Here is a 72,089-nt window from a genome sequence, read left to right as displayed (position 1 = left end):
GTATATAGCCTCCACATTGAATCTGTAACCGGTACCCCCTGTATATAGCCTCCACATTGAGTCTGTACCAGTACCCCCTGTATATAGCCTCCACATTGACTCTGTACCGGTAGCCCCTGTATATAGCCTCCACATTGACTCTGTACCGTAATACCCTGTATATAGCCTCCACATTGACTCTGTACCGTAACACCCTGTATATAACCTCCACATTGACTCTGTACCGTAATACCCTGTATATAGCCTCCACATTGACTCTGTACCGTAATACCCTGTATATAGCCTCCACATTGACTCTGTACCGTAATACCCTGTATATAGCCTCCACATTGACTCTGTACCGGTACCCCCTGTATATAGCCTCCACATTGACTCTGTACCGGTACCCCATGTATATAGCCTCCACATTGACTCTGTACCGTAACACCCCCCTGTATATAGCCTCCACATTGACTCTGTACCGGTACCCCCTGTATATAGCCTCCACATTGACTCTGTACCGTAATACCCCCCTGTATATAGCCTCCACATTGACTCTGTACCGGTACACCCTGTATATAGCCTCCACATTGACTCTGTACCGTAATACCCTGTATATAGCCTCCACATTGACTCTGTACCGGTACACCCTGTATATAGCCTCCACATTGACTCTGTACCGTAATACCCTGTATATAGCCTCCACATTGACTCTGTACTGGTACACCCTGTATATAGCCTCCACATTGACTCTGTACCGTAATACCCTGTATATAGCCTCCACATTGACTCTGTACCGTAATACCCTGTATATAGCCTCCACATTGACTCTGTACCGTAATACCCTGTATATAGCCTCCACATTGACTCTGTACTGGTACCCCCTGTATATAGCCTCCACATTGACTCTGTACCGTAATCCCCTGTATATAGCGTCCACATTGACTCTGTACCGTAATCCCCTGTATATAGCCTCCACATTGACTCTGTACCGTAATACCCTGTATATAGCCTCCACATTGACTCTGTACTGGTACCCCCTGTATATAGCCTCCACATTGACTCTGTACCGTAATACCCTGTATATAGCCTCCACATTGACTCTGTACCAGTACCCCCTGTATATAGCCTCCACATTGACTCTGTACCAGTACCCCCTGTATATAGCCTCCACATTGACTCTGTACCGGTACCCCTTGTATATAGCCTCCACATTGACTCTGTACCGTAATACCCTGTATATAGCCTCCACATTGACTCTGTACTGGTACCCCCTGTATATAGCCTCCACATTGACTCTGTACCGTAATACCATGTATATAGCCTCCACATTGACTCTGTACCAGTACCCCCTGTATATAGCCTCCACATTGACTCTGTACCAGTACCCCCTGTATATAGTCTCCACATTGACTCTGTACCGTAATACCCTGTATATAGCCTCCACATTGACTCTGTACCGTAATACCCTGTATATAGCCTCCACATTGACTCTGTACTGGTACCCCCTGTATATAGCCTCCACATTGACTCTGTACCAGTACCCCCTGTATATAGTCTCCACATTGACTCTGTACCGACCGGTACCCCCTGTATATATTCTCCACATTGACTCTGTACCGGTACCCCCTGTATATAGCCTCCACATTGACTCTGTACCGGTACCCCCTGTATATAGTCTCCACATTGACTCTGTACCGGTACCCCCTGTATATAGCCTCCACATTGACTCTGTACCGTAACACCCCCCTGTATATAGCCTCCACATTGACTCTGTACCGGTACCCCCTGTATATAGCCTCCACATTGACTCTGTACCGTAATACCCCCCTGTATATAGCCTCCACATTGACTCTGTACCGTAACACCCCCCTGTATATAGCCTCCACATTGACTCTGTACCGGTACCCCCTGTATATAGACTCCACATTGACTCTGTACCGTAATACCCCCCTGTATATAGCCTCCACATTGACTCTGTACCGGTACACCCTGTATATAGCCTCCACATTGACTCTGTACCGTAATACCCTGTATATAGCCTCCACATTGACTCTGTACCGGTACACCCTGTATATAGCCTCCACATTGACTCTGTACCGTAATACCCTGTATATAGCCTCCACATTGACTCTGTACTGGTACACCCTGTATATAGCCTCCACATTGACTCTGTACCGTAATACCCTGTATATAGCCTCCACATTGACTCTGTACCGGTACCCCCTGTATATAGCCTCCACATTGACTCTGTACCGGTACACCCCCCTGTATATAGCCTCCACATTGACTCTGTACCGGTACACCCCCTTGTATATAGTCTGCACATTGACTCTGTACCGGTACCCCCTGTATATAGCCTCCACATTGACTCTGAACCGGTACCCCCTGTATATAGCCTCCACATTGACTCTGTACTGGTACCCCCTGTATATAGCCTCCACATTGACTCTGTACCGTAATACCCTGTATATAGCCTCCACATTGACTCTGTACCGGTACACCCTGTATATAGCCTCCACATTGACTCTGTACCGTAATACCCTGTATATAGCCTCCACATTGACTCTGTACTGGTACACCCTGTATATAGCCTCCACATTGACTCTGTACCATAATACCCTGTATATAGCCTCCACATTGACTCTGTACCGGTACCCCCTGTATATAGCCTCCACATTGACTCTGTACCGGTACACCCCCCTGTATATAGCCTCCACATTGACTCTGTACCGGTACACCCCCCTGTATATAGTCTGCACATTGACTCTGTACCGGTACCCCCTGTATATAGCCTCCACATTGACTCTGTACCGGTACCCCCTGTATATAGCCTCCACATTGACTCTGTACTGGTACCCCCTGTATATAGCCTCCACATTGACTCTGTACCGTAATACCCTGTATATAGCCTCCACATTGACTCTGTACCGTAATACCCTGTATATAGCCTCCACATTGACTCTGTACCGTAATACCCTGTATATAGCCTCCACATTGACTCTGTACTGGTACCCCCTGTATATAGCCTCCACATTGACTCTGTACCGTAATCCCCTGTATATAGCGTCCACATTGACTCTGTACCGTAATCCCCTGTATATAGCCTCCACATTGACTCTGTACCGTAATCCCCTGTATATAGCGTCCACATTGACTCTGTACCGTAATCCCCTGTATATAGCCTCCACATTGACTCTGTACCGTAATCCCCTGTATATAGCGTCCACATTGACTCTGTACCGTAATCCCCTGTATATAGCCTCCACATTGACTCTGTACCGTAATACCCTGTATATAGCCTCCACATTGACTCTGTACTGGTACCCCCTGTATATAGCCTCCACATTGACTCTGTACCGTAATACCCTGTATATAGCCTCCACATTGACTCTGTACCAGTACCCCCTGTATATAGCCTCCACATTGACTCTGTACCAGTACCCCCTGTATATAGCCTCCACATTGACTCTGTACCGGTACCCCTTGTATATAGCCTCCACATTGACTCTGTACCGTAATACCCTGTATATAGCCTCCACATTGACTCTGTACTGGTACCCCCTGTATATAGCCTCCACATTGACTCTGTACCGTAATACCATGTATATAGCCTCCACATTGACTCTGTACCAGTACTCCCTGTATATAGCCTCCACATTGACTCTGTACCAGTACCCCCTGTATATAGTCTCCACATTGACTCTGTACCGTAATACCCTGTATATAGCCTCCACATTGACTCTGTACCGTAATACCCTGTATATAGCCTCCACATTGACTCTGTACTGGTACCCCCTGTATATAGCCTCCACATTGACTCTGTACCAGTACCCCCTGTATATAGTCTCCACATTGACTCTGTACCGACCGGTACCCCCTGTATATATTCTCCACATTGACTCTGTACCGGTACCCCCTGTATATAGCCTCCACATTGACTCTGTACCGGTACCCCCTGTATATAGTCTCCACATTGACTCTGTACCGGTACCCCCTGTATATAGCCTCCACATTGACTCTGTACCGTAACACCCCCCTGTATATAGCCTCCACATTGACTCTGTACCGGTACCCCCTGTATATAGCCTCCACATTGACTCTGTACCGTAATACCCCCCTGTATATAGCCTCCACATTGACTCTGTACCGTAACACCCCCCTGTATATAGCCTCCACATTGACTCTGTACCGGTACCCCCTGTATATAGACTCCACATTGACTCTGTACCGTAATACCCCCCTGTATATAGCCTCCACATTGACTCTGTACCGGTACACCCTGTATATAGCCTCCACATTGACTCTGTACCGTAATACCCTGTATATAGCCTCCACATTGACTCTGTACCGGTACACCCTGTATATAGCCTCCACATTGACTCTGTACCGTAATACCCTGTATATAGCCTCCACATTGACTCTGTACTGGTACACCCTGTATATAGCCTCCACATTGACTCTGTACCGTAATACCCTGTATATAGCCTCCACATTGACTCTGTACCGGTACCCCCTGTATATAGCCTCCACATTGACTCTGTACCGGTACACCCCCCTGTATATAGCCTCCACATTGACTCTGTACCGGTACACCCCCTTGTATATAGTCTGCACATTGACTCTGTACCGGTACCCCCTGTATATAGCCTCCACATTGACTCTGAACCGGTACCCCCTGTATATAGCCTCCACATTGACTCTGTACTGGTACCCCCTGTATATAGCCTCCACATTGACTCTGTACCGTAATACCCTGTATATAGCCTCCACATTGACTCTGTACCGGTACACCCTGTATATAGCCTCCACATTGACTCTGTACCGTAATACCCTGTATATAGCCTCCACATTGACTCTGTACTGGTACACCCTGTATATAGCCTCCACATTGACTCTGTACCATAATACCCTGTATATAGCCTCCACATTGACTCTGTACCGGTACCCCCTGTATATAGCCTCCACATTGACTCTGTACCGGTACACCCCCCTGTATATAGCCTCCACATTGACTCTGTACCGGTACACCCCCCTGTATATAGTCTGCACATTGACTCTGTACCGGTACCCCCTGTATATAGCCTCCACATTGACTCTGTACCGGTACCCCCTGTATATAGCCTCCACATTGACTCTGTACTGGTACCCCCTGTATATAGCCTCCACATTGACTCTGTACCGTAATACCCTGTATATAGCCTCCACATTGACTCTGTACCGTAATACCCTGTATATAGCCTCCACATTGACTCTGTACCGTAATACCCTGTATATAGCCTCCACATTGACTCTGTACTGGTACCCCCTGTATATAGCCTCCACATTGACTCTGTACCGTAATCCCCTGTATATAGCGTCCACATTGACTCTGTACCGTAATCCCCTGTATATAGCCTCCACATTGACTCTGTACCGTAATACCCTGTATATAGCCTCCACATTGACTCTGTACTGGTACCCCCTGTATATAGCCTCCACATTGACTCTGTACCGTAATACCCTGTATATAGCCTCCACATTGACTCTGTACCAGTACCCCCTGTATATAGCCTCCACATTGACTCTGTACCAGTACCCCCTGTATATAGCCTCCACATTGACTCTGTACCGGTACCCCTTGTATATAGCCTCCACATTGAGTCTGTACCGTAATACCCTGTATATAGCCTCCACATTGACTCTGTACTGGTACCCCCTGTATATAGCCTCCACATTGACTCTGTACCGTAATACCATGTATATAGCCTCCACATTGACTCTGTACCAGTACCCCCTGTATATAGCCTCCACATTGACTCTGTACCAGTACCCCCTGTATATAGTCTCCACATTGACTCTGTACCGTAATACCCTGTATATAGCCTCCACATTGACTCTGTACCGTAATACCCTGTATATAGCCTCCACATTGACTCTGTACTGGTACCCCCTGTATATAGCCTCCACATTGACTCTGTACCGACCGGTACCCCCTGTATATAGTCTCCACATTGACTCTGTACCGGTACCCCCTGTATATAGCCTCCACATTGACTCTGTACCGGTACCCCCTGTATATAGTCTCCACATTGACTCTGTACCGGTACCCCCTGTATATAGCCTCCACATTGACTCTGTACCGTAACACCCTGTATATAGCCTCCACATTGACTCTGTACCGTAATACCCTGTATATAGCCTCCACATTGACTCTGTACCGGTACCCCCTGTATATAGCCTCCACATTGAATCTGTAACCGGTACCCCCTGTATATAGCCTCCACATTGACTCTGTACCAGTACCCCCCCTGTATATAGCCTCCACATTGACTCTGTACCGGTACCCCCTGTATATAGCCTCCACATTGACTCTGTACCGGTACCCCCTGTATATAACCTCCACATTGACTCTGTAACCGGTACCCCCTGTATATAGCCTCCACATTGACTCTGTACCGTTACCCCCCTGTATATAGTCTCCACATTGACTCTGTACCGGTACCCCCTGTATATAGCCTCCACATTGCCTCTGTACCGGTACCCCCTGTATAAAGCCTCCACATTGCCTCTGTCCTGGTACCCCCTGTATATAGCCTCCACATTGAATCTGTAACCGGTACCCCCTGTATATAGCCTCCACATTGACTCTGTACCAGTACCCCCTGTATATAGCCTCCACATTGACTCTGTACCGGTACCCCCTGTATATAGCCTCCACATTGACTCTGTACCGTAATACCCTGTATATAGCCTCCACATTGACTCTGTACCGGTACCCCCTGTATATAGCCTCCACATTGCCTCTGTACCGGTACCCCCTGTATAAAGCCTCCACATTGCATCTGTACCGGTACCCCCTGTATATAGCCTCCACATTGACTCTGTACCGTAATACCCTGTATATAGCCTCCACATTGACTCTGTACTGGTACCCCCTGTATATAGCCTCCACATTGACTCTGTACCGTAATCCCCTGTATATAGCGTCCACATTGACTCTGTACCGTAATCCCCTGTATATAGCCTCCACATTGACTCTGTACCGTAATACCCTGTATATAGCCTCCACATTGACTCTGTACTGGTACCCCCTGTATATAGCCTCCACATTGACTCTGTACCGTAATACCCTGTATATAGCCTCCACATTGACTCTGTACCAGTACCCCCTGTATATAGCCTCCACATTGACTCTGTACCAGTACCCCCTGTATATAGCCTCCACATTGACTCTGTACCGGTACCCCTTGTATATAGCCTCCACATTGACTCTGTACCGTAATACCCTGTATATAGCCTCCACATTGACTCTGTACTGGTACCCCCTGTATATAGCCTCCACATTGACTCTGTACCGTAATACCATGTATATAGCCTCCACATTGACTCTGTACCAGTACCCCCTGTATATAGCCTCCACATTGACTCTGTACCAGTACCCCCTGTATATAGTCTCCACATTGACTCTGTACCGTAATACCCTGTATATAGCCTCCACATTGACTCTGTACCGTAATACCCTGTATATAGCCTCCACATTGACTCTGTACTGGTACCCCCTGTATATAGCCTCCACATTGACTCTGTACCAGTACCCCCTGTATATAGTCTCCACATTGACTCTGTACCGACCGGTACCCCCTGTATATATTCTCCACATTGACTCTGTACCGGTACCCCCTGTATATAGCCTCCACATTGACTCTGTACCGGTACCCCCTGTATATAGTCTCCACATTGACTCTGTACCGGTACCCCCTGTATATAGCCTCCACATTGACTCTGTACCGTAACACCCTGTATATAGCCTCCACATTGACTCTGTACCGTAATACCCTGTATATAGCCTCCACATTGACTCTGTACCGGTACCCCCTGTATATAGCCTCCACATTGAATCTGTAACCGGTACCCCCTGTATATAGCCTCCACATTGACTCTGTACCAGTACCCCCCCTGTATATAGCCTCCACATTGACTCTGTACCGGTACCCCCTGTATATAGCCTCCACATTGACTCTGTACCGGTACCCCCTGTATATAACCTCCACATTGACTCTGTAACCGGTACCCCCTGTATATAGCCTCCACATTGACTCTGTACCGTTACCCCCCTGTATATAGTCTCCACATTGACTCTGTACCGGTACCCCCTGTATATAGCCTCCACATTGCCTCTGTACCGGTACCCCCTGTATAAAGCCTCCACATTGCCTCTGTCCTGGTACCCCCTGTATATAGCCTCCACATTGAATCTGTAACCGGTACCCCCTGTATATAGCCTCCACATTGACTCTGTACCAGTACCCCCTGTATATAGCCTCCACATTGACTCTGTACCGGTACCCCCTGTATATAGCCTCCACATTGACTCTGTACCGTAATACCCTGTATATAGCCTCCACATTGACTCTGTACCGGTACCCCCTGTATATAGCCTCCACATTGCCTCTGTACCGGTACCCCCTGTATAAAGCCTCCACATTGCATCTGTACCGGTACCCCCTGTATATAGCCTCCACATTGAATCTGTAACCGGTACCCCCTGTATATAGCCTCCACATTGAGTCTGTACCAGTACCCCCTGTATATAGCCTCCACATTGACTCTGTACCGGTAGCCCCTGTATATAGCCTCCACATTGACTCTGTACCGTAATACCCTGTATATAGCCTCCACATTGACTCTGTACCGTAACACCCTGTATATAACCTCCACATTGACTCTGTACCGTAATACCCTGTATATAGCCTCCACATTGACTCTGTACCGTAATACCCTGTATATAGCCTCCACATTGACTCTGTACCGTAATACCCTGTATATAGCCTCCACATTGACTCTGTACCGGTACCCCCTGTATATAGCCTCCACATTGACTCTGTACCGGTACCCCATGTATATAGCCTCCACATTGACTCTGTACCGTAACACCCCCCTGTATATAGCCTCCACATTGACTCTGTACCGGTACCCCCTGTATATAGCCTCCACATTGACTCTGTACCGTAATACCCCCCTGTATATAGCCTCCACATTGACTCTGTACCGGTACACCCTGTATATAGCCTCCACATTGACTCTGTACCATAATACCCTGTATATAGCCTCCACATTGACTCTGTACCGGTACACCCTGTATATAGCCTCCACATTGACTCTGTACCGTAATACCCTGTATATAGCCTCCACATTGACTCTGTACTGGTACACCCTGTATATAGCCTCCACATTGACTCTGTACCGTAATACCCTGTATATAGCCTCCACATTGACTCTGTACCGGTACCCCCTGTATATAGCCTCCACATTGACTCTGTACCGGTACACCCCCCTGTATATAGCCTCCACATTGACTCTGTACCGGTACACCCCCCTGTATATAGTCTGCACATTGACTCTGTACCGGTACCCCCTGTATATAGCCTCCACATTGACTCTGTACCGGTACCCCCTGTATATAGCCTCCACATTGACTCTGTACTGGTACCCCCTGTATATAGCCTCCACATTGACTCTGTACCGTAATACCCTGTATATAGCCTCCACATTGACTCTGTACCGTAATACCCTGTATATAGCCTCCACATTGACTCTGTACCGTAATACCCTGTATATAGCCTCCACATTGACTCTGTACTGGTACCCCCTGTATATAGCCTCCACATTGACTCTGTACCGTAATCCCCTGTATATAGCGTCCACATTGACTCTGTACCGTAATCCCCTGTATATAGCCTCCACATTGACTCTGTACCGTAATACCCTGTATATAGCCTCCACATTGACTCTGTACTGGTACCCCCTGTATATAGCCTCCACATTGACTCTGTACCGTAATACCCTGTATATAGCCTCCACATTGACTCTGTACCAGTACCCCCTGTATATAGCCTCCACATTGACTCTGTACCAGTACCCCCTGTATATAGCCTCCACATTGACTCTGTACCGGTACCCCTTGTATATAGCCTCCACATTGACTCTGTACCGTAATACCCTGTATATAGCCTCCACATTGACTCTGTACCGTAACACCCTGTATATAACCTCCACATTGACTCTGTACCGTAATACCCTGTATATAGCCTCCACATTGACTCTGTACCGTAATACCCTGTATATAGCCTCCACATTGACTCTGTACCGTAATACCCTGTATATAGCCTCCACATTGACTCTGTACCGGTACCCCCTGTATATAGCCTCCACATTGACTCTGTACCGGTACCCCCTGTATATAGCCTCCACATTGACTCTGTACCGGTACCCCCTGTATATAGCCTCCACATTGACTCTGTACCGTAATACCCCCCTGTATATAGCCTCCACATTGACTCTGTACCGTAACACCCCCCTGTATATAGCCTCCACATTGACTCTGTACCGGTACCCCCTGTATATAGCCTCCACATTGACTCTGTACCGTAATACCCCCCTGTATATAGCCTCCACATTGACTCTGTACCGGTACACCCTGTATATAGCCTCCACATTGACTCTGTACCGTAATACCCTGTATATAGCCTCCACATTGACTCTGTACCGGTACACCCTGTATATAGCCTCCACATTGACTCTGTACCGTAATACCCTGTATATAGCCTCCACATTGACTCTGTACTGGTACACCCTGTATATAGCCTCCACATTGACTCTGTACCGTAATACCCTGTATATAGCCTCCACATTGACTCTGTACCGGTACCCCCTGTATATAGCCTCCACATTGACTCTGTACCGGTACACCCCCCTGTATATAGCCTCCACATTGACTCTGTACCGGTACACCCCCCTGTATATAGTCTGCACATTGACTCTGTACCGGTACCCCCTGTATATAGCCTCCACATTGACTCTGTACCGGTACCCCCTGTATATAGCCTCCACATTGACTCTGTACTGGTACCCCCTGTATATAGCCTCCACATTGACTCTGTACCGTAATACCCTGTATATAGCCTCCACATTGACTCTGTACCGGTACACCCTGTATATAGCCTCCACATTGACTCTGTACCGTAATACCCTGTATATAGCCTCCACATTGACTCTGTACTGGTACACCCTGTATATAGCCTCCACATTGACTCTGTACCGTAATACCCTGTATATAGCCTCCACATTGACTCTGTACCGGTACCCCCTGTATATAGCCTCCACATTGACTCTGTACCGGTACACCCCCTTGTATATAGCCTCCACATTGACTCTGTACCGGTACACCCCCCTGTAAATAGTCTGCACATTGACTCTGTACCGGTACCCCCTGTATATAGCCTCCACATTGACTCTGTACCGGTACCCCCTGTATATAGCCTCCACATTGACTCTGTACTGGTACCCCCTGTATATAGCCTCCACATTGACTCTGTACCGTAATACCCTGTATATAGCCTCCACATTGACTCTGTACCGTAATACCCTGTATATAGCCTCCACATTGACTCTGTACCGTAATACCCTGTATATAGCCTCCACATTGACTCTGTACTGGTACCCCCTGTATATAGCCTCCACATTGACTCTGTACCGTAATCCCCTGTATATAGCGTCCACATTGACTCTGTACCGTAATCCCCTGTATATAGCCTCCACATTGACTCTGTACCGTAATACCCTGTATATAGCCTCCACATTGACTCTGTACTGGTACCCCCTGTATATAGCCTCCACATTGACTCTGTACCGTAATACCCTGTATATAGCCTCCACATTGACTCTGTACCAGTACCCCCTGTATATAGCCTCCACATTGACTCTGTACCAGTACCCCCTGTATATAGCCTCCACATTGACTCTGTACCGGTACCCCTTGTATATAGCCTCCACATTGACTCTGTACCGGTACCCCCTGTATATAGCCTCCACATTGACTCTGTACCGGTACCCCCTGTATATAGCCTCCACATTGACTCTGTACTGGTACCCCCTGTATATAGCCTCCACATTGACTCTGTACCGTAATACCCTGTATATAGCCTCCACATTGACTCTGTACCGGTACACCCTGTATATAGCCTCCACATTGACTCTGTACCGTAATACCCTGTATATAGCCTCCACATTGACTCTGTACTGGTACCCCCTGTATATAGCCTCCACATTGACTCTGTACCGTAATACCCTGTATATAGCCTCCACATTGACTCTGTACCAGTACCCCCTGTATATAGCCTCCACATTGACTCTGTACCAGTACCCCCTGTATATAGCCTCCACATTGACTCTGTACCGGTACCCCTTGTATATAGCCTCCACATTGACTCTGTACCGTAATACCCTGTATATAGCCTCCACATTGACTCTGTACCGTAACACCCTGTATATAACCTCCACATTGACTCTGTACCGTAATACCCTGTATATAGCCTCCACATTGACTCTGTACCGTAATACCCTGTATATAGCCTCCACATTGACTCTGTACCGTAATACCCTGTATATAGCCTCCACATTGACTCTGTACCGGTACCCCCTGTATATAGCCTCCACATTGACTCTGTACCGGTACCCCCTGTATATAGCCTCCACATTGACTCTGTACCGTAACACCCCCCTGTATATAGCCTCCACATTGACTCTGTACCGGTACCCCCTGTATATAGCCTCCACATTGACTCTGTACCGTAATACCCCCCTGTATATAGCCTCCACATTGACTCTGTACCGGTACACCCTGTATATAGCCTCCACATTGACTCTGTACCGTAATACCCTGTATATAGCCTCCACATTGACTCTGTACCGGTACACCCTGTATATAGCCTCCACATTGACTCTGTACCGTAACACCCTGTATATAGCCTCCACATTGACTCTGTACTGGTACACCCTGTATATAGCCTCCACATTGACTCTGTACCGTAATACCCTGTATATAGCCTCCACATTGACTCTGTACCGGTACCCCCTGTATATAGCCTCCACATTGACTCTGTACCGGTACACCCCCCTGTATATAGCCTCCACATTGACTCTGTACCGGTACACCCCCCTGTATATAGTCTGCACATTGACTCTGTACCGGTACCCCCTGTATATAGCCTCCACATTGACTCTGTACCGGTACCCCCTGTATATAGCCTCCACATTGACTCTGTACTGGTACCCCCTGTATATAGCCTCCACATTGACTCTGTACCGTAATACCCTGTATATAGCCTCCACATTGACTCTGTACCGTAATACCCTGTATATAGCCTCCACATTGACTCTGTACCGTAATACCCTGTATATAGCCTCCACATTGACTCTGTACTGGTACCCCCTGTATATAGCCTCCACATTGACTCTGTACCGTAATCCCCTGTATATAGCGTCCACATTGACTCTGTACCGTAATCCCCTGTATATAGCCTCCACATTGACTCTGTACCGTAATACCCTGTATATAGCCTCCACATTGACTCTGTACTGGTACCCCCTGTATATAGCCTCCACATTGACTCTGTACCGTAATACCCTGTATATAGCCTCCACATTGACTCTGTACCAGTACCCCCTGTATATAGCCTCCACATTGACTCTGTACCAGTACCCCCTGTATATAGTCTCCACATTGACTCTGTACCGTAATACCCTGTATATAGCCTCCACATTGACTCTGTACCGTAATACCCTGTATATAGCCTCCACATTGACTCTGTACCGGTACCCCCTGTATATAGCCTCCACATTGACTCTGTACTGGTACCCCCTGTATATAGCCTCCACATTGACTCTGTACCGTAATACCCTGTATATAGCCTCCACATTGACTCTGTACCGTAATACCCTGTATATAGCCTCCACATTGACTCTGTACCGTAATACCCTGTATATAGCCTCCACATTGACTCTGTACTGGTACCCCCTGTATATAGCCTCCACATTGACTCTGTACCGTAATCCCCTGTATATAGCGTCCACATTGACTCTGTACCGTAATCCCCTGTATATAGCCTCCACATTGACTCTGTACCGTAATACCCTGTATATAGCCTCCACATTGACTCTGTACTGGTACCCCCTGTATATAGCCTCCACATTGACTCTGTACCGTAATACCCTGTATATAGCCTCCACATTGACTCTGTACCGGTACCCCCTGTATATAGCCTCCACATTGACTCTGTACCGTAATACCCTGTATATAGCCTCCACATTGACTCTGTACCGTAATACCCTGTATATAGCCTCCACATTGACTCTGTACCGTAATACCCTGTATATAGCCTCCACATTGACTCTGTACCGTAATACCCTGTATATATCCTCCACATTGACTCTGTACCGTAACACCCTGTATATAACCTCCACATTGACTCTGTACCGTAATACCCTGTATATAGCCTCCACATTGACTCTGTACCGTAATACCCTGTATATAGCCTCCACATTGACTCTGTACCGCTCTTGTTATTTACTGCTGCTCTTTAATTACTTGTTATTATTATCTCTTACTTTTTGGGGGCATTTTCTTGAAACTGCATTGTTGGTTAAGGACTTGTAAGCATTTCACTGTAATGTGTATTCCTGTTGTATTCGGCACGTGACAAATACAATTTGATTTGATCCCTGACCTCAACCCCCGTAAAAACATGAATTGGAACACTGACTGCAGAGCCAGGGCTAATCGCCCAACATCAGTGCCCGACCTCACCAACGCTCGTGGCTGAATGAAAGCAAGCAGTGTTCCAACATCTAGTGGAAAGCCTTCCCAGAAGAGTGGAGGCTGTTATAGCAGCAATGTTCCAACATCTAGTGGAAAGCCTTCCCAGAAGAGTGGAGGCTGTTATAGCATCAACGGGGGGGTGGGGGGGGGACCAAACTCCATATTAAATGCACATGATGTTGGATGAGCAGGTCATGTAGTGTATGCCTGTCCGGTGTGAAGCTGAAACACAACCTGTCTGAAATAAGTCTTGAGACAGGGACAATAAACACACGTCAATGCCTTCAGCACAATCCTCTTTTAATGCCCGAGAAAACATATTTCATTTAAATCACTCAATAAAAGGGTTTATTTCATAAAGACAGAAGAAATCAAAATGGGAGACGAGAGAAAAAAACTAAAATATTTAACTTAGATTAAACTTAGATTTTTTTCCCCCCCCAGAAGGAATTGCACTGATCAGAGGTGTGAATGTCAATCAGAACGTGAGAAGGCTAAAACAGAACAACTTGTGTCAGCGATAACAGCAATGTATTAGTATAGATAGCATAGCATAGCATAGCATGAGCCTAATTATAACCCACGCGATAACAGTGGACACCGATATAAGGCTAATATGTACAGCTCTTTCCTGTCATTCTGAAGCTGTAACTAGTTTGACATCTAAAAGCCATTCATACACGCAAATCATTATGCGGTTTTACAAGATAAGTATAGGAATATAAAAACGGGCATCGAACACGAAACCCTTTTCAGAAACTCTTTCAATATACAGATCCAAATAGTCGTCTCGGTCTCTTCAGTCGCTCAGCTTTTCACCCAAATGACAGTGTAATTTTCAGGGGCCAACTCTTGTAAAGTTGTTGGCTAGCCAACCCTGCAACATGACTTAGCAGAAAGCAGGCAGCCCCCCTATAAGTAGACAGTCAGTCCCATTATTAAAGACAGAGTGTTCATAGATTTAAGGACTTCCTGTGTTCTAAATAGTCCACTACATTAGGCTAAGAGGACTAGGTATCGCCCTTTGACCTCTACATTAGGCTAAGGGGACTAGGTATCGCCCTTTGACCTCTACATTAGGCTAAGGGGACTAGGTATCGCCCTTTGACCTCTACATTAGGCTAAGGGGACTAGGTATCGCCCTTTCAGGATGCAGGCGTGGAGAGCGCTTGGAAGGTTGCTATAGGCAACACCGCCACCACATCGCACGCGATAGAAACACGTACGCCACAGGACAAGAGAGTCATAAAAAGAAGTTTCCAGAAGGTTTAATGCCGCTTTGCGTCACGTCATAAGATGACTTGATCGCTCAACCTCAGCGTCAGTAGCTTTTTGCCGTGTGTCTTCTTCTAACCGAAACAGGAAGAGGAACCTTTAAAAGCAGCAGGACAGTGGTGTCGACGACTGGCGGAGACTCAACGTGTAGAATCATCAGGAAACTATCAGAAAATGACGGTCGATGTTCTGGTCTGAGGCGATAAGACGGCCCACCGAGGTTTTGGGGTCAATTTCCGTTCCCAATTCTCTGCAATGCATTTTTAACTAGGAACATTTTCTAAATTTGGTTAACTTTCTGAATTGGAATGGACCCTAACCCTGATGAACACCCTATACTGTTATCTTAAGACATGTTGACCAATGAAGACAGCAAGTCAACGAAACGTACAAAACAGGTTCATCGTAGTGTTAAACATACAACATAATCACATTTCCATCTACTGCAGTTAGCTAGTATAATGACAATATTACACATGAAATACCTCTCCCAAAAAGCTATTTTAGAGCAGAACAGCAATGGCAGTAGTAACGTCTGCCAAGACAAGGGTTAAACAGATTTTTTTTCTTCAATTTATTTATATGCTTTCATTTTGGATATATAGGGTTTTATTTCGACAGCGATGATCTTGTTTATATTTTTCAACATTTGCTTTTCAATCGTTCTGATTTTTTGGGTCTGTGTGTTCTAAAGTAGCCAGTGTGTATGTGGTTCTGTGTGTTCTAAAGTAGCCAGTGTGTGGCTCTGTGTGTTCTAAAGTAGCCAGTGTGTATGTGGTTCTGTGTGTTCTAAAGTAGCCAGTGTGTATGTGGTTCTGTGTGTTCTAAAGTAGCCAGTGTGTATGTGGTTCTGTGTGTCTTAAAGTAGCCAGTGTGTATGTGGTTCTGTGTGTCCTAAAGTAGCCAGTGTGTATGTGGTTCTGTGTGTTCTAAAGTAGCCAGTGTGTATGTGGTTCTGTGTGTTCTAAAGTAGCCAGTGTGTATGTGGTTCTGTGTGTCCTAAAGTAGCCAGTGTGTATGTGGTTCTGTGTGTTCTAAAGTAGCCAGTGTGTATGTGGTTCTGTGTGTCCTAAAGTAGCCAGTGTGTATGTGGTTCTGTGTGTTCTAAAGTAGCCAGTGTGTATGTGGTTCTGTGTGTTCTAAAGTAGCCAGTGTGTATGTGGTTCTGTGTGTTCTAAAGTAGCCAGTGTGTATGTGGTTCTGTGTGTTCTAAAGTAGCCAGTGTGTGTGGTTCTGTCTGTTCTAAAGTAGCCAGTGTGTATGTGGTTCTGTGTGTTCTAAAGTAGCCAGTGTGTATGTGGTTCTGTGTGTTCTAAAGTAGCCAGTGTGTATGTGGTTCTGTCTGTTCTAAAGTAGCCAGTGTGTATGTGGTTCTGTGTGTTCTAAAGTAGCCAGTGTGTGTGTGGGTCTGTGTGTTCTAAAGTAGCCAGTGTGTATGTGGTTCTGTGTGTTCTAAAGTAGCCAGTGTGTATGTGGTTCTGTGTGTTCTAAAGTAGCCAGTGTGTGTACACAGTGCAGCTACTGGCACGTGTTGCCGTGGTTACTCAGAGTAGTGCTTCAAAGTCTCCTCATATCCAGCAATAAGAGCCCCTTTCATAATCTGGACGAGGTGCCTGGGTGTGTGGATCTATTTATGTAGAACGTGAGATGGTGGGGGGTTACTAAAGTCAGGCAGCTGCTGGCTAGTGACCAGGGGTAGCATGAGGAACATATATATTACATGTCTGTAATATAGATAGATATATATATACACTTGGGCTTTAGTTAGTGCTGCTCTAGAGAACTCTCTCACCTTTCCAGCAGTCACTGACCGAACACCAGCCGATTGGTGTAAAGGAATCTACCGCATTACTTAAAGACGAGGAAGCATTTTTAAAGTACTCAAAAATCTCTCTACTCCGTCCCTCGTCCCTGTCCCTCCGTCCCTGTCCCTCCGTTCCTGTGTCTTGTCCCTGTCCCTCCGTCCCAGTCCCTCGTCCCCATCCCTCCGTCCCTCGTCCCCATCCCTCCGTCCCCGTCCCTATCCCTCCGTCCCCGTCCCTCCGTCTCTCCGTCCCCGTCTCTCCGTCCCCGTCTCTCCGTCCCCATCCCTCCGTCCCCGTCCCTCCGTCCCTCCGTCTTTCCGTCCCCGTCTCTCCGTCCCCGTCTCTCCGTCTCTCGTCCCTCCGTCCCCATCCCTCCGTCCCTGTTCATATCGTACTCTTCTTCTGGGACCGTATGCGTCAAGCAGTTCAGAGTAGGAGCATCAATAAGGCCTTTTATAGAATAATGATGAATAACATTAGATAGAGTAGGAATGCTGATCTAAGATCAGGTAAATCCTGTCCAAGATGTTTAATACAGCCTCAGGTTGCTTGAGTAGTAACCTACAGTGTTGTTACCTCTCCTTTAATCTTCCTGCTCTCCTGCTCTCTCTCCCTGCTCCCTTTCCTCCTTCACGTCTCCTTCTCCCACTCCTCTTCTCCACCACCACCTCCCCTCCCTCCCTCCCTCCCCCCTTCTCCACCACCACCTCCCCTCCCTCCCTCCCTCCCCCTCCCTCCCCTCTATGGTGTTTGCAGCAGAGGCTCCTCAGTCTCCAGTTGGGCCAGCTGTCTCCTTCTCCACCACCACCTCCCTCCCTCCCTCCCTCCCCCCCTCCCCTCCCCTCCCTCCCTCCCTCCCCCCTTCTCCACCACCTCCCCTCCCTCCCCCCTCCCTCCCCTCTATGGTGTTTGCAGCAGAGGCTCCTCAGTCTCCAGTTGGGCCAGCTGTCTCCTGAGGTTGTTGACTTTATTCTGCAGCTCTTTGTTGTACTGTATGATATGAACCATCTCGTCGTACGCCTCATCCAGACACCTGGAGCTGCGCTTCCAACGCAGGAACACACCTTGGGGGGAGGGGGGAGACAGAAAGAGAGAGGGAGAGAGAGAGAAAATTAGTGAGAGAGAGAGAGAGAGACATTGATCTGGTACTCCCTGTATATAGCTCCACATTGATCTGGTACTCCCTGTATATACAGTGCCTTGCGAAAGTATTCGGCCCCCTTGAACTTTGCGACCTTTTGCCACATTTCAGGCTTCAAACATAAAGATATAAAACTGTATTTTTTTGTGAAGAATCAACAACAAGTGGGACACAATCATGAAGTGGAATGACATTTATTGGATATTTCAAACTTTTTTAACAAATCAAAAACTGAAAAATTGGGCATACAAATTTATTCAGCCCCTTTACTTTCAGTGCAGCAAACTCTCTCCAGAAGTTCAGTGAGGATCTCTGAATGATCCAATGTTGACCTAAATGACTAATGATGATAAATACAATCCACCTGTGTGTAATCAAGTCTCCGTATAAATGCACCTGCACTGTGATAGTCTCAGAGGTCCGTTAAAAGCGCAGAGAGCATCATGAAGAACAAGGAACACACCAGGCAGGTCCGAGATACTGTTGTGAAGAAGTTTAAAGCCGGATTTGGATACAAAAAGATTTCCCAAGCTTTAAACATCCAAAGGAGCACTGTGCAAGCGATAATATTGAAATGGAAGGAGTATCAGACCACTGCAAATCTACCAAGACCTGGCCGTCCCTCTAAACGTTCAGCTCATACAAGGAGAAGACTGATCAGAGATGCAGCCAAGAGGCCCATGATCACTATGGATGAACTGCAGAGATCTACAGCTGAGGTGGGAGACTCTGTCCATAGGACAACAATCAGTCGTTTATTGCACAAATCTGGCCTTTATGGAAGAGTGGCAAGAAGAAAGCCATTTATTAAAGATATCCATAAAAAGTGTTGTTTAAAGTTTGCCACAAGCCACCTGGGAGACACACTTAACATGTGGAAGAAGGTGCTCTGGTCAGATGAAACCAAAATTGAACTTTTTGGCAACAATGCAAAACGTTATGTTTGGCGTAAAAGCAACACAGCTCATCACACTGAACACACCATCCCCACTGTCAAACATGGTGGTGGCAGCATCATGGTTTGGGCCTGCTTTTCTTCAGCAGGGACAGGGAAGATGGTTAAAATTGATGGGAAGATGGAAAGCATTTCACTGTAAAGTCTGTACAGCGAATGTGACATTTTATTCTCTCTGAACTGCCAGAGTGAATTTATGAACACATCCTTAGTCATGCATAGGAGTCAATGGGAGTGAAAGTGGTGTAAACCGGGAAAAGTTATGATTCAGCCTTTAGGGTTAGAGGTCAGGGAACTTAAGTGGCATCTGACCCGTCTTGTATGAATCTAAAACGGCATCAGAAGAACTAGGGACTAATGCCTCATGGCCACCAGATGAGTCAAACTCCGGAGGTGGTCATTGATCGAGCAGTCCAGGATCAATACATTGGGGACGCCACACAAGGCTGCGGTGCGTTCTGGGTAATATTATAAACTTGTGTGTTGCTTTACCGTGCTGTGGTAAAAACAGAAGTTCATAACCAGACTCCAAATAGCTCGCTTTTCGCTTTTAGCCATTAGCTTTTAGCTTTTAGCCATTAGCTTTTCGCTTTTAGCCATTAGCTTTTAGCCATTAGCTTTTAGCTTTTAGCCATTAGCTTTTAGCCATTAGCTTTTAGCTTTTAGTTATTTGAAAAAGCGAAGCACTAGGGCGTCAAGTACGGAAAAGGCGGGCTAGACATCCGGGCAAAACAAAACGCATCTGCTGGACATCGGGCATAAGATTAGCGTCTGCTCGCGGCTGGCTTGTCCATCGATGTTCATGTAATAGTAATTAGAACGCAAGCCTCCCGTCCGGCCTTTGACCTTCTGTGGAGGCGTCACTGCTACTCAAGTGACCCTAAAGTCAGTAAGGACGCCCTATAATAAGCAGACAACGCAGGGCACTTTGGAGGGGGCAGAGAGAGTCAGTCCACGTGCCACAGATAGCAAACCAGTCCCAGCCAGGGAGAGAATGCCAGGGTGGAATTCAGTGACGTCTGGTAACCCACACGAAGCATTGGAAGACAGTCATGTGATCATGTGAGCTTCGTAAGCCAGTCATGAGTTCGTAAGGCTGTCCAGGAATTGACATTAAAGTCTGAAAGGCACTTGCCTATTAGGCAAGTTCGGTGTATTTTTGGGTTGCCTCATGGTTCAGTGGTTTTAAAACATCAAGCAGCATACTGCCCCCTCCTGGTCCAGTGGTGATAAAACACCAAGCAGCATACTGCCCCCTCCTGGTCAAGTGGTGTTAAAACACCAAGCAGCATACTGCCCCCTCCTGGTTCAGTGGTGATAAAACACCAAGCAGCATATTGCCCCCTCCTGGTCCAGTGGTGTTAAAACGATAACATATGCACTACACACAGACACACACGATAACATATGCACTACACACAGACACACACGATAACATGTGCACTACACACAGACACACACGATAACATGTGCACTACACACAGACGATAACATATGCACTACACACAGACACAAACGATAACATATGCACATAACATATGCACTACACAATGACGATAACATATGCACTACACACAGACACACACGATAACATGTGCACTACACACAGATACACACAATAACATATGCACTACACATAGACACACACAATAACATGTTCACTAAACACAGACACACACGATAACATATGCACTACACACACACGATAACATGTGCACTACACACAGACAAACAGACTGAGTGTGAGGTAATACAGTAGAGGGGGAGTGCTGCTCAGTGTGAGGTAATACAGTAGGGGGAGTGCTGCGCAGTGTGAGGTAATACAGTAGGGGGAGTGCTGCTCAGTGTGATGTAATACAGTAGGGGGAGTGCTGAGGTAATACAGTAGAGGGGGAGTGCTGCTCAGTGTGAGGTAATACAGTAGGGGGAGTGCTGCTCAGCGTGAGGTAATACAGTAGGGGGAGTGCTGCTCAGTGTGAGGTAATACAGTAAGGGGAGTGCTGCTCAGTGTGAGGTAATACAGTAGGGGGAGTGCTGCTCAGCGTGAGGTAATACAGTAGGGGGAGTGCTGCTCAGCGTGAGGTAATACAGTAAGGGGAGTGCTGAGGTAATACAGTAGGGGGAGTGCTGCTCAGTGTGAGGTAATACAGTAGGGGGAGTGCTGCTCAGTGTGAGGTAATACAGTAGGGGGAGTGCTGCTCAGCGTGAGGTAATACAGTAAGGGGAGTGCTGAGGTAATACAGTAGGGGGAGTGCTGCTCAGCGTGAGGTAATACAGTAAGGGGAGTGCTGAGGTAATACAGTAGGGGGAGTGCTGCTCAGCGTGAGGTAATACAGTAAGGGGAGTGCTGAGGTAATACAGTAGGGGGAGTGCTGCTCAGTGTGAGGTACTACAGTCGGGGGAGTGCTGCTCAGTGTGAGGTAATACAGTAGGGGGAGTGCTGCTCAGCGTGAGGTAATACAGTAAGGGGAGTGCTGAGGTAATACAGTAGGGGGAGTGCTGCTCAGCGTGAGGTAATACAGTAAGGGGAGTGCTGAGGTAATACAGTAGGGGGAGTGCTGCTCAGTGTGAGGTACTACAGTCGGGGGAGTGCTGCTCAGCATGAGGTAATACAGTAGAGGGGGAGTGCTGCACAGCGTGAGGTAATACAGTAGGGGGAGTGCTGCTCAGCGTGAGGTAATACAGTAGGGGGAGTGCTGCTCAGCGTGAGGTAAGTGAGGTAATACAGTAGAGGGAATGCTGCTCAGCATCAGGTAATACAAATGGAATATTCTATGTGTTCTCCACTCTCGTCCTCACAAGAACGTATTCAAGAGAACATTGTAGGAGAACGCTCTCGGAGAATGAGACTGTGGAGCACGGTAGCATGTATATTGAGAAACACCCATGGATTTTGTGTTGTGGATATGTGGTGGTAGAATAGTGTCCTGAGGGAATGGTAGTGTAGCCTAGTGGTTAGAGCGTTGGACTAGTAACCGGAAGGTTTCAAGATCGAATCTCCGAGCTGACAAGGAAAAAATCTGTCATTCTGCCCCTGAACAAGGCAGTTAACCCACTGTTCCCCGGTAGGCCGTCATTGTCATTTGTTCTTAACTGACTTGCCTAGTTAAATAATGTGAAATATAATAACAAACCCCAGGAAGAGTAGCTGCTGCCTTGACAGGAACTAATGGGGATCCATAATAAACCCCAGGAAGAGTAGCTGCTGCCTTGACAGGAACTAATGGGGATCCATAATAAACCCCAGGAAGAGTAGCTGCTGCCTTGGCAGGAACTAATGGGGATCCATAATAAACCCCAGGAAGAGTAGCTGCTGCCTTGACAGGAACTAATGGGGATCCATAATAAACCCCAGGAAGAGTAGCTGCTGCCTTGACAGGAACTAATGGGGATCCATAATAAACCCCAGGAAGAGTAGCTGCTGCCTTGACAGGAACTAATGGGGATCCATAATAAACCACAGGAAGAGTAGCTGCTGCCTTGGCAGGAACTAATGGGGATCCATAATAAACCCCAGGAAGAGTAGCTGCTGCCTTGACAGGAACTAATGGGGATCCATAATAAACCCCAGGAAGAGTAGCTGCTGCCTTGACAGGAACTAATGGGGATCCATAATAAACCCCAGGAAGAGTAGCTGCTGCCTTGACAGGAACTAATGGGGATCCATAATAAACCCCAGGAAGAGTAGCTGCTGCCTTGACAGGAACTAATGGGGATCCATAATAAACCCCAGGAAGAGTAGCTGCTGCCTTGGCAGGAACTAATGGGGATCCATAATAATCCCCAGGAAGAGTAGCTGCTGCCTTGACAGGAACTAATGGGGATCCATAATAAACCCCAGGAAGAGTAGCTTCTTCCTTGGCAGGAACTAATGGGGATCCATAATAAACCCCAGGAAGAGTAGCTGCTTCCTTGGCAGGAACTAATGGGGATCCATAATAAAGCCCAGGAAGAGTAGCTGCTGCCTTGACAGGAACTAATGGGGATCCATAATAAACCCCAGGAAGAGTAGCTGCTTCCTTGGCAGGAACTAATGGGGATCCATAATAAACCCCAGGAAGAGTAGCTGCTTCCTTGGCAGGAACTAAATGGGGATCCATAATAAACCCCAGGAAGAGTAGCTGCTGCCTTGGCAGGAACTAATGGGAATCCATAATAAATACAGATACTAAGAGAATGAAAAAGGAAGAGCAGAAGACAGAGGAAGTGGAAGAGGTCATACTGAGAGGTGAACAGGAAACTAAGAAAAGGGAGGGAAGCTGGAATAGACAAACACTTTTTGTTTTGAAAGTCCTATTTTTTGTGAAATTGTAAAAAAATCAAAAAAATAAATTAAGTGTAAAAATGAACAGCTCTCACACAAAAATGTAGTTTGAAATATTAGATGTTGCTAGTCGTGTGTCCGAGTAAGTCAGTGTCCAGCTCCCCTAAACCCATTCTACTCGTGAACCATCCAAAACAGAACACCGACCTGGGAGTAGGCAGAACATTTGGGGTCAGGGGATAGGAATGAAGCCGGGTTCTTACCTTCCCATAGTAGCAGGCTCTGAGGGGCTACGGAGGGCCATATAACCAGACAGTTGGCCTCGTAGAGCGGGTTAGACAGCCTCTCCACCTCCTGGGGCCGGTTCACCCACGACCACAGAGAGACTGTCTTCTGAGACAGGTTCAACTTAGACCTGGGGGGGAATAGGAGAGATTCAAAATAAAATTATCTCAACAGAGAAAAATGCCCTCCTGTGTGCTACCTATATCCCATCACTAGAATCCCCATACTTTAATGAAGACAGCTTCTCCATCCTGGAGGGGGAAATCAATCATTTCCAGGCCCAGGGACATGTACTAGTCTGTGGCGACCTAAATGCCAGAACTGGACAAGAACCTGACACCCTCAGCACACAGGGGGACAAACATCTGCCTGGAGGTGACAGCATTCCCTCCCCCATATACCCCCCTAGGCACAACTACGACAATGTAACCTGTAACCAACAAAACCGGGTCATAACTCTTGCACCTCTGTCAGACGCTGGGTATGTACATAGTCAATGGTAGGCTCTGAGGGGAATCCTATGGTAGGTACACCTACAGCTCTGTCAGACGCTGGGTATGTACATAGTCAATGGTAGGCTCTGAGGGGAATCCTATGGTAGGTACACCTACAGCTCTGTCAGACGCTGGGTATGTACATAGTTAATGGTAGGCTCTGAGGGGAATCCTATGGTAGGTACACCTATAGCTCATCTCTTGGCAATAGCACAGTAGACTACTTTATCACTGACCTCAACCCAGAGTCTCTCAGAGCGTTCACAGTCACAGTCAGCCTTATCAGATCACAGCAAACTCACAGTCTACTTGAACAGAGATCTACTCAAAAAAGAAGGAGCAGCACGCCAGAAAACAGCTCAATATAATTGAAGAATCCACAGACTAATCATTTGGAGAATTGGAAAATTCTAAACAAACAACAACATGAAGAGTTATCTATCCAAAACGGAGATGTATGGATAAACCACTTCTCCAATCTTTTTGGCTCTTTAACAAAAGAACAGCAAAAACATATACATGATCAAATACAAATGTTAGAGTCAACTATTAAAGACGACCAGAACACACTGGATTCCAGAACACACTGGATTCCAGAACACACTGGATTCCAGAACCCGCTGGATTCTCCAATTACATTGAATAAACTGCAGGACAAAATACAAACCCTCCAACCCAAAAATGAAATGTGGTGTTGATGGTATGCAAAATTATAAAATATATAAAATACAAATTCCAATTGGCAATAGTTCAACTCTAACGTCATCCTTAGGTCTGGTATTTTCCTGAATATTTGGAACCAAGGACTGATCACTCCAATCCACAAAAGACTAAATAAATTTGACCCAAAAAACTACCATGGGATATGCGTTAACAGCAACCTTGGGAAAATCCTCTGCACTATCATTAACTGCAGACTCGTACATTTCCTCAGTGGAAAAAAATTTTTTTACTGAACAAATACCAAATTGGCTTCATACCAAATTACCGTCCGACAGACCACATATTCACCCTGCACACTCTAATTGACAAACAAACACAAACAAAACAAAGGCCAAGTCTTCTAATGTCTTGTTGATTTCAAAAAAGCTTTTGACTTTGGCATGAGGGTCTGTTATACAAATTGGTGGAAAGTGGTGTTGGGGGAAAAACATACACCATGATAAAATCCATGTACACAAACATCCATTTCTTTCCACAGGGCCGGGACGTGAGACAGGGATGCAGCTTAAGCCCCACCCTCTTCAACATATATATCAACGAATTGGCGAGGGCACTAGAAAAGTCTGCAGCACCTGGCCTGAACCTACTAATGTTTGCTGATGATCTGGTGCTTCTGTCCCAAACCAAGGAGGGCCTACAGCAAGCAACACCTAGATCTTCTGCACAGATTCTGTCAGACCTGGGCCCTGACAGTAAATCTCAATAAGATCAAAATAATGGTGTTCCAAAAAAAAAAAAGTCCAGTTACCAGGACAACAAATACAAATTCCATCTAGACACTGTTGCCCTAGAGCACACAAACAACTATACATATCTTGGCCTAAACATCAACACCAGAGGTAACTTCCACAAAGCTGTGAACGATCTGAGAGACAAGGCAAGAAGGGCCTTCTATGCAATCAAAAGACATACCAATTAGGATCTGGCTAAAAATACTTGAATCATTTATAGAACCCATTGCCATTTATGGTTGTGAGGTCTGGGATCAGCTCACCAACCAAAAATTCACAAAATGGTACTAACACCAAATTGAAACTCTGCATGCAGAATTCTGCACAAATATCCTCTGTGTACAACGCAAAACACCAAATAATGCATCCAGATACCTGCTAATTATCAAAATACAGAAAGGAGACGTTAAATTCAACAAAGCCATCACCTACAGAGAGATGAACCTGGAGAAGAGTCCCGAGCAAGCTGGTCCTGGGGCTCCGTTCACAGACACAAACAGACCCCACAGAGCCCCAGGACAGCAGCACAATTAGACCCAACCAAATCATGAGAAAACAAAAAATATAATTACTTGACACATTGGAAAGATTTAACAAAAAAACAGAGCAAACTAGAATGTTATTTGGCCGTAAACAGAGAGTACACAGTGGAAGAATACCTGACCACTGTGACTCACCCAAACTTAAGGAAAGCTTTGACTATGTAGACTCAGTGAGTATAGCCTTGCTATTGAGAAAGGCCACCGTAGGCAGACATGGCTCTCAAGAGAAGACAGGCTATGTGCACATTGCCCACAAAATTAGGTGGAAACTGAGCTGCACGTCCTGCCAAATGTATGACCATTATAGAGAGACATTTTTCTCTCAGATTACAGAGACCCACAAAGAGTTAGAAAACAAATACAATTTTGATAAAACTCCCATATCTACTGGGTGAAATTCAACAGTGTGCATCACAGCAGCAAGATTTGTGACCTGTTGCCACGAGAAAAGGTCAACCAGTGAAGAACAAACACCATTGTAAATACAACCCATATTTATGTTTATTTAACTTCCTTTTTTTGTCCTTTGACTATTTGCACAACATTACAAACACTGTATACAGACATATGACATTTGAAATGTCTTTTCGATTCTTATGGAACTTTTGTGTGAGTTTATTTGACTATTGTTGATCTATTTCACTTGCTTTGGAAATGTTAACATATGTTTCCCTAAAGCCCTGTGCTGTGATTAGCTGAACCACTTCCTCCCGCACCAGCTCCCACCGAGGCTAGAACCCGGGACCTCTGCAAAACACACGTGACCACCTACTTAGCAACGTCTTAGCCAAAAAGCGTTTCAATAGGTGGAGACTTTTCAAGCTGGGAAGTGAGGTCGCGAATCTGACTCTGTTACATCTGACATGATAGATCAGACGCTATATTGAGGAGAGAGATCTGTAGAAAGAATGTGCTGGGTGGACGGGAGGAGAGCACCGTGTTGACATAGGGGAGACAGATGGACATCTGTGGATTAGGTGAAGGAGGGGTTGAGGTCAGGAGGTCAGGTCAGATCCCCTGAAGGGAGTAATAAGGGTTTAGTATCCTGTTACTCTTTTCCTGTAGAACATAAGATGAACGGATTGGAGAGGAGTGTCTTCAGTGGGATATATATACACTGATCAAAGAAATAAAGGGAACACAAACAACACAATGTAACTCCAAGTCAATCACACTTCTGTGAAATCAAACTGTCCACTTAGGAAGCAACACTGATTGACAATAAATTTCACATGCTGTTGTGCAAATGGAATAGACAACAGGTGGAAATTAAAGGCAATTAGCAAGACACCCCCAATAAAGGAGTGGTTCTGCAGGTGGTGACCACAGCCCACTTCTCAGTTCCTATGCTTCCTGGCTGATGTTTTGGTCACTTTTGAATGTGCTTTCACTCTAGTGGTAGCATGAGACGGAGTCTACAACCCACACAAGTGGCTCAGGTAGTGCAGCTCATCCAGGATGACACATCAATGCGAGCTGTGGCAAGAAGATTTGCTGTGTCTGTCAGCGTAGTGTCCAGAGCATGGAGGCGCTACCAGGAGACAGGCCAGTACATCAGGAGACGTGGAGGAGGCCGTAGGAGGGCAACAACCCAGCAGCAGGACCGCTACCTCCGCCTTTGTGCAAGGAGGAGCACTGCCAAAGCCCTGCAAAATGACCTCCAGCAGGCCACAAGTGCATGTGTCTGCTCAAACAGTCAGAAACAGACTCCATGAGGGTGTTATGAGGGCCCGACGTCCACAGGTGGGGGTTGTGCTTACAGCCCAACACCGTGCAGGACGTTTGGCATTTGCCAGAGAACACCAAGATTGGCAAATTCGCCATTGGCGCCCTATGCTCTTCACAGATGAAAGCAGGTTCACACTGAGAACATGTGACAGTCTGGAGACGCCGTGGAGAACGTTCTGCTGCCTGCAACATCCTCCAGCATGACCGGTTTGGCGGTGGGTCAGTCATGGTGTGGGGTGGCATTTCTTTGGGGGGCCGCACAGCCCTCCATGTGCTCGCCAGAGGTAGCCTGACTGCCATTAGGTACCGAGATGAGATCCTCAGACCCCTTGTGAGACCAAATGCTGGTGCAGTTGGCCCTGGGTTCCTCCTAATGCAAGACAATGCTAGACCTCATGTGGCTGGAGTGTGTCAGCAGTTAGCCACCTCATCAGGAGCATGCCAAAGGCATTGTAGGGAAGTCATACAGGCACGTGGAGGCCACACGCACTACTGAGCCTCATTTTGACTTGTTTTAAGGACATTACATCAAAAGTTGGATCAGCCTGTAGTGTGGTTTTCCACTTTAATTTTGAGTGTGACTCCAAATCCAGACCTCCATGGGTTGATACATGTGATTTCCATTGATAATTTTTGTGTGATTTTGTTGTCAGCACATTCAACTATGTAACGAAAAAATATTTAATAAGAATATTTCATTCATTCAGATCTAGGATGTGTTATGTTAGTGTTCCCTTTATTTTTTTGAGCAGTGTATATACAGTGCCTTGCGAAAGTATTCGGCCCCCTTGAACTTTGCGACCTTTTGCCACATTTCAGGCTTCAAACATAAAGATATAAAACTGTATTTTTTTGTGAAGAATCAACAACAAGTGGGACACAATCATGAAGTGGAACGACATTTATTGGATATTTCAAACTTTTTTAACAAATCAAAAACTGAAAAATTGGGCGTGCAAAATTATTCGTTGTATTTGTCTGAATTACAGCTTTACAGAACCTTTAACCTATTAAACTTGGTTAAAGCTTCTCTAGTGTCCATGAGTTATTTACTCTGAACAATAAGAAATGAACAGCAGTAATGAAGTCCATCTGTCCTCCACTTTCAGCCAGGAGAGATTGACATGCATATTATTAATATTAGCTCTCTGTGTACATCCAAGGGCCAGCCTTGCTGCCCTGTTCTGAGGGCCAGCCGTGCTGCCCTGTTCTGAGCCAATTGCAATTTCCCTTTGTTGTGGCACCTGACCAAACGACTGACCAGTAGTCCAGATCAGACAAAACTAGGTCCTGTAGGACCTGCCTTGTTGATAGTGTTGTTAAGAAGGTAGAAACTAGGGCCTGTAGGACCTGCCTTGTTGATAGTGTTGTTAAGAAGGCAGAGCAGAGCTTTATTATAGACAGACTTCTCCCCATCTTAGCTACTACTGCATCAATATGTTTTGACCATGACAGTTTACAATCTAGTGTTACTCCAAGCAGTTTAGTCATCTCAACTTGCTCAATTTCCACATTATTCATTACACGTTTTAGTTGAGATTTAATATGAGACCAGCTAGGAGCTATCTGTCCCAAATGTAATCCATCCCGGCTTTCAAAAGTACACACACATAAGAACCAAGTAAGTAAGAGTGGTAAGTGGGCCTTGTTTGCTGGAGCAGCCCTGAGTGACAGGTCTACATCCCAAATGGCACCCTATTCCCTATATAGTGCACTACTTTTGACCAGAGACCTATGGAACCCTATTCCCTACATAGGTGCACTACTTTAGACCATAACCCTATGGAACCCTATTCCCTACATAGGTGCACTACTTTAGACCAGAGCCCTATGGAACCCTATTCCCTATATAGTGCACTACTTTAGACCAGAGCCCTATGGAACCCTATTCCCTATATAGTGCACTACTTTAGACCAAAACCCTATGGAACCCTATTCCCTATATAGTGCACTACTTTAGACCAGAACCCTATGGAACCCTATTCCCTACATAGTGCACTACTTTAGACCAGAACCCTATGGAACCCTATTCCCTACATAGTGCACTACTTCAGACCAGGACATGTGCACTATATAAAGGGAATAGTGTTCCATTTAGGATGCAGCCCACCTTGGAGGGACTGCCTTTAAAAAGCAACAAACCTTTTAAAATGGCCAATGTGGCATTGATAGGAGTCAGGAAAGTTATTCTAGCGTCAAAATTGACTACAAAGTGTAAATAGAATACATTTTTTTTTGATTTGCCGATGTACATTTGCTGCACCAAAACACCTTAGTACGATGTTTTAGTTGGGCAATTTGACATATTTGGGGAAACAAATACTAAAATTAATTATCTTAGATTCATTCTTGGGATTTTGAGGATGTGAAATACGCAGTGCTTCATGGGGGGACAAACATCATTAAACCGGATACACACCTACAACACTGAAATCTTTATTTTTATGAGCAACGTGGCAAATCGGCATGTTCAGCGACTCTTTAAAGCCGTATTAGTGTCTGACTTAGTGACTCTTTAAGGCCGTATTAGTGTCTGACTTAGTGGGGTAACTTGAGCAGTGACTTGTGTATCCCCAGTCCCTTGCAGTGAACAGAGATTCTCCCCTGTAGAACACACACTCTCTCTCTGGCTGACCAGGTCTGAGGTAACGCTGACCTGCGTGTGACGGGCTGACCAGGTCTGAGATAACACTGACCTGCATCTGACTGGCTGACCAGGTCTGAGGTAACGCTGACCTGCGTGTGATTGGCTGACCAGGTCTGAGGTAACGCTGATCTGCGTGTGACTGGCTGACCAGGTCTGAGGTAACGCTGACCTGCGTGTGATTGGCTGACCAGGTCTGAGGTAACGCTGACCTGCGTGTGACTGGCTGACCAGGTCTGAGGTAACGCTGACCTGCGTGTGATTGGCTGACCAGGTCTGAGGTAACGCTGACCTGCGTGTGACTGGCTGACCAGGTCTGAGGTAACGCTGACCTGCGTGTGATTGGCTGACCAGGTCTGAGATAACGCTGACCTGCGTCTGACTGGCTGACCAGGTCTGAGGTAACGCTGACCTGCGTGTGATTGGCTGACCAGGTCTGAGGTCACACGCAGGTTAAAAGGTTGATAGGTTAAAAAAGTCAAGGGAAAGAACAGCACTGGCCATGTACTGTACGGGCCCTGGTCCAAAGTTCAGCACTATAGAGAGAACATCATGGACGACAGGGTCTTCAGAAAGTATTCAAACCCTTTGACTCATTCCACATGTTGTTGTGTTACAGCCTGAATATAAAATGGATTAAAATGTAGATGGTTTTGTGTGTCACTGGCCTACACACACACACAACACCCTATAATGTCAAAGTGGAATTATGTTTTTAGAAAAAAATCATAAAAAATGATAAGCTGAAATGTTTTGAGTCAATAAGTATTCAACCACTATGTTATGGAATCACATAATAAGTTGCATGGACTCATTCTGTGTGCGATAATAGTGTTTAACATGATTTTTGAATGACTCTCATTTCTGTACCCCTACACATACAGACAATCGTAAGGTCACTCAGCCGAGCCGTGAATTTCAAACACAGATTCAACCACAAAGACCAGGGAGGTTTTCCACTGCCTCACAAAGGGCACCTATTGGTAGATGGGTAAACATAAGAAGCAGACATTAAATATCCCTTTGTGAAGTTATTAATTTCACTTTAGATGGTGTATCAATACACCCAGTCACTACAATGATACAGGCGTCCTTCCTAACTCAGTTGCCAGAGAGGAAGGAAACCACTCAGGGATTTCACCATGAGGCCAATGGTGACTTTAAAACAGTTACAGAGTTGAAAGTCTGTGATAGGGGAAAACTGAGAATGGATCCACAATATTGTAGTTACTCCACAATACTAACCTAATTGACAGAGTGAAAGAAGGAAGCCTGTACAGAATAAAAATATTTTTTTGCAACAAGGCACTAAAGTAAAACTGCAAAAAAATGCAACTTCATGTCCTGAATACAAAGTGTTATGTTTGGGGCAAATCCAATACAACACTGAGTATCACTCTTCATATTTTCAACCATGGTGGTGGCTGCATCATGTTATGGGTATACTTGTCAAAGAAACGGAATAGAGCTGAGCACAGGCAAAATCCTAGAGGAAAACCTGGTTCAGTCTGTTTTCCAACAGACACTAGGAGACAAATTGACCTTTCAGCAGGACAATAACCTTAAACTCATGACAAAATCTACACTGTAGTTGCTTACCAAGACTACACTGAACGTTCCTGAGTGGCCGTGTTACAGTTTTGACTTAAATTGGCGTGAAAATCTATGGCAAGATTTGAAAATGGCTGTCTAGCAATGATCAACAACCAACTTGATAGAGCTTGAATAATTATTTAAATAATAATGTGCAAATACTGAACAATCCAGGCGTGCAAAGCTCTTAGAGACTTACCCAGAAAGACTCACAGCTATAATATCTGCTAAAGGTGATTCTAACATGTATTGACTCAGGGGTGTGAATACTATACTGTAAATTCGATATTTCTGCATTTAATTTTCAATACATTTGCTAACATTTCTAAAAACATGTTTTCACTTTGTCATTATGGGGTATTGTAATGTCATTATGGGGTATTGTAATGTCATTATGGGGTATTGTAATGTCATTATGGGGTATTGTAATGTCATTATGGGGTATTGTAATGTCATTATGGGGTATTGTAATGTCATTATGGGGTATTGTGATGTCATTATGGGGTATTGTAATGTCATTATGGGGTATTGTGATGTCATTATGGGGTATTGTGATGTCATTATGGGGTATTGTAATGTCATTATGGGGTATTGTGATGTCATTATGGGGTATTGTGATGTCTTTATGGGGTATTGTGATGTCATTATGGGGTATTGTAATGTCATTATGGGGTATTGTAATGTCATTATGGGGTATTGTAATGTCATTATGGGGTATTGTGATGTCATTATGGGGTATTGTAATGTCATTATGGGGTATTGTAATGTCATTATGGGGTATTGTGATGTCATTATGGGGTATTGTAATGTCATTATGGGGTACTGTGATGTCATGATGGGGTATTGTGATGTCATTATGGGGTATTGTGATGTCATTATGGGGTATTGTGATGTCATTATGGGGTATTGTAATGTCATTATGGGGTATTGTGATGTCATTATGGGGTATTGTGATGTCTTTATGGGGTATTGTGATGTCATTATGGGGTATTGTGATGTCATTATGGGGTATTGTGATGTCTTTATGGGGTATTGTGATGTCATTATGGGGTATTGTAATGTCATTATGGGGTATTGTGATGTCTTTATGGGGTATTGTGATGTCTTTATGGGGTATTGTGTGTTGGTGGGTGAGAAACAAAATATATTTAATCCATGTTGAATTCAGGCTGTAGCACGACAAAATGTGGAATAAGTCAAGGTGTATGAATACTTTCTGAAGGCAATGTATATCCATAACTAAACATAACGTATGACTCTCAGGATGTAATTCTCTGACAGACCTCTCGGAGGCGCTGTTGCCCATGAAGGTCCCGAACTGCGAGGCGTAGGTGTGTTCGAAGAGCAGAACCAGGAAGTGTTGCGAGAACTGGAAGGAGCAGGGGAACTGGCGGAGGATCTGCCACACACAGTCTAGGAAGAGCAGGAACACCGGGGCTTCACAACGAGGCTTACTGTTACTGTAGGCTGACTGGGAACAACGCTGCTGGAACGGATGGCCCGCCTGGAGGGAGGAGGGAGATATAACCAATAAACACATTACTAAACTTAGAATCAGCTATTAGAGAGAGCACCAGAACCCACTGGATTCTCTAACTCAGCTATTATGTGTTTCCACAAGGCAGTGGGGTGAGACAGGGATGCAGCCACTTCAACATAAATACAGTGAATTCGGAAAGTATTCAGACCCCTTGACTTTTTCCACATTTTCTTACGTTACAGCCTTATTCTAAAATAGATTCGTTTTTTCCCTCAATCGACAAACAATAACCCATAATGACATCACAATACCCCATAATGACATCACAATACCACATAATGACATCACAATACCCCATAATGACATCACAATACCCCATAATGACATCACAGTACCCCATAATGACATTACAATACCCCATAATGACATTACAATACCCCATAATGACATCACAATACCCCATAATGACATTACAATACCCCATAATGACATTACAATACCCCATAATGACATCACAATACCCCATAATGACATTACAATACCCCATAATGACATTACAATACCCCATAATGACATCACAATACCCCATAATGACATCACAATACCCCATAATGACATCACAATACCCCATAATGACATTACAATACCCCATAATGACATCACAATACCCCATAATGACATCACAATACCCCATAATGACATTACAATACCCCATAATGACATTACAATACCCCATAATGACATCACAATACCCCATAATGACATCACAATACCCCATAATGACAAAGCAAAAACAGGTTTTTAGAAATATATAAAAAAGTTAAACTGACATATCACATTTAAATAAGTATTCAGACCCTTTACTCAGTACTTTGTTGAAGCACCTTTGGCAGCGATTACAGCCTGGAGTCTTCTTGGGTTTGACGCTACTAGCTTGGCACACCTGTATTTGGGGAGTTTCTCCCATTCTTCTCTGCAGATCTTCTCAAGCTCTGTCAGGTTGGATGGGGAGAGTCGCTGCACAGTTATTTTCAGGTTTCTCCAGAGATGTTTGATGGGGTTCAAGCCCAGGCTCTGGCCAGGACACTCGAACATTCAGAGACTTGTCCCGAAGCCACTCCTGAGTTGGAAGTCTTTTTTTTTTTCCATATAAATTTGCCAGAAGTTCTAAAAACCTGTTTTCGCTTTGTCTTTATGGGGTTTTGTGTGTAGATTGATGAGGATTATTTTTCTTCACCCATTTAAGAATAAGGCTGAATTGGCGAGGGCACTAGAACAGTCAGCAGCACCTGGCCTCACCCTACTAGAATCTGAAGTCAAATGTCTCCTGTTTGCAGATTAATCTGGTGCTTCTGTCCCCAACCAAAGAGGTCCTACAGCAGCACCTAGATATTTTGCACATATTCTGACAGACCTGGGCCCCGACAGACCTGGGCCCCGACAGACCTGGGGCCCCGACAGACCTGGGGCCCCGACAGACCTGGGGCCCCGACAGACCTGGGGCCCCGACAGACCTGGGGCCCCGACAGACCTGGGGCCCCGACAGACCTGGGGCCCCGACAGACCTGGGGCCCCGACAGACCTGGGGCCCCGACAGTAAATCTCAGTAAGACAAAAAATAATGAGAGTTCCAAAAAAAAATAAAGGTCCAGTTGCCAGGACAACACATACACATTCTATCGAGACACCGTTGCCCCAGAGCACACAAACAACTGTATATATACCTCGGCCTAAACGTCAACACCACAGGTACCTTCCACAAGGCTGTGAGCGATCTAAGAGACAAGGCTAGAAGGGCCTTCTATGAAAGTCGCCGACCCAATTGATTTGTTTGTGTTTGTTTGTCTTCCCCTATTATTCACACTACAACTACATTGCTAAAACACTATACACAGCTGATCATTTTACACTTGAAACATCTATTGTTTTGAAACCTTTATGAGTGTAATGTTTACTGTTCTTTTCAACAACAAAACATTAATTGTTGTTTTTGTTTATTTCACTGGTTTGGCAATGTCAACATATGTTTCCCATGCCAATAAATCATCATTGAATTTTCAGAGAGAGAAGGCCTGCTATTAGGGGGGGGGGGGGTAGTTCAGGCTCAGGGTGTGTGTGTGTGTGTGTGTTACCTGCAGCCACTCTCTCTCCACTAAAGCTTGGAATCCTTGAATGGTCCTGCAGGCTGGGTCCAGGATGATCTGAGCCAGAGACGTCACCTGTAGGGTCGAGTCTGTCCCCTCTGTCCCATGCACAAGTACTGACGCACCCTCCCTGAGACAGACAGACGCGACAAGGATAAAAGTTTATTGAGTTTAACTTAAAGAGAGACAGAGATAGATAGAGAGATAGCTATAGAGGTTACCTACCTGTCAATGCACTGAGCAGCCAGACAGGCAGTAGTGAGGATCTCCTTGACGTGAGTCTGCCAATTAGAAGCCTCTAGTTTACTGAGCCAGCGGTCCATACTGTGGCTCTGGTCATTACAGGCTTCAACCAGCTTTATCAGGCTCTCCTGGAGGATGCTGGACCTGGGGGGGAGGGGAGAGGTTATTACAGGCTTCTATCAGCTTTATCAGGCTCTCTTGGAGAATACTGGACCTTGGGGGGGGGGGGGAGGAGAGGTTATAATAGACTTCTACCAGCTTTATCAGGCTGTCCTGGAGAATACTGGACCTGGGGGTTCAGTATTCAGTAACTGTGTTTCATAATTTGGTCAGATATACTTGGATGTGTAGTGTCAGCGTTTGTCGCTGGCATATCATGCATACATTTGCTAATCCTTGCCAATGAGAAAAATAATTAGGGTAGTTTGCAATATCAGTGGGCTTTGTGATGAATGAGCCATCTGATTCAATAGATGACGGAGCTGAGTTTGCCTTTTTGCCCAAAACTTTACTTAAGGTGCTCCACAGGTTTTTGCTATCATTCTTCTTTGTTTCCTAGTGTAGTTTCTTCTTCTTCCGTTTAGTCACATGATTTCTCAATTTGCAGTATGTTTTGCCAATCGGTTGTGCAGTCAGACCTATTTGTTTACTATATAGACATATTATTTTGCCTCATCCCTCTCAACCGTACAATTTTTCAATTCCTCATCAATCCCTGGTAGGTTGACTGATAACCTGAGCCATCATAAGTTATCTAACTGAGTTTCAGAGACAGTCGGAATATGAATGTCATCTGTTACTAGCAAATTATTGATTTCATGTATTCTTGTTTCTTAACTTCTTTGGGACAGGGGGCAGTATTTTCACGTCCCGGATGAAATGCGTGTCCAAAGTAAACGGCCTGCTACTCAGACCCAGAATTTAAGATATGCATATTGTCAGTAGATGTGGATAGGAAACACTCTGAAGTTTCTAAAATTGTTTGAATCATGTCTGTGAGTATAACAGAACTTATTTGGCAAAACCCAGAGGACAAACGGTTCTGTTTTTTATTTTAGGTCACTTTCCAAATGAATTTTCATTGGAAATCCAGATTTCTCAATCGACTTTCCTGCAGTTCCTATCACTTCCACTGGATGTCAACAGTCTTTAGAAATTGGTTGAGGTTTTTCCTTTGAGAAATGAAGTAGTAACACTGTTCAGAATGAGGCTCCAGTCTAGTCAAAGCACGCTCCACTTTGTTTTCCTCCTGTATTGAACACACACTCATCCCGTCTTCAATTTTATTGATTATTTACGTAAAAAAAACTTGAGACATTTTGTAGTCATGTTGCACGACTTGGAACCGGTGTTTTTTCTGGATCAAACGCGCCAAATAAATGGACATTTTGGATATATATCGACAGAATTAATCGAACAAAAGGACCATTTGTGATGTTTATGGGACATATTGGAGTGCCAACAGAAGAAGCTCGTCAAAGGTAAGGCATGAATTATATTTTTATTTCTGCATTTTGTGTCGCCCTCTGTTTACTGGGGTGCTATCCTCAGATAATAGCATTGCTTGCTTTCGCCAAAAAGCCTTTTTGAAATCTGACATGTTGGCTGGATTCATAAAGCTTAGAATAAGTAGACATGTTCATGTTATTTATGTTAGTGCAGAGTGAGATGCAGACAGTAGACTGTCTACTAGGGCACACCGTCTCAGTTCTGACAGTATACATCTGGTTCATAGGTACATGATTACTGCCGTGGGATCAGCAAAGGCATTCAGGGCAATAAGAGGGACATAAATTAGGTTACTTACATTGTGTCTTCCAACACCCCTGGGTTAATATACATTTGCTGAAGCATTATGACAACTCAGAGACACAATGGTAGAGATTAACTGAGCTGGACTTGTGTCACTGATAAGTTATTGTCTCAACACAGCCTTATAATGCTGTGAAAGGATCTTGGAACCTGCGTTACAATGGTAGGGATTAACTGAGCTGGGTTTGGGTCATTGATAAGTCATTGTCTCAACACAGCCTTATAACGCTGTGAAAGGATCCAGGAACCCAAGTGATTTGGGTGGATCCCATCCTCCTTATAACGCTGTGAAAGGATCCAGGAACCCAGATGATTTGGGTGGATCCCATTCTCCTTATAATGCTGTGAAAGGATCCAGGAACCCAAATGATTTTGGTGGATCCCATCCTCCTTATAAAACAAGCTTTGTTTCCAGAAGGTATCAACATTGTCAGTAAATGTTTCACCCACAGAGCTGTAGTAGTCTGGTAGCCAGTTATGGAGGGATAAACGTCTGTTGAACTGTTCAATGCCACGTTTAGTGAGGGCAGAGGGACAGATATTATGGGGTGTTTGTTGGTGTCAAGCAGAGACCCAATCAGTTCTTTAAAATCCATCTTCAGGTGTTCTGAGCTGCCCTTCATAATGTCATTGAATCCCACATGAACTACGATAGACTCAATTTTCCTGATGCAGGTTTATAATGTTTGGGAGCAGCTTGTTGATGTCCTGATGCAGGTTTATAATGTCTGGGAGCAGCTTGTTGATGTCCTGATGCAGGTTTATAATGTCTGGGAGCAGCTTGTTGATGTCCTGATGCAGGTTTATAATGTCTGGGAGCAGCTTGTTGATGTCCTGATGCAGGTTTATAATGTTTGGGAGCAGCTTGTTGATGTCCTGATGCAGGTTTATAATGTCTGGGAGCAGCTTGTTGATGTCCTGATGCAGGTTTATAATGTTTGGGAGCAGCTTGTTGATGTCCTGATGCAGGTTTATAATGTCTGGGAGCAGCTTGTTGATGTCCTGATGCAGGTTTATAATGTCTGGGAGCAGCTTGTTGATGTCCTGATGCAGGTTTATAATGTTTGGGAGCAGCTTGTTGATGTCCTGATGCAGGTTTATAATGTTTGGGAGCAGCTTGTTGATGTCCTGATGCAGGTTTATAATGTCTGGGAGCAGCTTGTTGATGTCCTGATGCAGGTTTATAATGTTTGGGAGCAGCTTGTTGATGTCCTGATGCAGGTTTATAATGTCTGGGAGCAGCTTGTTGATGTCTTGTACTCATGCTCCTGGATAGCACAACGCTTTTGATCCAGGGACTAAGACATTTCTCACCATTGAACTGTCCAATACAGCAGCTGGAGAAGGGAACGGAGAAGTCCGCCCATTCCTACCACTCACACAATTCGTTGAACCTTTCCAAGGGCCCACGAGAAGCAGGATAGAGTGCGCCCCGTTGCTCCCGGCGATAGGTCCAGACATCCCATAGCAGGCAGTGCCAGGTCAGATCCAAAGAGAGAGAAAGGAGTCGAACTCGGGGACAAAGCTGCTGCTGGCGTCAGTGTAGTTGGGAGTCAGAACCGCCATCGCAGACACAGGTCCGAACGAACCTCGCTGATTGGAACAATCTTCTTCACCTACTTCACTACAAGATGGAGAAGCCGATGGAGACGACTTCCTTGGCAGGCTAGTTCCAGGTAGCACAGGCCATTCAGATATGGACAGATGACAAGGCAGGGAAACATCATCCATCAGCCCCGAGCGGCGTCCAGCCATTGGAGTAGAAAGTTCCAATATTAATTTTCCCCATAAGTTCGAGCAAAATTGACATTTGCTTGCTAAGGATAGCCACCTCATTCCTGTAATACTGCGCTAGCAAACAATTGCCACATTGGAGGTCTGCATTGTCAATATTGTCCCGGACAAGAACGTAATAAACACAGCTTCTACAGCGCTGGAAATGTTAGTTAGCTATTCCAGGCGAAGCGAGCTCCATTGCAACCTAGCTAGCTAGCTGGTAGCATGTGTTGACACTAACACGTAAATAAATAAAAACTAAAGTAAAACTTGGGAAAAAGCAGGCTGAAACAACAGGTTGTGAGACGCAGGAGGTATCCGAGTTTGTAACTTGTCTCTCAAATACATCGTTAGTTATTGGTTAGCTAGCTAGCAAATTTTTGTTGCCTATTAGCAAATAACTTGACTTGAGTCAAAACAAGACAGGGTATCAATAACGAGATAAAACGAGCCACCTACAATTCCCCACATGGCATCTTTGTGTCATTGTTGCAAGCGATCTGCCCGTTCAGAACCATAAACCACACGGCCTTCTGCCCCATTGAGGCGTGCACATCGTTTTTCTGTGGCGTTGTCAGCTAACTCGTCTATATCGTTTCCATTAGGCCGTCTGGGAGCGCGCGGGCAGTGCCAGTGAGGTGATTTCCGTTTTGAAGCAGTCAGTTGTTTGACATATAAAGACAAGGTTGGTGATTTACTGCCACCAGCAGTTATAGAATGTTTGTTCACGAGTATAATTCATTGGCTGATCCCTCCTGATGACCTTGATGGAATTATGTGAACCTTCCGTAACCCATAGGAAGTCCCACTCAGTTGAGTTCTTCAATGGTGAAAGTCCTCAATGGTGCTGCCTTTGCTAATACAGGTTTTTGGCCAGAAGAGGCCTCTATCATTCTCTACAAGATCACTTATTGTATACCTCTCAATCACCTCTCCCTCCCCATCACCTCTCCATCACCTCTCCCTCTCCATCACCTCCCCATCACCTCTCCATCACCTCCCCATCACCTCTCCCTACCCATCAACTCTCCCTCTCCCTCTCCATCACCTCTCCATCACCTCTCCCTCTCCATCACCTCTCCCTCTCCATCACCTCTCCATCACCTCTCCCTCTCCATCACCATCACTTCTCCCTCTCCATCAACCCTCCCCATCACCTCTCCCTCCCCATCACCATCACTTCTCCCTCCCCCATCACTTCTCCCTCCCCCATCACTTCTCCCTCCCCCATCACTTCTCCCTCCCCCATCACTTCTCCCTCCCCCATCACTTCTCCCTCCCCCATCACCTCTCCCTCCCAATCACCTCTCCCTGACCATCATCTCTCCCTGACCATCATCTCTCCCTGACCATCATCTCATTCACCTCGCCCTCCCCATCACCTCTCCCTCCCCTCGCCCTCTCCCTGCCCATCACCTCTCCCTCCCCATCATCTCTCCCTCCCCATCATCTTTCCCTGACCATCACCTCTCCCTGACCATCACCTCTCCCTGACCATCACCTCTCCCTGACCATCACCTCTCCCTCCCCATCACCTCTCCCTGACCATCTCATTCACCTCGCCCTCCCCATCAACTCGCCATCACCATGACCTCACCCCTCTCCATCAGGGTGGTGCGGTCTGCACAACACATCACCGGGTGCAATTACCTGCCCTACAGGACACCTACATCACCTGTCACAGGAAGGCCAAAAAGATAATCAAGGACATCAACCACCCGAGCCACTGCCTGTTCACCCCGTTACCATCCAGAAGGCGAGGTCAGTACAGGTGCATCAAAGCTGGGACCGAGAGACTGTTAAACAGCTTCTATCTCAAGGCCCACAGACTGAACAACAGCTTCTATCTCAAGGCCCACAGACTGAACAACAGCTTCTATCTCAAGGCCCACAGACTGTTAAACAGCTTCTATCTCAAGGCCCTCAGACTGTTAAACAGCCATCACTAGCACATGTAGGCAGAATCCTTTCTACAGACTTGAAATCATTGGCCACTTTAATAACGTTTATATAACTTGTATTACTCATCTCATATGTATAATACTGTATTTTATACCTTCTATCGTATCTTACCATCCATCGCTCATCAATATATTTATATGTACATATTCTTATTCCATCCCTTTAGATTTGTGTGTATTGGGTCGTTGTTGTGGAAATTGTTAGATTACTTGTTAGATATTACTGCACGGTCGGCACTAGAAGCACAAGCATTTAGCTACACCCGCAATAACATCTGCTAATCTTGTGTATGTGACCAATAACATCTGCTAACCATGTGACCTATAACATCTGCTAACCATGTGACCAATAACATCTGCTAACCATGTGTATGTGAAAAATGTGATTTGATCACTATCACCCTTCCATCACCTCTCTATAGCCTTGTGAATCCTCCTCCACTGTGGGTAGTTGGCCTCTGATTCGAACCCTCCTCCCCGTGCCTTGGCCTGCTGCGCCACGCTGACGGTACGCGTGTCGATGATGTAGCCGCGTTTCCCCGCCCGCAACGTGGCGTTGATCAACTTTTCGTCTTCCTTACAGCGACGCCCATTGGTGCCGGTCAGCGGCTGGCCTGAACGCATCATCACCTGGTGACAGAGAGAGAATCAGGGATTAGAGCTCAGGGGTCAAGAAGCAGACACCACAGAGGAAGACAGAAATTGACCGTTTTGATTGGTTAATTAGGTTGTTATATTTTTCACTCAAGTCACTGAATAAAAATGCCTGCTAAGAGACTAAAATGTAAATGTATTTATGTTATACAGTGCCTTGCACTTAATTCATTATTAATTAATAATTTTGCACGCTCAATTTTTCAGTTTTTGATTTGTTAAAAAAAGTTTGAAATATCCAATAAATGTCGTTCCACTTCATGATTGTGTCCCACTTGTTGTTGATTCTTCACAAAAAAAATATACAGTTTTATATCTTTATGTTTGAAGCCTGAAATGTGGCAAAAGGTCGCAAAGTTCAAGGGGGCCGAATACTTTCGCAAGGCACTGTATGTGCTACTGAACAAAAAGAAAGATTAGACTTTTACTACCTTTAAAAGGCTTGAAGGAAAACGCCAAAAACAAATCCCACCGGCTCTCTTCCTGTATTATGAAAGGGTTTTCTCTTTCACTCTTCCTATTCAAGGCTTCTTCTCTATCATTTATTTAATATCTCAATGTTCAAAGTTTAGCCGATTCCAACTCATATTGATTGATGACATGCAAATGTTTTTTGTTGCAACAATGGACTAATGAAGCGAATACCAAAAGACAGTTTTTGGGTGGAATGTCCCTTTAAGATCAGACTCAAATAGACCAATTCAGTTGGGGTTTAATACCTTGAAAAGCCTAAAAGACCTCAAGTCATTCTGCCACATAAATTATGAACATGGTAGACGAGAACACTTCTCTGTGGTGAACTACATTGACTGTAAACTCAATTTCCCATGGTGCCGTGCACTCCTCTCACCATGCCGTTCTTCTTGTGATAGTAGCTGAGTACGGGGAAGCGTCCACCGTGGCGGAAGGCGGCAGCTTTCCTTAGGGTGTCGTCATCCACATCTTTAGGTACGGCCACCAGAGGAGGGTAGGAGGAACACACACTGTAGTCCTTATTCACATCACTCAGACGCCACTCTTCAGTCTAGGAGAGATGGATGGATGGAAGGATGAAAGGGGGGGGGGAATGGATGGATGAAGGGATGGATGGAGAGGAGGGATGGATGGATGGAGGAGGGAGAGGAGGGATGGATGGAGGAGGGATGGAGAGGAGGGATGATAGATGGATGGAGAGGAACGAGGGATGGATGGAGAGGAGCGAGGGATGGATGGAGAGGAGGGAGGGAGGGATGGAGAGGAGGGAGGGAGGGATGGAGAGGAGGGAGGGATGAGGGAATGGATGGAGGGAGAGGAGGGATGGATGGATGGAGAGGAGGGATGATGGATGGAGGGAGAGGAGGGATAATGGATGGAGAGGAGGGATGGATGGATGGAGAGGAGGGATGGATGGAGGGAGAGGAGGGAGGGATGGAGAGGAGGGAGGGATGGAGAGGAGGGAGGGATGAGGGAATGGATGGAGGGAGAGGAGGGATGGATGGATGGAGGGAGAGGAGGGATGATGGATGGAGGGAGAGGAGGGATGGATGGAGAGGAGGGAGGTGGGGAGGGATGGGAGAGAGGTGGGGAGGTATGGATGGAGGGAGAGGAGGGAGGTGGGGAGAGATGGATGGAGGGAGAGGAGGGAGGTGGGGAGAGATGGATGGAGGGAGAGGAGGGAGGTGGGGAGAGATGGATGGAGGGAGAGGAGGGAGGTGGGGAGAGATGGATGGAGGGAGAGGAGGGAGGTGGGGAGAGATGGATGAGGGAGAGGAGGGAGGTGGGGAGAGATGGATGAGGGAGAGGAGGGAGGTGGGGAGAGATGGATGGAGGGAGAGGAGGGAGGTGGGGAGGGATGGATGGAGGGAGAGGAGGGAGGTGGGGAGAGATGGATGGAGGGAGAGGAGGGAGGTGGAGAGAGATGGATGGAGGGGGAGGAGGGAGAGGGGGGGATAGAGGGAGGTGGGGAGGGAATGGATGGATGGAGAAGGGAGGAATAGCGGGAGGTGGGGATGCATGAGAGAGAGGGAGGTGGGGAGGGAATGGATGGATGGAGGGGGAGGAGGGAGGTGGGGGAATAGAGGGAGAGGGGGGGAATAGAAGGAGGTGGGGGAATAGAGGGAGGTGGGGTAATAGAGGGAGAGGGGGGAATAGAGGGAGGTGGGGTAATAGAGGGAGGTGGGGTAATAGAGGAAGAGGGGGAGGAGGGAGGTGGGGTAATAGAGGGAGAGGGGGGAATAGAGGGAGGTGGGGTAATAGAGGAAGAGGGGGAGGAGGGAGGTGGGGTAATAGAGGGAGGTGGGGTAATAGAGGGAGGTGGGGTAATAGAGGGAGGTGGGGTAATAGAGGGAGGTGGGGAGGAGGGAGGTGGGGTAATAGAGGGAGGTGGGGTAATAGAGGAAGAGGGGGAGGAGGGAGGTGGAGTAATAGAGGGAGGTGGGGTAGTGAGGAGGGGAGATCATTAAAATACTTAAGGAAAGCTGGTTTTTTATGGGTGGTTTTTATGTCACTTTGTGACATCTGCTGATGTAAAAAGGGTTTTATAAAAACATTTGATTTGACAAAATTAACATAAACCGTTTTCCTTATTTGACAAATAAACCTTGAAACATCCAGATCTAAAAGAAACCATACAACACGCAGCGGTAATTAGAACCAGCCATACAACACGCAGGGGTAATTAGAACCAGCCATACAGCACCCAGAGGTAATTAGAAACAGCCATACAACACCCAGAGGTAATTAGAAACAGCCATACAACACCCAGAGGTAATTAGAACCAGCCATACAACACGCAGAGGTAATTAGAACCAGCCATACAACACGCAGAGGTAATTAGAACCAGCCATACAACACCCAGGGGTAATTAGAACCAACCATACAACACCCAGAGGTAATTAGAACCAACCATACAACACCCAGAGGTAATTAGAACCAACCATACAACACCCAGAGGTAATTAGAACCAACCATACAACACCCAGAGGTAATTAGAACCAACCATACAACACGCAGAGGTAATTAGAACCAGCCATACAACACGCAGAGGTAATTAGAACCAGCCATACAACACCCAGGGGTAATTAGAACCAACCATACAACACCCATAGGTAATTAGAACCAGCCATACAACACGCAGAGGTAATTAGAACCAGCCATACAACACGCAGAGGTAATTAGAACCAGCCATACAACACGCAGAGGTAATTAGAACCAACCATACAACACCCAGAGGTAATTAGAACCAACCATACAACACCCAGAGGTAATTAGAACCAACCATACAACACCCAGAGGTAATTAGAACCAACCATACAACACCCAGAGGTAATTAGAACCAACCATACAACACCCAGAGGTAATTAGAACCAACCATACAACACCCAGAGGTAATTAAAACCAACCATACAACACCCAGAGGTAATTAGAACCAACCATACAACACCCAGAGGTAATTAGAACCAACCATACAACACCCAGAGGTAATTAGAACCAGCCATACAACACCCATAGGTAATTAGAACCAGCCATACAACACGCAGAGGTAATTAGAACCAGCCATACAACACGCAGCGGTAATTAGAACCAGCCATACAACACGCAGGGGTAATTAGAACCAGCCATACAACACGCAGCGGTAATTAGAACCAGCCATACAACATGCAGCGGTAATTAGAACCAGCCATACAACACCCATAGGTAATTAGAACCAGCCATACAACACGCAGAGGTAATTAGAACCAGCCATACAACACGCAGAGGTAATTAGAACCAGCCATACAACACGCAGAGGTAATTAGAACCAGCCATACAACACGCAGCGGTAATTAGAACCAGCCATACAACACGCAGAGGTAATTAGAACCAGCCATACAACACCCATAGGTAATTAGAACCAGCCATACAACACGCAGAGGTAATTAGAACCAGCCATACAACACCCATAGGTAATTAGAACCAGCCATACAACACCCAGAGGTAATTAGAACCAGCCATACAACACCCATAGGTAATTAGAACCAGCCATACAACACGCAGAGGTAATTAGAACCAGCCATACAACACCCAGAGGTAATTAGAACCAGCCATACAACACGCAGAGGTAATTAGAACCAGCCATACAACACGCAGAGGTAATTAGAACCAGCCATACAACACCCATAGGTAATTAGAACCAGCCATACAACACGCAGAGGTAATTAGAACCAGCCATACAACACCCAGAGGTAATTAGAACCAGCCATACAACACGCAGAGGTAATTAGAACCAGCCATACAACACCCAGAGGTAATTAGAACCAGCCATACAACACCCATAGGTAATTAGAACCAGCCATACAACACGCAGAGGTAATTAGAACCAGCCATACAACACCCATAGGTAATTAGAACCAGCCATACAACACGCAGGGGTAATTAGAACCAGCCATACAACACCCAGAGGTAATTAGAACCAGCCATACAACACGCAGGGGTAATTAGAACCAGCCATACAACACGCAGAGGTAATTAGAACCAGCCATACAACACCCATAGGTAATTAGAACCAGCCATACAACACCCATAGGTAATTAGAACCAGCCATACAACACCCATAGGTAATTAGAACCAGCCATACAACACCCAGAGGTAATTAGAACCAGCCATACAACACCCATAGGTAATTAGAACCAGCCATACAACACGCAGAGGTAATTAGAACCAGCCATACAACACGCAGAGGTAATTAGAACCAGCCATACAACACCCATAGGTAATTAGAACCAGCCATACAACACGCAGAGGTAATTAGAACCAGCCATACAACACCCATAGGTAATTAGAACCAGCCATACAACACGCAGAGGTAATTAGAACCAGCCATACAACACCCAGAGGTAATTAGAACCAGCCATACAACACGCAGAGGTAATTAGAACCAGCCATACAACACCCATAGGTAATTAGAACCAGCCATACAACACGCAGGGGTAATTAGAACCAGCCATACAACACGCAGAGGTAATTAGAACCAGCCATACAACACCCATAGGTAATTAGAACCAGCCATACAACACCCATAGGTAATTAGAACCAGCCATACAACACCCATAGGTAATTAGAACCAGCCATACAACACCCAGAGGTAATTAGAACCAGCCATACAACACCCATAGGTAATTAGAACCAGCCATACAACACGCAGAGGTAATTAGAACCAGCCATACAACACGCAGAGGTAATTAGAACCAGCCATACAACACCCATAGGTAATTAGAACCAGCCATACAACACGCAGAGGTAATTAGAACCAGCCATACAACACCCATAGGTAATTAGAACCAGCCATACAACACGCAGAGGTAATTAGAACCAGCCATACAACACCCAGAGGTAATTAGAACCAGCCATACAACACCCATAGGTAATTAGAACCAGCCATACAACACCCATAGGTAATTAGAACCAGCCATACAACACCCATAGGTAATTAGAACCAGCCATACAACACGCAGAGGTAATTAGAACCAGCCATACAACACCCATAGGTAATTAGAACCAGCCATACAACACGCAGAGGTAATTAGAACCAGCCATACAACACCCAGAGGTAATTAGAACCAGCCATACAACACCCAGAGGTAATTAGAACCAGCCATACAGCACCCAGAGGTAATTAGAACCAGCCATACAACTCCCAGAGGTAATTAGAACCAGCCATACAACACCCAGAGGTAATTAGAAACAGCCATACAACACCCAGAGGTAATTAGAACCAGCCATACAACACCCAGAGGTAATTAGAACCAGCCATACAGCACCCAGAGGTAATTAGAACCAGCCATACAACACCCAGCGGTAATTAGAACCAGCCATACAACACCCAGAGGTAATTAGAACCAGATATACAACACCCAGAGGTAATTAGAACCAGCCATACAACACCCAGAGGTAATTAGAACCAGCCATACAACACCCAGAGGTAATTAGAACCAGCCATACAACACCCAGAGGTAATTAGAACCAGCCATACAGCACCCAGAGGTAATTAGAACCAGCCATACAACACCCAGAGGTAATTAGAACCAGCCATACAACACCCAGAGGTAATTAGAACCAGCCATACAACACCCAGAGGTAATTAGAACCAGCCATACAACACCCAGAGGTAATTAGAACCAGCCATACAACACCCAGAGGTAATTAGAACCAGCCATACAACACCTAGAGGTAATTAGAAACAGCCATACAACACCCATAGGTAATTAGAACCAGCCATACAACACCCAGAGGTAATTAGAAACAGCCATACAACACCCAGAGGTAATTAGAAACAGCCATACAACACCCATAGGTAATTAGAACCAGCCATACAACACCCAGAGGTAATTAGAACCAGCCATACAGCGGTAATTAGAACCAGCCATACAACACCCAGAGGTAATTAGAACCAGCCATACAGCGGTAATTAGAACCAGCCATAAAACACGCAGGGGTAATTAGAACCAGCCATAAAACACGCAGCGGTAATTAGAAACAGCCATACAGCGGTAATTAGAACCAGCCATAAAACACGCAGGGGTAATTAGAAACAACCATACAACACCCAGAGGTAATTAGAAACAACCATACAACACCCAGAGGTAATTAGAAACAGCCATACAGAGGTAATTAGAAACAGCCATACAACACCCAGAGGTAATTAGAACCAGCCATACAACACCCAGAGGTAATTAGAACCAGCCATACAACACCCAGAGGTAAGTAGAACCAGCCATACAACACCCAGAGGTAATTAGAACCAGCCATACAACACCCAGAGGTAATTAGAAACAACCATACAACACGCAGCGGTATTTAGAAACAGCCATACAACACCCAGAGGTAATTAGAACCAGCCATACAACACCCAGAGGTAATTAGAACCAGCCATACAACACCCAGAGGTAATTAGAAACAGCCATACAACACCCAGAGGTAATTAGAACCAGCCATACAACACCCAGAGGTAATTAGAACCAGCCATACAACACCCAGAGGTAATTAGAACCAGCCATACAACACCCAGAGGTAATTAGAACCAGCCATAAAACACCCCGAGGTAATTAGAACCAGCCATACAACACGCAGAGGTAATTAGAACCAGCCATACAGCGGTAATTAGAAACAGCCATACAACTCCCAGAGGTAATTAGAAACAGCCATACAACACACAGAGGTAATTAGAAACAGCCATACAGCGGTAATTAGAACCAGCCATACAACACCCAGAGGTAATTAGAACCAGCCATACAACACCCAGAGGTAATTAGAAACAGCCATACAACACGCAGAGGTAATTAGAAACAGCCATACAGCGGTAATTAGAAACAGCCACACAGCGGTAATTAGAAACAGCCATACAACACCCAGAGGTAATTAGAAACAGCCACACAGCGGTAATTAGAAACAGCCATACAACACCCAGAGGTAATTAGAAACAGCCACACAGCGGTAATTAGAAACAGCCATACAACACCCAGAGGTAATTAGAAACAGCCATACAGCGGTAATTAGAAACAGCCATACAACACGCAGCGGTAATTAGAACCAGCCATACAGAGGTAATTAGAAACAGATATACAACACGCAGGGGTAATTAGAAACAGCCATACAGCGGTAATTAGAAACAGCCATACAAAACCCAGAGGTAATTAGAAACAGCCATACTACACCCAGAGGTAATTAGAAACAGCCATACAAAACCCAGAGGTAATTAGAAACAGCCATACAGAGGTAATTAGAAACAGCCATACAACACCCATAGGTAATTAGAACCAGCCATACAACACGCAGAGGTAATTAGAACCAGCCATACAACACCCAGAGGTAATTAGAACCAGCCATACAGCGGTAATTAGAACCAGCCATAAAACACGCAGGGGTAATTAGAACCAGCCATAAAACACGCAGCGGTAGTTAGAAACAGCCATACAGCGGTAATTAGAACCAGCCATAAAACACGCAGGGGTAATTAGAAACAACCATACAACACCCAGAGGTAATTAGAAACAACCATACAACACCCAGAGGTAATTAGAAACAGCCATACAGAGGTAATTAGAAACAGCCATACAACACCCAGAGGTAATTAGAACCAGCCATACAACACCCAGAGGTAATTAGAACCAGCCATACAACACCCAGAGGTAAGTAGAACCAGCCATACAACACCCAGAGGTAATTAGAACCAGCCATACAACACCCAGAGGTAATTAGAAACAACCATACAACACGCAGCGGTATTTAGAAACAGCCATACAACACCCAGAGGTAATTAGAACCAGCCATACAACACCCAGAGGTAATTAGAACCAGCCATACAACACCCAGAGGTAATTAGAAACAGCCATACAACACCCAGAGGTAATTAGAACCAGCCATACAACACCCAGAGGTAATTAGAACCAGCCATACAACACCCAGAGGTAATTAGAACCAGCCATACAACACCCAGAGGTAATTAGAACCAGCCATAAAACACCCCGAGGTAATTAGAACCAGCCATACAACACGCAGAGGTAATTAGAACCAGCCATACAGCGGTAATTAGAAACAGCCATACAACTCCCAGAGGTAATTAGAAACAGCCATACAACACACAGAGGTAATTAGAAACAGCCATACAGCGGTAATTAGAACCAGCCATACAACACCCAGAGGTAATTAGAACCAGCCATACAACTCCCAGAGGTAATTAGAACCAGCCATACAACACCCAGAGGTAATTAGAAACAGCCATACAACACCCAGAGGTAATTAGAAACAGCCATACAACACCCATAGGTAATTAGAACCAGCCATACAACACCCAGAGGTAATTAGAACCAGCCATACAACACCCAGAGGTAATTAGAACCAGCCATACAACACCCAGAGGTAATTAGAACCAGCCATACAACACCCAGAGGTAATTAGAACCAGCCATACAACACCCAGAGGTAATTAGAACCAGCCATACAACACCCAGAGGTAATTAGAACCAGCCATACAACACCCAGAGGTAATTAGAAACAGCCATACAACACCCATAGGTAATTAGAACCAGCCATACAACACCCAGAGGTAATTAGAAACAGCCATACAACACCCAGAGGTAATTAGAAACAGCCATACAACACCCAGAGGTAATTAGAAACAGCCATACAACACCCATAGGTAATTAGAACCAGCCATACAACACCCAGAGGTAATTAGAACCAGCCATACAGCGGTAATTAGAACCAGCCATACAACACCCAGAGGTAATTAGAACCAGCCATACAGCGGTAATTAGAACCAGCCATAAAACACGCAGGGGTAATTAGAACCAGCCATAAAACACGCAGCGGTAATTAGAAACAGCCATACAGCGGTAATTAGAACCAGCCATAAAACACGCAGGGGTAATTAGAAACAACCATACAACACCCAGAGGTAATTAGAAACAACCATACAACACCCAGAGGTAATTAGAAACAGCCATACAGAGGTAATTAGAAACAGCCATACAACACCCAGAGGTAATTAGAACCAGCCATACAACACCCAGAGGTAATTAGAACCAGCCATACAACACCCAGAGGTAAGTAGAACCAGCCATACAACACCCAGAGGTAATTAGAACCAGCCATACAACACCCAGAGGTAATTAGAAACAACCATACAACACGCAGCGGTATTTAGAAACAGCCATACAACACCCAGAGGTAATTAGAACCAGCCATACAACACCCAGAGGTAATTAGAACCAGCCATACAACACCCAGAGGTAATTAGAAACAGCCATACAACACCCAGAGGTAATTAGAACCAGCCATACAACACCCAGAGGTAATTAGAACCAGCCATACAACACCCAGAGGTAATTAGAACCAGCCATACAACACCCAGAGGTAATTAGAACCAGCCATAAAACACCCCGAGGTAATTAGAACCAGCCATACAACACGCAGAGGTAATTAGAACCAGCCATACAGCGGTAATTAGAAACAGCCATACAACTCCCAGAGGTAATTAGAAACAGCCATACAGCGGTAATTAGAACCAGCCATACAACACCCAGAGGTAATTAGAACCAGCCATACAACACCCAGAGGTAATTAGAAACAGCCATACAACACGCAGAGGTAATTAGAAACAGCCATACAGCGGTAATTAGAAACAGCCACACAGCGGTAATTAGAAACAGCCATACAACACCCAGAGGTAATTAGAAACAGCCACACAGCGGTAATTAGAACCAGCCATACAACACCCAGAGGTAATTAGAACCAGCCATAAAACACACCGAGGTAATTAGAACCAGCCATACAACACGCAGAGGTAATTAGAACCAGCCATACAGCGGTAATTAGAAACAGCCATACAACTCCCAGAGGTAATTAGAAACAGCCATACAACACACAGAGGTAATTAGAAACAGCCATACAGCGGTAATTAGAACCAGCCATACAACACCCAGAGGTAATTAGAACCAGCCATACAACACCCAGAGGTAATTAGAAACAGCCATACAACACGCAGAGGTAATTAGAAACAGCCATACAGCGGTAATTAGAAACAGCCACACAGCGGTAATTAGAAACAGCCATACAACACCCAGAGGTAATTAGAAACAGCCACACAGCGGTAATTAGAAACAGCCATACAACACCCAGAGGTAATTAGAAACAGCCACACAGCGGTAATTAGAAACAGCCATACAACACCCAGAGGTAATTAGAAACAGCCATACAGCGGTAATTAGAAACAGCCATACAACACGCAGCGGTAATTAGAACCAGCCATACAGAGGTAATTAGAAACAGATATACAACACGCAGGGGTAATTAGAAACAGCCATACAGCGGTAATTAGAAACAGCCATACAAAACCCAGAGGTAATTAGAAACAGCCATACTACACCCAGAGGTAATTAGAAACAGCCATACAAAACCCAGAGGTAATTAGAAACAGCCATACAGAGGTAATTAGAAACAGCCATACAACACCCATAGGTAATTAGAACCAGCCATACAACACGCAGAGGTAATTAGAACCAGCCATACAACACGCAGCGGTAATTAGAACCAGCCATACAACACGCAGGGGTAATTAGAACCAGCCATACAACACGCAGCGGTAATTAGAACCAGCCATACAACACGCAGCGGTAATTAGAAACAGCCATACAACATACAGCGGTAATTAGAACCAGCCATACAACACCCATAGGTAATTAGAACCAGCCATACAACACGCAGAGGTAATTAGAACCAGCCATACAACACGCAGAGGTAATTAGAACCAGCCATACAACACGCAGCGGTAATTAGAACCAGCCATACAACACGCAGAGGTAATTAGAACCAGCCATACAACACCCATAGGTAATTAGAACCAGCCATACAACACGCAGAGGTAATTAGAACCAGCCATACAACACCCATAGGTAATTAGAACCAGCCATACAACACCCAGAGGTAATTAGAACCAGCCATACAACACCCAGAGGTAATTAGAACCAGCCATACAACAAGCAGGGGTAATTAGAACCAGCCATACAACACGCAGAGGTAATTAGAACCAGCCATACAACACCCATAGGTAATTAGAACCAGCCATACAACACCCATAGGTAATTAGAACCAGCCATACAACACCCATAGGTAATTAGAACCAGCCATACAACACCCAGAGGTAATTAGAACCAGCCATACAACACCCATAGGTAATTAGAACCAGCCATACAACACGCAGAGGTAATTAGAACCAGCCATACAACACGCAGAGGTAATTAGAACCAGCCATACAACACCCATAGGTAATTAGAACCAGCCATACAACACGCAGAGGTAATTAGAACCAGCCATACAACACCCATAGGTAATTAGAACCAGCCATACAACACGCAGAGGTAATTAGAACCAGCCATACAACACCCAGAGGTAATTAGAACCAGCCATACAACACCCATAGGTAATTAGAACCAGCCATATAACACCCATAGGTAATTAGAACCAGCCATACAACACCCATAGGTAATTAGAACCAGCCATACAACACGCAGAGATAATTAGAACCAGCCATACAACTCCCAGAGGTAATTAGAACCAGCCATACAACACCCAGAGGTAATTAGAACCAGCCATACAACACCCAGAGGTAATTAGAACCAGCCATACAACACCCAGAGGTAATTAGAACCAGCCATACAGCACCCAGAGGTAATTAGAACCAGCCATACAACACCCAGCGGTAATTAGAACCAGCCATACAACACCCAGAGGTAATTAGAACCAGATATACAACACCCAGAGGTAATTAGAACCAGCCATACAACACCCAGAGGTAATTAGAACCAGCCATACAACACCCAGAGGTAATTAGAACCAGATATACAACACCCAGAGGTAATTAGAAACAGCCATACAACACCCAGAGGTAATTAGAAACAGCCATACAACACCCAGAGGTAATTAGAACCAGCCATACAACACCCAGAGGTAATTAGAACCAGCCATACAACACCCAGAGGTAATTAGAACCAGCCATACAGCACCCAGAGGTAATTAGAACCAGCCATACAACACCCAGAGGTAATTAGAACCAGCCATACAACACCCAGAGGTAATTAGAACCAGCCATACAACACCCAGAGGTAATTAGAACCAGCCATACAACACCCAGAGGTAATTAAAACCAGCCATACAACACCCAGAGGCAATTAGAACCAGCCATACAACACCCAGAGGTAATTAGAAACAGCCATACAACACCCATAGGTAATTAGAACCAGCCATACAACACCCAGAGGTAATTAGAAACAGCCATACAACACCCAGAGGTAATTAGAAACAGCCATACAACACCCAGAGGTAATTAGAAACAGCCATACAACACCCATAGGTAATTAGAACCAGCCATACAACACCCAGAGGTAATTAGAACCAGCCATACAGCGGTAATTAGAACCAGCCATACAACACCCAGAGGTAATTAGAACCAGCCATACAGCGGTAATTAGAACCAGCCATAAAACACGCAGGGGTAATTAGAACCAGCCATAAAACACGCAGCGGTAATTAGAAACAGCCATACAGCGGTAATTAGAACCAGCCATAAAACACGCAGGGGTAATTAGAAACAACCATACAACACCCAGAGGTAATTAGAAACAACCATACAACACCCAGAGGTAATTAGAAACAGCCATACAGAGGTAATTAGAAACAGCCATACAACACCCAGAGGTAATTAGAACCAGCCATACAACACCCAGAGGTAATTAGAACAAGCCATACAACACCCAGAGGTAAGTAGAACCAGCCATACAACACCCAGAGGTAATTAGAACCAGCCATACAACACCCAGAGGTAATTAGAAACAACCATACAACACGCAGCGGTATTTAGAAACAGCCATACAACACCCAGAGGTAATTAGAACCAGCCATACAACACCCAGAGGTAATTAGAACCAGCCATACAACACCCAGAGGTAATTAGAAACAGCCATACAACACCCAGAGGTAATTAGAAACAGCCATACAACACCCAGAGGTAATTAGAACCAGCCATACAACACCCAGAGGTAATTAGAACCAGCCATACAACACCCAGAGGTAATTAGAACCAGCCATAAAACACCCCGAGGTAATTAGAACCAGCCATAAAACACCCCGAGGTAATTAGAACCAGCCATACAACACGCAGAGGTAATTAGAACCAGCCATACAGCGGTAATTAGAAACAGCCATACAACTCCCAGAGGTAATTAGAAACAGCCATACAACACACAGAGGTAATTAGAAACAGCCATACAGCGGTAATTAGAACCAGCCATACAACACCCAGAGGTAATTAGAACCAGCCATACAACACCCAGAGGTAATTAGAAACAGCCATACAACACGCAGAGGTAATTAGAAACAGCCATACAGCGGTAATTAGAAACAGCCACACAGCGGTAATTAGAAACAGCCATACAACACCCAGAGGTAATTAGAAACAGCCACACAGCGGTAATTAGAACCAGCCATACAACACCCAGAGGTAATTAGAACCAGCCATAAAACACCCCGAGGTAATTAGAACCAGCCATACAACACGCAGAGGTAATTAGAAACAGCCATACAACACACAGAGGTAATTAGAAACAGCCATACAGCGGTAATTAGAACCAGCCATACAACACCCAGAGGTAATTAGAACCAGCCATACAACACCCAGAGGTAATTAGAAACAGCCATACAACACACAGAGGTAATTAGAAACAGCCATACAGCGGTAATTAGAAACAGCCACACAGCGGTAATTAGAAACAGCCATACAACACCCAGAGGTAATTAGAAACAGCCACACAGCGGTAATTAGAAACAGCCATACAACACCCAGAGGTAATTAGAAACAGCCACACAGCGGTAATTAGAAACAGCCATACAACACCCAGAGGTAATTAGAAACAGCCATACAGCGGTAATTAGAAACAGCCATACAACACGCAGCGGTAATTAGAACCAGCCATACAGAGGTAATTAGAAACAGATATACAACACGCAGGGGTAATTAGAAACAGCCATACAGCGGTAATTAGAAACAGCCATACAAAACCCAGAGGTAATTAGAAACAGCCATACAACACCCAGAGGTAATTAGAAACAGCCATACAAAACCCAGAGGTAATTAGAAACAGCCATACAGAGGTAATTAGAACCAGATATACAACACCCAGAGGTAATTAGAAACAGCCATACAACACCCAGAGGTAATTAGAAACAGCCATACAACACCCAGAGGTAATTAGAAACAGCCATACAACACCCAGAGGTAATTAGAAACAGCCATACAACACCCAGAGGTAATTAGAAACAGCCATACAACACCCAGAGGTAATTAGAAACAGCCATACAACACCCAGAGGTAATTAGAAACAGCCATACAGCGGTAATTAGAAACAGCCATACAGAGGTAATTAGAACCAGATATACAACACCCAGAGGTAATTAGAAACAGCCATACAGCGGTAATTAGAAACAGCCATACACAACCCAGAGGTAATTAGAAACAGCCATACAACACCCAGAGGTAATTAGAAACAGCCATACAAAACCCAGAGGTAATTAGAAACAGCCATACAAAACCCAGAGGTAATTAGAAACAGCCATACAACACCCAGAGGTAATTAGAAACAGCCATACAAAACCCAGAGGTAATTAGAAACAGCCATACAACACGCAGCGGTAATTAGAAACAGCCATACAGCGGTAATTAGAACCAGCCATACAACACGCAGGGGTAATTAGAAACAGCCATACAGCGGTAATTAGAACCAGCCATACAACACGCAGAGGTAATTAGAAACAGCCATACAGCGGTAATTAGAAACAGCCATACAAAACCCAGAGGTAATTAGAAACAGACATACAAAACCCAGGGGTAATTAGAAACAGCCATACAGGGGTAATTAGAACCAGCCATACAACACCCAGAGGTAATTAGAACCAGCCATACAAAACCCAGAGGTAATTAGAAACAGCCATTCAACACCCAGAGGTAATTAGAAACAGCCTTACAAAACCCAGAGGTAATTAGAAACAGCCATACAACACCCAGAGGTAATTAGAACCAGCCATACAAAACCCAGAGGTAATTAGAAACAGCCATACAACACCCAGAGGTAATTAGAAACAGCCATACAAAACCCAGAGGTAATTAGAAACAGCCATACAAAACCCAGAGGTAATTAGAAACAGCCATACAAAACCCAGAGGTAATTAGAAACAGCCATACAACACGCAGGGGTAATTAGAAACAGCCATACAGCGGTAATTAGAACCAGCCATACAAAACCCAGAGGTAATTAGAAACAGCCATACAACACCCAGAGGTAATTAGAAACAGCCATACAAAACCCAGAGGTAATTAGAAACAGCCATACAAAACCCAGAGGTAATTAGAAACAGCCATACAACACCCAGAGGTAATTAGAAACAGCCATACAAAACCCAGAGGTAATTAGAAACAGCCATACAGAGGTAATTAGAACCAGATATACAACACCCAGAGGTAATTAGAAACAGCCATACAGCGGTAATTAGAAACAGCCATACAGGGGTAATTAGAACCAGATATACAACACCCAGAGGTAATTAGAAACAGCCATACAGCGGTAATTAGAAACAGCCATACAAAACCCAGAGGTAATTAGAAACAGCCATACAACACCCAGAGGTAATTAGAAACAGCCATACAAAACCCAGAGGTAATTAGAAACAGCCATACAAAACCCAGAGGTAATTAGAAACAGCCATACAAAACCCAGAGGTAATTAGAAACAGCCATACAACACCCAGAGGTAATTAGAAACAGCCATACAAAACCCAGAGGTAATTAGAAACAGCCATACAACACGCAGCGGTAATTAGAAACAGCCATACAGCGGTAATTAGAACCAGCCATACAACACGCAGGGGTAATTAGAAACAGCCATACAGCGGTAATTAGAACCAGCCATACAACACGCAGAGGTAATTAGAAACAGCCATACAGCGGTAATTAGAAACAGCCATACAAAACCCAGAGGTAATTAGAAACAGCCATACAAAACCCAGGGGTAATTAGAAACAGCCATACAGGGGTAATTAGAACCAGCCATACAACACGCAGGGGTAATTAGAAACAGCCATACAGCGGTAATTAGAAACAGCCATACAGGGGTAATTAGAACCAGCCATACAACACCCAGAGGTAATTAGAACCAGCCATACAAAACCCAGAGGTAATTAGAAACAGCCATACAACACCCAGAGGTAATTAGAAACAGCCATACAAAACCCAGAGGTAATTAGAAACAGCCATACAACACCCAGAGGTAATTAGAACCAGCCATACAAAACCCAGAGGTAATTAGAAACAGCCATACAACACCCAGAGGTAATTAGAAACAGCCATACAAAACCCAGAGGTAATTAGAAACAGCCATACAAAACCCAGAGGTAATTAGAAACAGCCATACAAAACCCAGAGGTAATTAGAAACAGCCATACAAAACCCAGAGGTAATTAGAAACAGCCATACAACACGCAGGGGTAATTAGAAACAGCCATACAGCGGTAATTAGAACCAGCCATACAAAACCCAGAGGTAATTAGAAACAGCCATACAACACCCAGAGGTAATTAGAAACAGCCATACAAAACCCAGAGGTAATTAGAAACAGCCATACAACACCCAGAGGTAATTAGAAACAGCCATACAAAACCCAGAGGTAATTAGAAACAGCCATACAAAACCCAGAGGTAATTAGAAACAGCCATACAACACCCAGAGGTAATTAGAAACAGCCATACAAAACCCAGAGGTAATTAGAAACAGCCATACAAAACCCAGAGGTAATTAGAAACAGCCATACAAAACCCAGAGGTAATTAGAAACAGCCATACAAAACCCAGAGGTAATTAGAAACAGCCATACAACACCCAGAGGTATTTAGAAACAGCCATACAAAACCCAGAGGTAATTAGAACCAGCCATACAAAACCCAGAGGTAATTAGAAACAGCCATACAACACCCAGAGGTAATTAGAAACAGCCATACAACACCCAGAGGTAATTAGAAACAGCCATACAACACCCAGAGGTAATTAGAACCAGCCATACAACACGCAGGGGTAATTAGAACCAGCCATAAAACACGCAGGGGTAATTAGAAACAGCCATAAAACACCCAGAGGTAATTAGAACCAGCCATAAAACACGCAGGGGTAATTAGAAACAGCCATACAACACGCAGGGGTAATTAGAAACAGCCATACAGAGGTAATTAGAAACAGCCATACAACACGCAGGGGTAATTAGAACCAGCCATACAGAGGTAATTAGAACCAGCCATACAGCGGTAATTAGAACCAGCCATAAAACACGCAGGGGTAATTAGAACCAGCCATACAGGGGTAATCAGAACCAGCCATACAGGGGTAATTAGAACCAGCCATACAACACGCAGGGGTAATTAGAACCAGCCATACAGCGGTAATTAGAACCAGCCATAAAACACGCAGGGGTAATTAGAACCAGCCATACAGGGGTAATTAGAACCAGCCATACAACACGCAGGGGTAATTAGAACCAGCCATACAGCGGTAATTAGAACCAGCCATACAACACGCAGGGGTAATTAGAACCAGCCATACAACACGCAGGGGTAATTAGAACCAGCCATACAGAGGTAATTAGAACCAGCCATAAAACACGCAGGGGTAATTAGAAACAGCCATACAGGGGTAATTAGAACCAGCCATACAACACGCAGGGGTAATTAGAACCAGCCATACAGGGGTAATTAGAACCAGCCATACAACACGCAGCGGTAATTAACTCAATATACACGGAGTGTACAAAACATTAGGTACACCTGCTTTTTCCATGACAGACTGACCAGGTGAAAGCTGTGATCCCTTATTGATGTCACTTGTTAAATCCACTTCTATCAGAGTAGAAGAAGGGGAGACAGTTTCAATAATTATTTTTAAGCCTTGAGACATGGATTGTGTCTGTGCCATTCAGAGGGTGACTGGACAAGACATAATATTTAAGTGCCTTTGAATGGGGTATGGCGGTAATAACCAGGTGTACCGGTTTGTGTCAAAAACTAACACTGCTGGGTTTTTCGCACAACAGTTTCCTGTGTGTATCAAGAATGGTCCACCACCCAAAGGACATCCAGCCAACTTGACATCCGTGTGAATCTACGTGGGCCAGCATCCCTGTGGAACGCTTTCGACACCTTGTAGAGTCCACGACCTGATGAACTGAGGCTGTTCCGAGGGCAAAAAGAGTGGGATTGATACTCAATATTAGGAAGGTGTTCTTAATGTTTTGTAGACTCATCGTATTATCTCAGCAGGTTCCAGGGTGAGCAGAGCAGCCCTACATACCATGGACTCCAGGTCTTTGAAAGCATCCTCTGGAAGGAAAGACTTCCATCCGTCCTCGATGACCTGAAACATGGGCCGGTAGAAGAGCGGGTACATCAAAGAGACAGAGTCCAGAGTGGACAGAACCTAGAGGAAGAGAGCAGGTATTACGTTGATTGTGCACTCTGTAGTGAACGAGTGCACACTTCATAGAGAATGTGACCACAGCCTGAGAACCATAGCCAGTAACCTCCTCCCCAGGTTATTGTGCACAGCACATACAAGCCTGGGATAGCAACCACTCAGAGTTGACCTTAGTGGGAGTGACCATAGAATTCTGAAGGGACCTACTGACTAAAGTATTTGTCATCATTGAATTTTAGCGAATCACATGACTGATGTGTGAATCTGTGCTTTGCTAGTGTAAAGGGGAGAGTTATAGGGAAGGTGTTGTCGGGGAGGATTGGTGGGTAGATTAAGACTATTTATTTGGAGGCCGGGGGGGGGGGGGGGGGGGGGGTTTCTTCCGACTGTCCGTGTCGGCTAACGAATGCCAAGTTTGACTCGTTGGTCCATCAGACCAGGCATTTAGGCAGAAGTGTCTATGAATGAGATTAGAACCACAGAGAAACTCCTCTAGAGGTGTATCTCCAGGTTGGGATTGATACCATAGTTTATCTCCACAGTGGGATTGATACCATAGTTTATCTCCAGGTTGGGATTGATACCATAGTTTATCTCCACAGTGGGATTGATACCATAGTTTATCTCCACGGAGGGATTGATACATTGATGTTCCAATATAAAACATGGAGACTATGCTCCCTCCTCACCTCGATAGAGCTGGCGATGTTGAGGCACTCCTCCATGCCAGGGATATCCAGCTGAATCACCCTGAGGTCTTTACACTTGACTATGATGGTGCCCAGCGACCCCACAAACCTGCAGACAGGGGGAGGAGAAGGTTAACACTGACCCTAAGCTTGATCATAACCCCTCACCCCTGATCCTAACCCCTGATCCTAACCCCTCACCCTGACCCCTCCTTACCCTCACCCCTGATCCTAGACCCTCAACCTCACCCCTGATCCTAAGCCCTCACCCCTCCTTACCCTCACCCTGATCCTAACCCCTCAGCCTGATCCTAACCCCTAATCCCTCACCCTAACCCCTAACCCCATCCTCACCCTGACACTCAGGTCTTTATACATACTAGCAAGTCCCTAACCCCAAATATCCCCCTACAACCCCATTGTGTTGTCCTGTACACACACCCACCTCTTCTCTATGGGGTCGATGTTAGCATGCAGCAGCCTGAAGCTGAGCTACCGACCACCCACCTCTTCTCTATGGGGTCGATGTTAGCATGCAGTAGCCTGAAGCTGAGCCTGGAACAGAGCTACAGACCACCCACCTCTTCTCTATGGGGTCGATGTTAGCATGCAGTAGCCTGAAGCTGAGCCTGGAACAGAGCTACAGACCACCCACCTCTTCTCTATGGCGTCGATGTTAGCATGCAGCAGCCAGAGTTCCTCTGTGTTGTCCTGTCTGGAGCTCAGTATGAGGTGATGTCCTGTCAGACAGAGAGTTCCCTCCACTGTGGGAAGGAAGGGTCTCCTCAACACCACCCCATCCACTCTGGGGGTCTTAATCAGCTCAGCAAACTCCATTTCCTAAAACAGAGACACAGACAGCCTACCATAAAGCGATAGTGTGAGTTAGCTAGCCTTTTTGTATTTGTTCATTAACCAGAGATAGTTGCACTTCCCCGGAGTAGAGCAGTCTGTATTTTTATTTATTTTCTCAACCAAGAGGTGCAGTTTCCTTTTCACAACAAGAAATTATAATTGAATGTTTGATAGACATCAGATGCTTGCAATACTAGCCTTGGCCACCTAGCTAGTTAACATGCTCCTGGTAATCAAATTGTGCTTTCAAGACAACTGGGAACTCGAAGAAAATATATATATAAACGGTCAAATTATGAAATCAGTGGTCTTCATGTCGGGAAGTCTGAGCTCAAGAAATACCGCGTTCAAAACAACTGCGAATTCTCCGACTGCAGTTTGTTCCAGACAACTGGGAACTCAGCTCCGACTGAGAAAAATATTTACGTGTCTGTCAAATCATCACCGATGTCATGAATTTACCTTTTTTATTTTATCCCCCGAGTTCAAAACAAATCATGATGGCAGTGACCTTCAGGTCGGAGTTTTATAAAGAGACCCGAGTTGGATGAGTATTCAAGTCGATTTTTCAACAGTCGGAGCTCGTCCCCCCCGAGTTCCCATGTAGATTGAACGTTCGGGAATCGTCGATTTCCGAGTTCGCAGTTGTATTGAACGCGGCATTAGTTGTATTGAAAGCACCATAAGATAAGATAACTAACCGACTCGGAGGTAGGAGTGACAGCCCTCATGCCGCGTTCCAAACAAATGCGAACTCGGAAAAATACGAGGTGATCTTCGGGTCGGAGTTCAAGAAAGAGACCCGAGTTGGTTGACTGTTCAAATCGATTTGTCCCAGTTGGAGATATTGTTTTAATTACATTTTTAATCCTCTTTTTATTTTGGAACTTCTATGGAGTGTAATGTTTACTGTATATTTTTGTTTATTTCACTTCTGTATATTTAACATATGCCAATAAAGCCAATAATTGAATTGATTTCCCGAGTACCCAGTTGTTTAGAAAGCCACATCTCTTAGCTAGCTCCACTAACATTAGCTACCGGCTAGGCATCTAGCTAGCTAACTAACGACGTACGCAAGCTAGTAGGCTGATATTAGATAATTTTAAGTTCATACAAAACATGTATCTTTGGTTCCTGACAGACGGCTTTATACAGGTAACGGAATAAAGTAGCGAGCGGTGGAGACCATAGTTGAGTTTTATCAACAAATGACAGATTTAGCTAGAGAGCTAACTTCCTATCTAAGGTTGACTAGCTAACTGCGTAGACACTGCAGCCTGGAAGTGTAGCAAAGCTGATAGTGATATCTTTGTCCGATACATTGGTTAATCAACACGTCCAACAACAACAATTTAGATTTTAAATGTAACTGGTGTAAACACTAAGCATCCTACCTGGCACCTCTGCTGATGTTTGACCAAAAATGTTACTGGTTGAGTGAGAATGAAGTGGGAACACAAAAACATGCCGACTGGAACAAGAGGACATCGGACATTAGGGTTCCGATGCCAATCAATGGAAAACTATTTCTAATTCACAACGACACTATAGATGCTACATATACAGTACCAGTCAACAGTTCGGACACACCTACTCATTCAAGGGTTTTTTGTTATTTTTGTACTATTTTCTACATTGTAGAATAATTGTGAAGACATCAACACGATCAAATAACACATATGGAATCATGTAGTAACCAAAAAAAAGTGTATCAAAATATATTTGAGATTCTTCAAAAGCAGCCACCCTTTGCCTTGATGACAGCTTTGCACATTCTTGGCATTCTCTCAACCAGCTTCGCGAGGAATGCTTTTTCTATAGTCTGAAAGGAGTTCCCACATATGCTGAGCACTTTTTTGGCTGCTTTTCCTTCACTCTGTGGTCCAACTCATCCCAAACCATCTCAATTAGGTTGAGGTCGGGTGATTGTGGTGGCCAGGTCATCTGACGCAGCACTCCATCACTCTCCTTCTTGGTCAAATAGCCCCAACACAGCCTGGAGGCGTTTGGGGTCATTGTCCTGTTGAAAAACAAATTATATTCCCACTAAGTGCAAACCAGATGGGATGGCATATCGCTGCAGAATGCTGTGGTAGCCATGCTGGTTAAGTGTGCCTTGAATTCTAAATACATCACAGACAGTGTCACCAGGAAATAACCCCCACACCATCACACCTCCTCCATGCTTCACGGTGGAAACCACACATGCGGAGATCATCCATTCACCTACTCTGCGTCTCACAAAGACACGGTGGTTGGAACCAAAAATCTCAGATTTAGACTCATCAGACCAAAGGACAGATTTCCACTGGTCTAATGTCCAATGCTCGTTTTTCCTGGCCCAAGCATGTCTCTTCTTCTAATTGTTGTCCTTTAGTAGTGTTTTTTTGTTGTTGTAGAAATTCGACCATGAAGGCCTGACTTACACAGTTTCCTCTGAACAGTTGATGTTGAGATGTGTCTGTTATTTGAACTCTGTGAAGCATTTATTTGGGCTGTAATTTCTGAGATGCAGTTAACTCTGATTAACATATTGTAATGAAACAGGCAGGGAGCAGGCCTCAAACCCTCAACCTTCTAGCCCGAAGTCCAGTGCTCTATTGACTGTACCCCAAAAGCTCAAGTGGCAGAGTCGATATCCGCGCTTATAAACGTAGGGTCCTTACACTACTCCCTCCTTTAAAAGAGCGCGTCCTCACGCTAGCTTGCGACTCTACGTCTTATAGGAAAGCACTCACCGGCCAAGCACACGCACTGTCGTGGATGCAAGGTCCGATCACCTCTGACACCAATGTAATGAAACAGGCAAGAAGCAGGTCTCGAACCCTCGACCTTCTAGCCCAAAGTCCAGCGCGCTATTGACTGTGTCCCAAAAGCATGCTCGAGCGGCAGAGTCGATTTCCACGCCTATAAACCCAGGGTCATTACAGTATCATCTGCAGGAGAGGTAACTCTGGGACATGATATCCTGTGGCGGTCCTCATGAAAGACAGTTTCATCATCGTGCTTGATGGTTTTCGTGACTGCCCTTAAAGAAACTTTCAACGTTATTTTCCGGATTGACTTACCTTCATGTCTTAAAGGGATGATGGACTGTCTTTTCTCTTTGAGTAGTTGAGCTGTAATATGGACTTGGTATTTTACCAAAGAGGGCTATCTTCTGTATACCACCCCTACCTTGTCACAACACAACTGATTGGCTCAAACGCATAAAGAGGGAAAGAAATTCCACAAATTAACTTTTAACAAGGTACACCTTTTAATTGAAACGCATTCCAGGTGACTCTCATGAAGCTGGTTGAGAGAATGCCAAGAGTGTGCAAAGCGGTCATCAAGGCAAAGGGTGGCTACTTTTGAAGAATCTCAAATATAAAATATATCTTGATTTTTTTTTAACACTTTTTTGGTTACTACATGATTCCATATGTGTTATTTCATAGTTTTGATATCTTCACTATTATTCTACAATGTAGAAAATAGTCAAAAAAAATAAAGAAAAAACCCTTGAATGAGTACGTGTGTCCCAACATTTGACTGGTACTATGTGTATCTAATCTAACTATTTGAATTAAAGTCAGCGACGGAGCTTTCATATCCTGAAACTGAAGTTTGGGAAACCAGCAGGTGGCGCCAGTGAGACTTTGCCATGGATGCAGCACCAAACTAAAATATAAAAACAACACGCAACAATTTCAACGATTTTACTGAGTTACAGTTCATAAGGAAATCAGTCAATTGAAATTAATTCATTAGTATCTAATCTATGGATTTCACATGATTGGCAAGGGGCGCAGCCATGGATGGGACTGGGAGGGCATAGACCCACCCACTTGGGAGCCAGGCCCAGCCAATCAGAATGAGTTTTTCCCCACAAAAGGGCTTTATTACAGACATAAATACTCCTCAGTTTCATCAGCTGTCTGGGTGGCTGGTCTCAGACGATCCCGAAAGTAAAGAAGACGGATGTTGAGGTTCTTTGCTGGCGTGGCTTCATGTGATCTGCGGTTGAGAGGCTGGTTGGGTGTACTGCCAAATTCTCTAAAATTACGTTGGAGGCGACTTATGGAAAAGTAACATTTAATTGGACATTCCTGCAGTCGGCATGCCAATTGCACGTTCCCTCAAAACTTGAGACATCTGTGGCATTGTGTTGTGTGACAAAACTGCACATTTTAGAGTAGCTTTTTATTGCCCCCAGCACAAAGTGCACCTGTGTAATGATCATGCTGTTTAATCAGCTTCTTTATATGCCACACCTATCAGGTGGATGGATTATCTTGGTAAAGGAGAAATGCTCACTAACAGGGATGTAAACACATTTGCACAACATTTGTGAGAAATAAGCTCTATGGTGCATATGGAACATTTCAGGGAACTTTTTATTTCAGCTCATGAAACATGGGACAAACACTTTACATGTTGTGTTAAAAAATCTAATTCGCACAATAACAAATCCCATTCAAAATCTGTCTATTTAAGCTAGAGACGGGACATAGTGATTTGGAGGCCCCAGGCAGAGGCCCACGCCCTCCCCCCACTGGTTTTAATGGGTTTTACAGTAAAGGTGTAATTTAACTGTAAAAAAGTTAATACCTTTTAATGTTTATTTTATTTAACCAGGCAAGTTAGTTAAGAACAAATTCTTATTTTCAATGACGGCCTAGGAACAGTGGGTTAACTGCCTGTTCAGGGGCAGAAAGACAGATTTGTACATTGTCAGCTCAGGAGTTTGAACTTGCAACCTTCCGGTTACTAGTCCAACGCTCTAACCACTAGGCTACCCTGCCACCCCATTGCATTCATGTGCCATGAATACAATGATGTTTTTCATCTGATTGTCAAACCACCTTCAAAAATAATTCCAGCAACCAAACACCAGCTGTCCTTCAAGACTCAATAAGTGTCTGAAACGACTTATCTCCCTGATGAAAGCATCCCAATGCCATATATACACCAGATGCGTTTTGCCATATTTTGTTTTCGTCAAACCTTTCCCTGTATTTGACGCCCATGTGCTTCGGCAAGGCTGCAGATGTCATGTATTGTCATGTTGTGTCTTGTTTCTGTCCTTTCTCTTCACCCTGTCTCCCTCTGCTGGTCGTTTTAGGTTACCTTTTCTCCCCCTCTTTCCCCCAGCTGTCCCTTGTCTTCTCTGACTACCTCGTTCACCCCTTTTCCCACCTGTTCCCTTTTTCCCTCTGATTAGGTCTCTATATCTCTCTCTGTTTCTGCTCCTGTCTTTGTCGGATTCTCGTTTGTGTTACTCATGCCTGAACCAGACTATCGTCGTGTTTGCTGCAACCTTGTCCTGTCCTGTCGGAATCTGCCTGTTCATCTAACCTTGTCCTGTCCTGTCGGAATCTGCCTGTCCATCTGAGCCTACGTGTGTTTCGTCATTAAAGAAACTCTGTTTTGTTAATTCGCTTTTGGGTCCTCATTCACGCACCGTAACAGCAGAAAGGTTTGCAGCATTTTCGCTGTCTCTGGGTTCCCTCCCATTTTTGACCAAAGCGACAAGAGGCTTCTGGGAATCACGTGCAAAGAAATGCTGAATGGAGACACATTGGATTGGATTACCAGGTCAGTTAAATGTGAAATAATTAGCTGCAAAGTGGAAGCTTGGTGCAGGCAATTTCTTAGCTAAGCTATCTAGCAAAGTGGTTAGTTTGTAGTTAGCTCTAGCTAACAGGCTTTGACCTCTTTATGAACTTCTGTTTTGTACCACAGCACGGTAAAGCAAGTTGAAAATATTTCTGTTAGGGAACACCTAACTCTGTGAAGTATAAATAACAAAATGCAGTCCGCTCTGTTTGTTACAGTTTATAGCTTTTGAAACTGAAAACTGTAAGGAGATCAAATATTTAGTCAATGAGAAAAAAAGAACACAATATCGGCCAAAAACTCAACGCTTCAACTTTATCCCACTGCCGGTCGCTGGGCTTCCTCTGCCGGTCGCTGGGCTTCCTCTGCCGGTCGCTGGGCTTCCTCTGCCGGTCGCTGGAGGGGGGGGGGGGGGGGGGGGGGTTGACCAATTCCAGGTTTATTAACCAAACTCAATACAGGCTACTGTTTGGCAGTAACCCACGCCCAATAAACCAAGGTTAACAGTATAAAACAACCGTGATAATATATTGTTAAGATAAAACGTAAGAGAGAGAACAATGGCTACAAATGGGATTACATTTGTGGAGCAGTAGTGGTAGTTTAACTTTACCTTTACTGGGTGTCTTCTCTAGACAGACACACTGACAGACAGAGAGAGACAGGAAGAGAGAGAGAGAAACACTGACAGACAGAGAGAGACAGGAATAGAGAGAGAGAAACACTGACAGACAGAGAGAGACAGGAAGAGAGAGAGAGAAACAGAGAGAGACAGGAAGAGAGAGAGAGAGGTGGGAAGAGAGAGAAACAGAGAGAGACAGGATGAAAGAGAGAGAGAGGTGGGAAGGGAGAGAAACAGATAAAGACAGGATGAGAGAGAGAGGTGGGAAGAGAGAGAAACAGAGAAAGAAAGGATGAAAGAGAGAGAGAGGTGGGAAGAGAGAGAAACAGAGAGAGACAGGATGAAAGAGAGAGAGGTGGGAAGAGAGAGAAACAGAGAGAGACAGGATGAAAGAGAGAGAGGTGGGAAGAGAGAGAAACAGAGAAAGAAAGGATGAACGAGAGAGAGAGGTGGGAAGAGAGAGAAATAGAGAAAGAAAGGAAGAGAGAGAGAGGTGGGAAGAGAGAGAAACAGAGAAAGGATGAAAGAGAGAGGTGGGAAGAGAGAGAAACAGAGAAAGAAAGGATGAAGGAGAGAGAGGTGGGAAGAGAGAGAAAAAGAGAAAGACAGGATGAAAGAGAGAGGTGGGGAGAGAGAGAAACAGAGAAAGAAAGGATGAAAGAGAGAGAGGTGGGAAGAGAGAGAAACAGAGAAAGAAAGGAAGCGAGAGAGAGAGGTGGGAAGAGAGAGAAACAGAGAAAGAAAGGATGAAAGAGAGAGAGAGGTGGGAAGAGAGAGAAACAGAGAAAGAAAGAATGAAAGAGAGAGAGGTGGGAAGAGAGAGAAACAGAGAAAGAAAGGATGAGAGAGAGAGAGAGGTGGGAAGAGAGAGAAACAGAGAAAGGATGAAAGAGAGAGGTGGGAAGAGAGAGAAACAGAGAAAGAAAGGATGAAAGAGAGAGAGGTGGGAAGAGAGAGAAAGAGAGAAAGACAGGATGAAAGAGAGAGAGGTGGGAAGAGAGAGAGAAACAGAGAAAGAAAGGATGAAATAGAGAGAGGTGGGAAGGGAGAGAAACAGAGAAAGGATGAAAGAGAGAGGTGGGAAGAGAGAGAAACAGAGAAAGGATGAAAGAGAGAGGTGGGAAGAGAGAGAAACAGAGAAAGAAAGGATGAAAGAGAGCTAGGTGGGAAGAGAGAGAAACAGAGAAAGAAAGGATGAAATAGAGAGAGGTGGGAAGGGAGAGAAACAGAGAAAGGATGAAAGAGAGAGGTGGGAAGAGAGAGAAACAGAGAAAGGATGAAAGAGAGAGGTGGGAAGAGAGAGAAACAGAGAAAGAAAGGATGAAAGAGAGAGAGGTGGGAAGAGAGAGAAACAGAGAAAGAAAGGATGAAAGAGAGAGGTGGGTAGAGAGAGAAACAGAGAAAGAAAGGATGAAAGAGAGAGAGGTGGGAAGAGAGAGAAACAGAGAAAGAAAGGATGAAAGAGAGAGAGGTGGGAAGAGAGAGAAACAGAGAAAGGATGAAAGAGAGAGGTGGGAAGGGAGAGAAACAGAGAAAGGATGAAAGAGAGAGGTGGGAAGAGAGAGAAACAGAGAAAGAAATGATGAAAGAGAGGTGGGAAGGGAGAGAAACAGAGAAAGGATGAAAGAGAGAGGTGGGAAGAGAGAGAAACAGAGAAAGAAAGGATGAAAGAGAGAGAGGTGGGAAGAGAGAGAAACAGAGAAAGAAAGGATGAAAGAGAGAGGTGGGAAGAGAGAGAAACAGAGAAAGAAAGGATGAAAGAGAGAGAGGTGGGAAGAGAGAAACAGAGAAAGAAAGGATGAAAGAGAGAGAGGTGGGAAGAGAGAGAAACAGAGAGAGACAGCAGTGTCAATGCACTTAGACGAGAGTATTTCAACAACTCTTGTCCTCCAACTTGTTAATCAATCATATCTACCTGTGGGAGAGGTGGGAAGAGAGAGAAACAGAGAAAGAAAGGATGAAAGAGAGAGAGGCGGGAAGAGAGAGAAAGAGAGAAAGACAGGATGAAAGAGAGAGAGGTGGGAAGAGAGAGAAACAGAGAAAGAAAGGATGAAATAGAGAGAGGTGGGAAGGGAGAGAAACAGAGAAAGGATGAAAGAGAGAGGTGGGAAGAGAGAGAAACAGAGAAAGGATGAAAGAGAGAGGTGGGAAGAGAGAGAAACAGAGAAAGAAAGGATGAAAGAGAGATAGGTGGGAAGAGAGAGAAACAGAGAAAGGATGAAAGAGAGAGGTGGGAAGGGAGAGAAACAGAGAAAGGATGAAAGAGAGAGGTGGGAAGAGAGAGAAACAGAGAAAGAAATTATGAAAGAGAGGTGGGAAGGGAGAGAAACAGAGAAAGGATGAAAGAGAGAGGTGGGAAGAGAGAGAAACAGAGAAAGAAAGGATGAAAGAGAGAGAGGTGGGAAGAGAGAGAAACAGAGAAAGAAAGGATGAAAG

The 72,089-nt window shown here is 45.0% G+C and overlaps 1 protein-coding gene and 1 long non-coding RNA gene across 3 annotated transcripts; one reads left to right on the top strand and one right to left on the bottom strand.

The window, feature by feature from the left end:
• Positions 1-14,896: 14,896 nt before the first annotated feature.
• Positions 14,897-17,397, top strand: LOC149981368 (uncharacterized). The gene is made up of 2 exons (XR_016482765.1): positions 14,897-15,711; positions 15,752-17,397. It is a non-coding gene; the product is annotated as an uncharacterized LOC149981368 (long non-coding RNA).
• Positions 17,398-18,570: 1,173 nt separating this feature from the next.
• Positions 18,571-64,947, bottom strand: mtmr9 (myotubularin related protein 9). Of its 2 annotated transcripts, none has more exons than XM_036984566.2 (11): positions 64,825-64,947; positions 63,228-63,434; positions 62,573-62,681; positions 61,761-61,886; positions 43,718-43,891; positions 42,626-42,843; positions 36,647-36,808; positions 36,410-36,551; positions 34,081-34,301; positions 24,321-24,472; positions 18,571-18,761 (listed from the first exon to the last, which is right to left on the bottom strand). In XM_036984566.2, the coding sequence occupies exons 2-11, from the start codon at positions 63,407-63,409 to the stop codon at positions 18,598-18,600; spliced, it is 1,650 nt and encodes a 549-aa protein (XP_036840461.1). In that variant the 5' UTR covers positions 63,410-63,434; positions 64,825-64,947; the 3' UTR covers positions 18,571-18,597. The 2 variants fall into 2 exon arrangements, with proteins under 2 accessions (XP_036840461.1, XP_036840460.1); XM_036984565.2 differs by having other exon boundaries at positions 18,587-18,761; positions 63,228-63,412; positions 64,825-64,924.
• Positions 64,948-72,089: the final 7,142 nt, after the last annotated feature.

This window comes from Oncorhynchus mykiss, chromosome 8 (genome assembly GCF_057628025.1).
Source record: "Oncorhynchus mykiss isolate SJ-2025 chromosome 8, ASM5762802v1, whole genome shotgun sequence".
NCBI classification, from domain to species: Eukaryota; Metazoa; Chordata; class Actinopteri; order Salmoniformes; family Salmonidae; genus Oncorhynchus; species Oncorhynchus mykiss.
Note: the sequence above shows the minus strand (reverse complement) of the source record. Positions and strands in the feature narration are given on the sequence as shown.

What these genes read in the sequence shown, in the direction of transcription:
- mtmr9 (XM_036984565.2), bottom strand. Translation starts at nt 64,896, where the DNA reads ATGTTTTTGTGTTCCCACTTCATTCTCACTCAACCAGTAACATTTTTG. An exon ending in ACATCGCCAGCTCTATCGAG is followed by an intron (nt 61,887 to 62,572) that starts GTGAGGAGGGAG and finishes CTCTTCCTCTAG; the next exon opens with GTTCTGTCCACTCTGGACTC. An exon ending in TCAAAGACCTGGAGTCCATG is followed by an intron (nt 43,892 to 61,760) that starts GTATGTAGGGCT and finishes CATCTCTCCTAG; the next exon opens with ACTGAAGAGTGGCGTCTGAG.